Here is a 72,089-nt window from a genome sequence, read left to right on the forward strand (position 1 = left end):
GCAGTTTGAGACCTATGGTGAAAAAGTAATATCTTCACATAAAAACTAGACAGTAGCATTCTGAGAAACTAATTTTTTTATGTGTGCATTGATCTCACAGAGTTGAACCTTTCTTTTGATGAGGCAGTTCAGAAACAGTTTTTTGTAGAATCTGAAAAGGGATATTTTTTATCTCTTTGAGGCCTAAGGTGAAATAGAAAATATCTTCACATAAAAACTAGACAGAAACTTTCTGAGAAACTTCTTTGTGATGTAGGCTTTCATCTCATAGATGTGAACCTTTATTTTGATTGAGCAGTTTGGAAAGAGTCTTTTGTAGTGTCTGAAGTGGGCTATTAGTGAGTGGACTGAGGCCTATGGTGAAAAAGGAAATGGCTTCTCAAAAAAAGTATACAGAAGCATTCTGAGAGACTTCTTTGTAATGTGCACATTCATCTTAAAGTGTTAAACATTTCTTTTGATTGAGCTTTTTGGAAACACTCTTTTTGTAGCATCTGCAAGTGTATACTTCTGAGCCCATTGAGACCTATTTTGAAATATGAAATATCTTCACATAAAAACTAGATAGAAGGTTTCTAAGAAACTCCTTGGTGAAGTGTGCTTTCATCTCACAGAGTTGAAACTTTCTTGTGATTAAGCAGTTTGAAAACACTCTTTTTGTAGATTCTGCAAGTGGATATTTGGAGCACTTTGAGACCCATGGTGAAAAAGGAAATATCTTCACATAAAAACTAAACAGAAGTTTTCTGAGAAACTTCTTTGTGATATGTGCATTCATCACACAGAGTTGAACCGTTCTTTTGATTGAGCAATTTGGAAAAAGTCTTTTTGTAGAATCTGCAAATGGATATTTGGAGCACTTTGAGGCCTATGGTGAAAAATGAAACTTCTTCATATAAAACAAGACAAAAGCATTCTGAGAAACTTCTTTGTGATGTGTGACAAAGTTTAGCCTTTCTTTTCATCGAGCAGTTTGGAAGCAGTCTTTTTGGAGAATCTGCAAAGGGATATTTGTTAGTGGTTTGTGGCCTATGGTGAAAAAGGAAATACCTTCACATAAAAACCAGACAGAAGCTTTTTGAGAAACCTCTTTATGATGTTTGCATTCATTTCACAGAGTCGAATCTTCCTTTTCATTGAGCAGTTTGGAAACAGTCTTTTTCCACAATCTGTAAAGGGATATTTCTGAGTGATATTTCTGAATGAAGAAATATCTTCATATAAAAATTAGACAGAAGTATTCTGGGAAACTTCTTTGTGATGTGTGCATTCAAACCACAGAGTTGAAGCTTTCATTTCATTGAGTAGTTCAGAAATAGTCTTTTCATACAATCTGCAAAGGGATATTTCTGAGACCTTTGAGGCCTATGGTGAAATAGGAAATATCTTTACATAAAAACTAGACAGAAGCTTTCTGAGGAACTTCTTTGTGATGCGTGCTTTCATCTCACAGAGTTCAACCTTTTTTTTTGATGGAGCAGTTTGGATACAGTCATTTTGTAGAATCTGCAAAGGGATATTTCTGAGTCCTTTGAGTCCTATAGTGAAATAGGGATTATCTTCACATAATAACTAGACAGAAGCATTCTGAGAAACTTCCTTGTGATGTGCCCTTTCATTTCACAGAGTTGAACCTTTCCTTTGATTGAGCAGTTTGGAAACACTCTTTTTGTAGAACCTGTAAACAGATATTTGGAGCGCTTTGAGGCATAAGGTGAAAAAGGAAGAATCTGCACACAATAACTAGATAGAAACTTTCTGAGAAACTTCTTCATGATGCGTGCTTTCATCTCACAGATTCAAACCTTTCTTTTCATTGAGTAGTTTAGGAACAAGTCATTTTGTAGAATCTGCAAAGTTATATTTGTGAGCTGTTTGAGGCCTATGGTGAAAAACAAAATATCTTCACATAAAAACCAGACAGAAGATTTTTGAGATAAATCTTTGTGATGTTTGCATTCATCTCAAAGAGTTGAACTTTTCTGTTCATTGAGGAGTTTGGAAACTTTCTTTTTGTGCAAACTGCAAAGGAGTGTTTCTGAGTGGTTTGAGGCCTATGGTGAAAAAGAAATAACTTCACATAAAAACTAGACACAAGCATTCTGAGAAACTTCTTTTTTATCTGTGCATTCACCTCACAGAGTTGAACCTTTCTTTTCATTGAGCAGTTCAGAAACAGTCTTTTTGTAGAATCTGCAAAGGGATATTTGTGATCCCATTGAGGCCTACAGTGAAATAGGAAATATCTTCACATAAATACTAGACAGAAGCTTTCTGAGAAACATCTTTGTGATGTGTGCTTTCATCCTACAGAGTTGAACCCTTCTGTTGATTGATCACTTTGGAAACAGTCTTTGGAAGAATCTACAAATGGATATTTGGAGAGCTTTGAGGCCTAGGTTTAAAAAGGAAATATATTCACATAAAAAGTAGAGGGAAGCATTTTGAGAAACTTCTTTGTGATGTGTGCTTTCATTTCACAGAGTTGAATCATTATTTTGGCTGAGCATCTTGGAAACAGTCTTTTTGTACAATCTGCAAAGGGATATTTGTGAGCCCTTTATGGCCTGTGGTGAAATACGAAATATCTTCACATAAAAACTAGACAGAAGATTTCTGAGAAACTTCTTTGTGATGTGTGCCTTCATCTCACAGTGTTGAACATTTCTTTTGATTGATCAGTTTGGAAAGTTTTTTTGTAGAATCTGCAAATGGATATTTGGAGATATTTGAGGCCTGTGGTGAAAAAGGAAGTATCTTAACATAAAAACTAGACAGAAGATTTCTGGAAAACTTCTTTGTGATGTGTGAATTCATGTCACAGAGATGAAGCTTTCTTCTGATTGAGTAGTTTGGAAACAGTCTTTTTGTAGAATCTGCAAAGGGTTATTTATGAGCGGTTTGAGGCCTATGGTGAAAAAGGGAGTATCAGCAAATAAAAACTAGACAGAAACTTTCTGAGAAACTTCTCTGTGATGTGTGCATTCATCTCGCAGAGTGGAAGTTTTCTTTGATTGAGCAGTTTGGAAACAGTCTTTTTGTAGAATCTGCAAAGGGATATATGTAGGTGGTTTGAGGTCTATAGTGAAAATGGAAATATCTTCACATAAAAACTAACTGCTCAATGGGAAGAAATTTTTACTTCTGTGTGATAAATGCAAATGTCACAAAGGAGTTACTCAGAAAACTTCTTTCTGCTTTTAATGTGAAGATATTTCCTTTTTCACCATATGCCTCAATGTGCTCGCAGATATCCCTTTGCAGATTCTACAAAAATACTGTTTCCAAACTGCTCAATAAACAGAATGGTTCAACCCTGTGAGACGAATGTGCACATCACAAAGAAGTTTCTCAGAAAACTCCCTTCTCATTTTTATGTGAAGATATTTCCTTTTAGAACATAGGCCTAAATGCACTCCCAAATATACCTTTGCAGAATCTACAAAAAGACTGTTTCCAAACTGCTCAATCAAAAGAAAGTTTCAACTCTGTTAGATAAATGCACACATCAGGAAGTACTTTCTCAGCAAGCTTCTCACAAGTTTTTATGTGAAGATATTTCCTTTTTCAATGTGGGTCACAAAGCACTCAAAAAAATCCCTTTGCAGACTCTAGAATAACAGAGTTTACAAACTACTCAATGAAAAGAAATGTTTACTTCTGTGAGATGAATACACATATCTTAAAACAGCTTCTCAGAATGCTTATTTCTAGTTTTTATGTGAAGATATTTCCTTTTTCACCATAGGCTTCAACTTGCTCCTAAATATCACTTTGCAGATTCTACAAAACGACTGTTTCCAAACTGCTCATTCCAAAGACAGGTTCAGCTCTTTGAGATGAATGCACACAACACAAAGAAGTTTCTCAGAATGCTTCTACCTAGTTTTTATGTGAAGATATTTCCTTTTCCAACAGAGGCCTTAAACTGTTCTCACATATACCTCTTCAGATACTACAAAAAGACTGTTTCCAGACTGCTCCATCAAAAGAAAAGTTCAACTCTGTGAGATAAATGGATACATCACAAAAAATTTTCTCAGAATACTTCTGTCTACATTTTATCTGAAGATATTTCTTTTTCACCATAGGCCTCTAACTTCGCAGAAATATTCCTTTGCAGATTTTACAAAAAGACTGTTTCCAAACTGCTCAATGAAAAGAAAGTTTCACCTCTGTGAGATGTATGCAGTCATCAAAAGGAAGTTTCTCAGAAAGCTTCTGTTTATATTTCATGTGAAGATATGTCCTTTTTCACCATAGGCCTCAAAGTGCTTGAAGTATCATTTGCAGATTCTACAAAAAGACTGTTTCCAAACTGCTCAATCAAAAAAAAGGTTCAAACCTGTGAGATGAAAGCACACATCATTAAGAAGTTTCTCAGAATGCTTCTGTCTAGTTTTTATATGAAGATATTTCCTTTTCCACCATAGGCCTCAAAGTGCTCCAAATATCCACTTGAACACTCTATGAAACAGTTTTTCAAAAGTGCTCAATAAAAGAAAGATTCAGCTCTGTGACATGAATGCACACAGCACAAAGAAGTTTCTCAGAATGCTTGTGTCTAGTTTTTATGTGAAGATGCTTCCTTTTCCACCAGAAGCCTCAAAGCACTTCAAATATACACTTGCAGATACTGCAAAAAGAGTGTTTCAAAACTGCTCAATCAATAGAAAGTTTGAAGTCTGTGAGATGAATGCACACATCACAAAGAAGTTTCTGAGAATGCTTCTGCCTTGTTTTTATGAGAAGATATTTCCTTTTTCACCATAGGCCTCAAAGCACTGGTAATATCCATTTGCAGATACTACAAAAAGACTGTTCCCAAACTGCTCAATAAAAAGAAAGTTTCAACTCTAGGAGATAAAAGCAAATATCACAAAGAAGTTTCTCAGAAACTTTCTATCTAGTTTTTATGTGAACATATTTCTTATCACCCCATAGACCTCAATCGGCTCACAAGTATCCTTCTGCAGATTGTAAAAAAGTACTGTTTCCAAACCGCTCAATCACAGGAAAGGTTTAACTCTGTGAAATGAATGCATCCATCACAGAGAAGTTTCTCAGAATGCTTCAGTCTCGTTTTCATGTGAAGAAGATTCCTTTTCCACCATATTCCTCATGTGCTCCAAATAAACACTTGCAGATTCCGCTAAAAGAGTGTTTCAAAACTGCTCAATCAAAAGAAAGGTTCTAGTCGGTGAGATGAATGCACACATCACAAAGAAGTTTCTATGAATGTTTCTGTCTGATTTATATTGAAGATATTTCCTTTTTCACCGTAGGCCTCAGAGTGCTTAAAATATCCATTTGCAGATACTAGAAAAGACTGTTTCCAAACTGCTCAATCAAAGTAAAGTTCAACTCAGTGAGATGAATGCACACATCACCAAGACGTTTCTGAGAAAGATTCTGTCTCGTTTTTATGTGAAGATATTTCCTGTTTCCCCAGAGGCATCAATGGGCTCACAAATATTCCTTTGCATATTCTACAAAATGACTGTTCAGAAGGTGCTCAATCAAAAAAAAAGTTCAACAGTGTGAGATGAATGCGCCCATTCAAAGGAAGTTTCTCAGAATTCTTCTATCTAGTTTTTATGTGAAGATATTTCCTTTTTCACTATAGGCCACAAAGTGCTCCAAATATCCACTTGCAGACTCTACAAAACGAGTGTATCCACACTGCTCAATCAAAAGAAAATTTCAACTGTGTGAGATGAATGCACACATCAAAATAAATTTCTCCAAAACTTCTGCCTACTTTTTATGGGAAGATATTTCGTTTTTCAACGTAGGCCAAAAGCACTCCAAATATCAATTTGCAGATTCTACAAAAAGACTGTTTCCAAACTGCTCAATCAAGAGAAAGTTTCAACCCGGTGAGTAGAAGTCACACATGACAAAATAGTTTCTCAGAAAGTATCTGTCTAGTTTTTATGTGAAGATATTTCCTATCACCCCAGAAGCCTCAATGGGCTCACAAATATTCCTTTGCAGATTCTACAAAACGACAGTTTCAAAACTGCTGAATCAAAAGAAAGGTTCAACTCTGTGAGATGAATGCACAGATCACAAATAAGTTTCTCAGAATGCTGCTGTCTAGTTTTTATGGGAAGATAATTCCTTTTCCACCATAGGCCTCAAAGCTCTCCAAATAGCCATTTGCAGATACTGTAAAAAGACTGTTTCCAAACTGCTGAATCAAAAGAAAGGTTGAACTCCATGAGTTGAATGCACACGTCACAAAGAAGTTTCTCAGAATGGTTCTGACTAGTTTTTATGTGAAGATATTTTCTTTTCCACCATAGGCCTCAAAGCGCTGAAAATATCCACTTGAAGATTCTACAGAAAGAGAGTTTCAAAACTGCTCAAACAAAAGAAAGATTCAACTCCGTGAGATGAATGCACACATCACAAAGAAGTTTCTCAGAATGCTTCTGTCTAGTTTTATGTAAAGATATTTCCTTTTCTACTATAGGCCACAAAGCACTCCAAATATCAACTTGCAGATTCTGCAGAAAGAGATTTTCAAAGCTGCTCAATCAAAAGAAAAGTTCAACTCTTTGAGATGAATGCACACATCATGAAGTTCCTCAGAATGCTTCTATTTTTATGTGAAGATATATCCTTTTCTACCATAGACCACAAAACGCTCCAAATATCCCCTTGCAGTTTCTACTAAAAGAGTGTTTCCAAACGGCTCAATCAAAAGAAAGTTTCAACTCTGTGAGATGAATGCACACATCATTAAGAAGTTTCTCAGTAATTTTCTGTCTAGTTTTTATGTGAAGATATTTCCTTTCCTACTATAGGCATGAAAGTGCTGCAAATATCCGTTTGCAGATACTGCAAAAAGACTGTTTCCACACTGCTCAATCAAAGGAAATGTCCAACTCTTTGAGTTGAATGCATGCATCTCGAAGAGATTACTTATAATGATTCTGTCTAGTTTTGATGTGAAGATATTTGCTTTTCCACCAGTGGCCTCAAATTCTCCAAATATCCACTTGCAGATTCTACAATAAGAGTGTTTCAAAACTGCTCAATCAAAAGAAAGGTTCAACACTGTGAGATGAATGCACACGTCACAAAGCACTTTCTTAGAATGCTTCTGTCTAGCTTTTATGTGAAGATATTTCCTTTTTCACCATAGGCTGTAAAGCACTCCAAATATCCCTTTCAGATTCTACAGAAAGAGTATTTCAAAACTGTTCAATCAAAAGAGAAACTCAACTCTGGTGATGAATGCACGCATCACAAAGCAGTTTCTCATAATGTTTCTGTCTAGTTTTTATGTGAAGATATTTCCTTTTCCACTATAGGCCGTAATGCACTCCTAATATCCACTTGCAGATTCTACAGAAAGACTGTTTGCAAACTGCTCAAACAAAAGAAAAGTTCAACTCTGTGAGTTGAATGAGCACATCACAAAGAAGTTTCTCAGAATGCTTCTGTCTAGTTTTTATGTGAATATATTTCCTTTTCCACTATACGCCGTCATGCGCTCCAAATATCCACTTGCAGATTCTACAAAAAGACTGATTCCAAACTGCTCAATCAAAAGAAAAGCTCAACTCTGTGAATTGAATGAGCACATCACAAAGAAGTTTCTCAGAATGCTTCTATCTAGTTTTTATGTGAATATATTTCCTTTTCCACCACAGGCCACAAACACTCCAAATATCCACTTGAAGATTCTACAAAAAGAGTGCTTCAAAAATGCTCAATCAAAAGAAAGGTTCAACTCTTTGAGATGGATGCACACATCACAAAGAAGCTTCTCAGAATGTTTCTGTCTAGTTTTTTTGTGAAGATATTTCCTTTTCCACCGTAGTCCTCAAGTCTCTCCAAATATCTACTTTCAGAATCTCCAAAAAGAGTGTTTTAAAACTGCTGTACCAAAGAAAGTTTCATGTCTGAGATATGACTGCATACAACACAGAGAAGTTTCTCAAAGTGCTTCTGTTTATTTTTTTTATGAAGATATTTCCTTTTCCACTATGGGCCACAGAGCGCTCCAAATATCGACTTGCAGATTCTACAAAAAGAGTGTTTCAAAACTGCTCAATCAATAGAAAGTTTGAAGTCTGTGAGATGAATGCACACATCACAAAGGAGTTTCTAAGAATGCTTCCATCTGAATTTTATGTGAGGATATTTCCTTTTTCACCATAGGCCTCAGTACACTCCAAATATCCATTTACAGATAATACAAATGACTGTATCCAAACTGCTCAATCAAAAGAAAGTTCAACTGTGTATGATGAAGGCACACATCACAAGGCTGTTTCTCAGAAAGATTTTGTCTAGTTTTTAGGTGAAGATATTTCTTATTTCCCCAGAGGCCTCAATTGGCTCTCAAATATTCCCTTTCATATTCTACTAAATGACTGTATCGAAGCTGCTCAATCAAAAGACGGGTTTAACAGTGTGAGACGAAAATACACCTTCCTAGGAAGTTTCTCAGAATTCTTCTTTCTAGTTTTTTATGTGAAGATATTTCCTTTTCCACTATAGGCCTCAAAGCGTTCCAAATATCCACTTGCAGATACCACAAATAGAGCGTTTCAAAACTGCTCAATCAAAAGAAATGTTCAACTCTGTGAGATGAATGCAGACATCAAAAAGAAGTTTCTCAGAATGCTTCCGCCTTGTTTTTATGTGAAGATATTTCCTTTTTCACCATAGGCCTCAAAGCACTGGTAATATCCATTTGCAGATATTACAAAAAGACTGCTCCCAAACTGCTCAATAAAAAGAAAGTTTCAACTCTAGGAGATAAAAGCAAATATCACAAAGAAGTTTCTCAGAAACTTTCTATCTAGTTTTTATGTGAACATATTTCTTATCACCCCATAGACCTCAATCGGCTCACAAGTATCCTTCTGCAGATTGTAAAAAACTACTGTTTCCAAACCGCTCAATCACAGGAAAGGTTTAACTCTGTGAAATGAATGCATCCATCACAGAGAAGTTTCTCAGAATGCTTCCGTCTCGTTTTCATGTGAAGAAGATTCCTTTTCCACCATATTCCTCATGCGCTCCAAATAAACACTTGCAGATTCCGCTAAAAGAGTGTTTCAAAACTGCTCAATCAAAAGAAAGGTTCTAGTCGGTGAGATGAATGCACACATCACAAAGAAGTTTCTATGAATGCTTCTGTCTGATTTATATTGAAGATATTTCCTTTTTCACCGTAGGCCTCAGAGTGCTTAAAATATCCATTTGCAGATACTAGAAAAGACACTTTCCAAACTGCTCAATCAAAATAAAGTTCAACTCAGTGAGATGAATGCAAACATGACCAAGACGTTTCTGAGAAAGATTCTGTCTCGTTTTTATGTGAAGATATTTCCTGTTTCCCCAGAGGCATCAATGGGCTCACAAATATTCCTTTGTAAATTCTACAAAATGACTCTTTAGAAGGTGCTCAATCAAAAAAAAAGTTCAACAGTGTGAGATGAATGCGCCCATTCAAAGGAAGTTTCTCAGAATTCTTCTATCTAGTTTTTATGTGAAGATATTTCCTTTTTCACTATAGGCCACAAAGTGCTCCAAATATCCACTTGTAGACCCTACAAAACGAGTGTATCCACACTGCCCTATCAAAAGAAAATTTCAACTGTGTGAGATGAATGCACACATCTAAATAAATTTTTACAAAACTTCTGCCTACTTTTTAGGGGAAGATATTTCGTTTTTCAACGTAGGCCAAAAGCACTCCAAATATCAATTTGCAGATTCTACAAAAAGACTGTTTCCAAACTGCTCAATCAAGAGAAAGTTTCAACCCGGTGAGTAGAAGTCACACATGACAAAATAGTTTCTCAGGAAGTATCTGTCTAGTTTTTATGTGAAGATATTTCCTATCACCCCAGAAGCCTCAATGGGCTCACAAATATTCCTTTGCAGATTCTACAAAACGACAGTTTCAAAACTGCTGAATCAAAAGAAAGGTTCAACTCTGTGAGATGAATGCACAGATCACAAATAAGTTTCTCAGAATGCTGCTGTCTAGTTTTTATGGGAAGAGATTTCCTTTTCCACCATAGGCCTCAAAGCTCTCCAAATAGCCATTTGCAGATACTGTAAAAAGACTGTTTCCAAACTGCTGAATCAAAAGAAAGGTTGAACTCCATGAGTTGAATGCACACGTCACAAAGAAGTTTCTCAGAATGCTTCTGACTAGTTTTTATGTGAAGATAATTTCTTTTCCACCATAGGCCTCAAAGCGCTGAAAATATCCACTTGAAGATTCTACAGAAAGAGTTTCAAAACTGCTCAAACAAAAGAAAGATTCAACTCTGTGAGATGAATGCACACATCACAAAGAAGTTTCTCAGAATGCTTCTGTCTAGTTTTATGTAAAGATATTTCCTTTTCTACTGTAGGCCACAAAGCACTCCAAATATCAACTTGCAGATTCTGCAGAAAGAGATTTTCAAAGCTGCTCAATCAAAAGAAAAGTTCAACTCTTTGAGATGAATGCACACATCATGAAGTTCCTCAGAATGCTTCTATTTTTATGTGAAGATATATCCTTTTCTACCATAGACCACAAAACGCTCCAAATATCCCCTTGCAGTTTCTACTAAAAGAGTGTTTCCAAACAGCTCAATGGAAAGAAAGTTTCAACTCTGTGAGATGAATGCACACATCATTAAGGAGTTTCTCAGTAATTTTCTGTCTAGTTTTTATGTGAAGATATTTCCTTTCCTACTATAGGCCTGAAAGTGCTGCAAATATCCGTTTGCAGATACTGCAAAAAGACTGTTTCCACACTGCTCAATCAAAGAAATGTCCAACTCTGTGAGTTGAATGCACGCATCTCAAAGAGATTACTTATAATGATTCTGTCTAGTTTTGATGTGAAGATATTTGCTTTTCCACCAGTGGCCTCAAACTCTGCAAATATCCACTTGCAGATTCTACAATAAGAGTGTTTCAAAACTGCTCAATCAAAAGAAAGGTTCAACACTGTGAGATGAATGCACACGTCACAATGCACTTTCTTAGAATGCTTCTGTCTAGCTTTTATGGGAAGATGTTTCCTTTTACACCATAGGCTGCAAAGCGCTCCAAATATCCCTTTCAGATTCTACAGAAAGAGTGTTTCAAAACTCTTCAATCAAAAGAGAAACTCAACTCTGGTGATGAATGCACGCATCACAAAGCAGTTTCTCATAATGTTTCTGTCTAGTTTTTATGTGAAGATATTTCATTCTCCACTATAGGCCGTAATGCACTCCTAATATCCACTTGCAGATTCTACAAAAAGACTGTTTGCAAACTGCTCAAACAAAAGAAAAGATCAACTCTGTGAGTTGAATGAGCACATCACAAAGAGGTTTCTCTGAATGCTTCTGTCTAGTTTTTATGTGAATATATTTCCTTTTCCACTATAGGCCGTAATGCACTCCTAATATCCACTTGCAGATTCTACAAAAAGACTGTTTCCAAACTGCTCAATCAAAAGAAAAGCTCAACTCTGTGAGTTGTATGAGCACATCACAAAGAAGTTTCTCAGAATGCTTCTATCTAGTTTTTATGTGAATATATTTCCTTTTCCACCAGAGGCCACAAACACTCCAAATATCCACTTGAAGATTCTACAAAAAAAGTGCTTCAAAAATGCTCAATCAAAAGAAAGGTTCAACTCTTCGAGATGGACGCACACATCACAAAGAAGCTTCTCAGAATGTTTCTGTCTAGTTTTTTTGTGAAGATATTTCCTTTTCTAACGTAGTCCTCAAGTCTCTCCAAATATCTACTTTCAGAATCTCCAAAAAGAGTGTTTTAAAACTGCTGTACCAAAGAAAGCTTCATGTCTGAGATATGACTGCATACAACACAGAGAACTTTCTCAAAGTGCTTCTGTTTATTTTTCTTATGAAGATATTTCCTTTTCCACTATGGGCCACAGAGCGCTCCAAATATCCACTGGCAGATTCTACAAAAGAGTGTTTCAAAACTGCTCAATCAATAGAAAGTTTGAAGTCTGTGAGATGAATGTACACATCACAAAGGAGTTTCTAAGAATGCTTCCATCTGGATTTTATGTGAGGATATTTCCTTTTTCACCATAGGCCTCAATACACTCCAAATATCCATTTACAGATAATACAAATGACTGTATCCAAACTGCTCAATCAAAAGAAAGTTCAACTGTGCATGATGAATGCACACATCACAAGGGTGTTTCTCAGAAAGAATTTGTCTTGTTTTTAGGTGAAGATATTTCTTATTTCCCCAGAGGCCTCAATGGGCTCTCAAATATTACCTTTCATATTCTACTAAATGACTGTATCGAAGCTGCTCAATCAAAAGACGGGTTTAACAGTGTGAGACGAAAATACACCTTCCTAGGAAGTTTCTCAGAATTCTTCTTTCTAGTTTTTTATGTGAAGATATTTCCTTTTCCACTATAGGCCTCAAAGCGTTCCAAATATCCACTTGCAGATACTACAAATAGAGCGTTTCAAAACTGCTCAATCAAAAGAAAGGTTCAACTCTGTGAGATGAATGCATACATCAAAAAGAAGTTTCTCAGAATGCTTCCGCCTTGTTTTTATGTGAAGATATTTCCTTTTTCACCATAGGCCTCAAAGCACTGGTAATATCCATTTGCAGATACTACAAAAAGACTGTTCCCAAACTGCTCAATAAAAAGAAAGTTTCAACTCTAGGAGATAAAAGCAAATATCACAAAGAAGTTTCTCAGAAACTTTCTATCTAGTTTTTATGTGAACATATTTCTTATCACCCCATAGACCTCAATCGGCTCACAAGTATCCTTCTGCAGATTGTAAAAAACTACTGTTTCCAAACCGCTCAATCACAGGAAAGGTTTAACTCTGTGAAATGAATGCATCCATCACAGAGAAGTTTCTCAGAATGCTTCCGTCTCGTTTTCATGTGAAGAAGATTCCTTTTCCACCATATTCCTCATGCGCTCCAAATAAACACTTGCAGATTCCGCTAAAAGAGTGTTTCAAAACTGCTCAACCAAAAGAAAGGTTCTAGTCGGTGAGATGAATGCACACATCACAAAGAAGTTTCTATGAATGCTTCTGTCTGATTTATATTGAAGATATTTCCTTTTTCACCGTAGGCCTCAGAGTGCTTAAAATATCCATTTGCAGATACTAGAAAAGACTGTTTCCAAACTGCTCAATCAAAATAAAGTTCAACTCAGTGAGATGAATGCACACATCACCAAGACGTTTCTGAGAAAGATTCTGTCTCGTTTTTATGTGAAGATATTTCCTGTTTCCCCAGAGGCATCAATGGGCTCACAAATATTCCTTTGCATATTCTACAAAATGACTGTTTAGAAGGTGCTCAATCAAAAAAAAAGTTCAACAGTGTGAGATGAATGCGCCCATTCAAAGGAAGTTTCTCAGAATTCTTCTATCTAGTTTTTATGTGAAGATATTTCCTTTTTCACTATAGGCCACAAAGTGCTCCAAATATCCACTTGCAGACTCTACGAAACGAGTGTATCCACACTGCTCAATCAAAAGAAAATTTCAACTGTGTGAGATGAATGCACACATCAAAATAAATTTCTCCAAAACTTCTGCCTACTTTTTATGGGAAGATATTTCGTTTTTCAACGTAGGCCAAAAGCACTCCAAATATCAATTTGCAGATTCTACAAAAAGACTGTTTCCAAACTGCTCAATCAACAGAAAGTTTCAACCCGGTGAGTAGAAGTCACACATGACAAAATAGTTTCTCAGAAAGTATCTGTCTAGTTTTTACGTGAAGATATTTCCTATCACCCCAGAAGCCTCAATGGGCTCACAATATTCCTTTGCAGATTCTACAAAACGACAGTTTCAAAACTGCTGAATCAAAAGAAAGGTTCAACTCTGGGAGATGAATGCACAGATCACAAATAAGTTTCTCAGAATGCTGCTGTCTAGTTTTAATGGGAAGAGATTTCCTTTTCCACCATAGGCCTCAAAGCTCTCCAAATAGCCATTTGCAGATACTGTAAAAAGACTGTTTCCAAACTGCTGAATCAAAAGAAAGGTTGAACTCCATGAGTTGAATGCACACGTCATAAAGAAGTTTCTCAGAATGGTTCTGACTAGTTTTTATGTGAAGATATTTTCTTTTCCACCATAGGCCTCAAAGCGCTGAAAATATTCACTTGAAGATTCTACAGAAAGAGAGTTTCAAAACTGCTCAAACAAAAGAAAGATTCAACTCTGTGAGATGAATGCACACATCACAAAGAAGTTTCTCAGAATGCTTCTGTCTAGTTTTATGTAAAGATATTTCCTTTTCTACTATAGGCCACAAAGCACTCCAAATATCAACTTGCAGATTCTGCAGAAAGAGTTTTTCAAAGCTGCTCAATCAAAAGAAAAGTTCAACTCTTTGAGATGAATGCACACATCATGAAGTTCCTCAGAATGCTTCTATTTTTATGTGAACATATCCTTTTCTACCATAGACCACAAAACGCTCCAAATATCCCCTTGCAGTTTCTACTAAAAGAGTGTTTCCAAACGGCTCAATCAAAAGAAAGTTTCAACGCTGTGAGATGAATGCACACATCATTAAGAAGTGTCTCAGTAATTTTCTGTCTAGTTTTTATGTGAAGATATTTCCTTTCCTACTATAGGCCTGAAAGTGCTGCAAATATCCGTTTGCAGATACTGCAAAAAGACTGTTTCCACACTGCTCAATCAAAGGAAATGTCCAACTCTGTGAGTTGAATGCACGCATCTCAAAGAGATTACTTATAATGATTCTGTCTAGTTTTGATGTGAAGATATTTGCTTTTCCACCAGTGGCCTCAAACTCTCCAAATATCCACTTGCAGATTCTACAATAAGAGTGTTTCAAAACTGCTCAATCAAAAGAAAGGTTCAACACTGTGAGATGAATGCACACGTCACAAAGCACTTTCTTAGAATGCTTCTGTCTAGCTTTTATGTGAAGATATTTCCTTTTTCACCATAGGCTGCAAAGCGCTCCAAATATCCCTTTCAGATTCTACAGAAAGAGTATTTCAAAACTGTTCAATCAAAAGAGAAACTCAACTCTGGTGATGAATGCACGCATCACAAAGCAGTTTCTCATAATGTTTCTGTCTAGTTTTTATGTGAAGATATTTCATTCTCCACTATAGGCCGTAATGCACTCCTAATATCCACTTGCAGATTCTACAAAAAGACTGTTTGCAAACTGCTCAAACAAAAGAAAAGTTCAACTCTGTGAGTTGAATGAGCACATCACAAAGAAGTTTCTCAGAATGCTTCTGTCTAGTTTTTATGTGAATATATTTCCTTTTCCACTATAGGCTGTCATGCGCTCCAAATATCCACTTGCAGATTCTACAAAAAGACTGTTTCCAAACTGCTCAATCAAAAGAAAAGCTCAACTCTGTGAGTTGAATGAGCACATCACAAAGAAGTTTCTCAGAATGCTTCTGTCTAGTTTTCATGTGAATATATTTCCTTTTCCACTATAGGCCGTCATGCGCTCCAAATATCCACTGGCAGATTCTACAAAAAGACTGTTTCCAAACTGCTCAATCAAAAGAAAATCTCAACTCTGTGAGTTGAATGAGCACATCACAAAAAAGTTTCTCAGAATGCTTCTATCTAGTTTTTATGTGAATATATTTCCTTTTCCACCACAGGCCACAAACCCTCCAAATATCCACTTGAAGATTCTACAAAAAGAGTGCTTCAAAAATGCTCAATCAAAAGAAAGGTTCAACTCTTCGATATGGACGCACACATCACAAAGAAGCTTCTCAGAATGTTTCTGTCTAGTTTTTTTGTGAAGATATTTCCTTTTCCACCGTAGTCCTCAAGTCTCTCCAAATATCTACTTTCAGAATCTCCAAAAAGAGTGTTTCAAAACTGCTGTACCAAAGAAAGTTTCATGTCTGATTTATGACTGCATACAACACAGAGAACTTTCTCAAAGTGCTTCTGTTTATTTTTCTTATGAAGATATTTCCTTTTCCACTATGGGCCACAGAGCGCTCCAAATATCCACTGGCAGATTCTACAAAAAGAGTGTTTCAAAACTGCTCAATCAATAGAAAGTTTGAAGTCTGTGAGATGAATGTACACATCACAAAGGAGTTTCTAAGAATGCTTCCATCTGAATTTTATGTGAGGATATTTCCTTTCTCACCATAGGCCTCAGTACACTCCAAACATCCATTTACAGATAATACAAATGACTGTATCCAAACTGCTCAATCAAAAGAAAGTTCAACTGTGTATGATGAATGCACACATCACAAGGGTGTTTCTCAGAAAGATTTTGTCTAGTTTTTAGGTGAAGATATTTCTTATTTCCCCAGAGGCCTCAATGGGCTCTCAAATATTCCCTTTCATATTCTACTAAATGGCTGTATCGAAGCTGCTCAATCAAAAGACGGGTTTAACAGTGTGAGACGAAAATACACCTTCCTAGGAAGTTTCTCAGAATTCTTCTTTCTAGTTTTTTATGTGAAGATATTTCCTTTTCCACTATAGGCCTCAAAGCGTTCCAAATATCCACTTGCAGATACTACAAATAGAGCTTCTCAAAACTGCTCAATCAAAAGAAAGGTTCAACTCTGAGAGATGAATGCAGACATCAAATATAAGTTTCTCAGAATGCTTCTGCCTTGTTTTTATGTGAAGATATTTCCTTTTCCACCATAGGCCTCAAAGCACTGGTAATATCCATTTGTAGATACTACAAAAAGACTGTTCCCAAACTTCTCAATAAAAAGAAAGTTTCAACTCTAGGAGATAAAAGCAAATATCACAAAGAAGTTTCTCAGAAACTTTCTATCTAGTTTTTATGTGAACATATTTCTTATCACCCCATAGACCTCAATCGGCTCACAAGTATCCTTCTGCAGATTGTAAAAAACTACTGTTTCCAAACCGCTCAATCACAGGAAAGGTTTAACTCTGTGAAATGAATGCATCCATCACAGAGAAGTTTCTCAGAATGCTTCCGTCTCGTTTTCATGTGAAGAAGATTCCTTTTCCACCATATTCCTCATGCGCTCCAAATAAACACTTGCAGATTCCGCTAAAAGAGTGTTTCAAAACTGCTCAATCAAAAGAAAGGTTCTAGTCGGTGAGATGAATGCACACATCACAAAGAAGTTTCTATGAATGCTTCTGTCTGATTTATATTGAAGATATTTCCTTTTTCACCGTAGGCCTCAGAGTGCTTAAAATATCCATTTGCAGATACTAGAAAAGACTGTTTCCAAACTGCTCAATCAAAATAAAGTTCAACTCAGTGAGATGAATGCACACATCACCAAGACGTTTCTGAGAAAGATTCTGTCTCGTTTTTATGTGAAGATATTTCCTGTTTCCCCAGAGGCATCAATGGGCTCACAAATATTCCTTTGCATATTCTACAAAATGACTGTTTAGAAGGTGCTCAATCAAAAAAAAAGTTCAACAGTGTGAGATGAATGCGCCCATTCAAAGGAAGTTTCTCAGAATTCTTCTATCTAGTTTTTATGTGAAGATATTTCCTTTTTCACTATAGGCCACAAAGTGCTCCAAATATCCACTTGCAGACTCTACGAAACGAGTGTATCCACACTGCTCAATCAAAAGAAAATTTCAACTGTGTGAGATGAATGCACACATCAAAATAAATTTCTCCAAAACTTCTGCCTACTTTTTATGGGAAGATATTTCGTTTTTCAACGTAGGCCAAAAGCGCTCCAAATATCAATTTGCAGATTCTACAAAAAGACTGTTTCCAAACTGCTCAATCAACAGAAAGTTTCAACCCGGTGAGTAGAAGTCACACATGACAAAATAGTTTCTCAGAAAGTATCTGTCTAGTTTTTACGTGAAGATATTTCCTATCACCCCAGAAGCCTCAATGGGCTCACAATATTCCTTTGCAGATTCTACAAAACGACAGTTTCAAAACTGCTGAATCAAAAGAAAGGTTCAACTCTGGGAGATGAATGCACAGATCACAAATAAGTTTCTCAGAATGCTGCTGTCTAGTTTTAATGGGAAGAGATTTCCTTTTCCACCATAGACCTCAAAGCTCTCCAAATAGCCATTTGCAGATACTGTAAAAAGACTGTTTCCAAACTGCTGAATCAAAAGAAAGGTTGAACTCCATGAGTTGAATGCACACGTCATAAAGAAGTTTCTCAGAATGGTTCTGACTAGTTTTTATGTGAAGATATTTTCTTTTCCACCATAGGCCTCAAAGCGCTGAAAATATTCACTTGAAGATTCTACAGAAAGAGAGTTTCAAAACTGCTCAAACAAAAGAAAGATTCAACTCTGTGAGATGAATGCACACATCACAAAGAAGTTTCTCAGAATGCTTCTGTCTAGTTTTATGTAAAGATATTTCCTTTTCTACTATAGGCCACAAAGCACTCCAAATATCAACTTGCAGATTCTGCAGAAAGAGTTTTTCAAAGCTGCTCAATCAAAAGAAAAGTTCAACTCTTTGAGATGAATGCACACATCATGAAGTTCCTCAGAATGCTTCTATTTTTATGTGAACATATCCTTTTCTACCATAGACCACAAAACGCTCCAAATATCCCCTTGCAGTTTCTACTAAAAGAGTGTTTCCAAACGGCTCAATCAAAAGAAAGTTTCAACGCTGTGAGATGAATGCACACATCATTAAGAAGTGTCTCAGTAATTTTCTGTCTAGTTTTTATGTGAAGATATTTCCTTTCCTACTATAGGCCTGAAAGTGCTGCAAATATCCGTTTGCAGATACTGCAAAAAGACTGTTTCCACACTGCTCAATCAAAGGAAATGTCCAACTCTGTGAGTTGAATGCACGCATCTCAAAGAGATTACTTATAATGATTCTGTCTAGTTTTGATGTGAAGATATTTGCTTTTCCACCAGTGGCCTCAAACTCTCCAAATATCCACTTGCAGATTCTACAATAAGAGTGTTTCAAAACTGCTCAATCAAAAGAAAGGTTCAACACTGTGAGATGAATGCACACGTCACAAAGCACTTTCTTAGAATGCTTCTGTCTAGCTTTTATGTGAAGATATTTCCTTTTTCACCATAGGCTGCAAAGCGCTCCAAATATCCCTTTCAGATTCTACAGAAAGAGTATTTCAAAACTGTTCAATCAAAAGAGAAACTCAACTCTGGTGATGAATGCACGCATCACAAAGCAGTTTCTCATAATGTTTCTGTCTAGTTTTTATGTGAAGATATTTCATTCTCCACTATAGGCCGTAATGCACTCCTAATATCCACTTGCAGATTCTACAAAAAGACTGTTTGCAAACTGCTCAAACAAAAGAAAAGTTCAACTCTGTGAGTTGAATGAGCACATCACAAAGAAGTTTCTCAGAATGCTTCTGTCTAGTTTTTATGTGAATATATTTCCTTTTCCACTATAGGCTGTCATGCGCTCCAAATATCCACTTGCAGATTCTACAAAAAGACTGTTTCCAAACTGCTCAATCAAAAGAAAAGCTCAACTCTGTGAGTTGAATGAGCACATCACAAAGAAGTTTCTCAGAATGCTTCTGTCTAGTTTTCATGTGAATATATTTCCTTTTCCACTATAGGCCGTCATGCGCTCCAAATATCCACTGGCAGATTCTACAAAAAGACTGTTTCCAAACTGCTCAATCAAAAGAAAATCTCAACTCTGTGAGTTGAATGAGCACATCACAAAAAAGTTTCTCAGAATGCTTCTATCTAGTTTTTATGTGAATATATTTCCTTTTCCACCACAGGCCACAAACCCTCCAAATATCCACTTGAAGATTCTACAAAAAGAGTGCTTCAAAAATGCTCAATCAAAAGAAAGGTTCAACTCTTCGATATGGACGCACACATCACAAAGAAGCTTCTCAGAATGTTTCTGTCTAGTTTTTTTGTGAAGATATTTCCTTTTCCACCGTAGTCCTCAAGTCTCTCCAAATATCTACTTTCAGAATCTCCAAAAAGAGTGTTTCAAAACTGCTGTACCAAAGAAAGTTTCATGTCTGATTTATGACTGCATACAACACAGAGAACTTTCTCAAAGTGCTTCTGTTTATTTTTCTTATGAAGATATTTCCTTTTCCACTATGGGCCACAGAGCGCTCCAAATATCCACTGGCAGATTCTACAAAAAGAGTGTTTCAAAACTGCTCAATCAATAGAAAGTTTGAAGTCTGTGAGATGAATGTACACATCACAAAGGAGTTTCTAAGAATGCTTCCATCTGAATTTTATGTGAGGATATTTCCTTTCTCACCATAGGCCTCAGTACACTCCAAACATCCATTTACAGATAATACAAATGACTGTATCCAAACTGCTCAATCAAAAGAAAGTTCAACTGTGTATGATGAATGCACACATCACAAGGGTGTTTCTCAGAAAGATTTTGTCTAGTTTTTAGGTGAAGATATTTCTTATTTCCCCAGAGGCCTCAATGGGCTCTCAAATATTCCCTTTCATATTCTACTAAATGGCTGTATCGAAGCTGCTCAATCAAAAGACGGGTTTAACAGTGTGAGACGAAAATACACCTTCCTAGGAAGTTTCTCAGAATTCTTCTTTCTAGTTTTTTATGTGAAGATATTTCCTTTTCCACTATAGGCCTCAAAGCGTTCCAAATATCCACTTGCAGATACTACAAATAGAGCTTCTCAAAACTGCTCAATCAAAAGAAAGGTTCAACTCTGAGAGATGAATGCAGACATCAAATATAAGTTTCTCAGAATGCTTCTGCCTTGTTTTTATGTGAAGATATTTCCTTTTTCACCATAGGCCTCAAAGCACTGGTAATATCCATTTGTAGATACTACAAAAAGACTGTTCCCAAACTTCTCAATAAAAAGAAAGTTTCAACTCTAGGAGATAAAAGCAAATATCACAAAGAAGTTTCTCAGAAACTTTCTATCTAGTTTTTATGTGAACATATTTCTTATCACCCCATAGACCTCAATCGGCTCACAAGTATCCTTCTGCAGATTGTAAAAAACTACTGTTTCCAAACCGCTCAATCACAGGAAAGGTTTAACTCTGTGAAATGAATGCATCCATCACAGAGAAGTTTCTCAGAATGCTTCCGTCTCGTTTTCATGTGAAGAAGATTCCTTTTCCACCATATTCCTCATGCGCTCCAAATAAACACTTGCAGATTCCGCTAAAAGAGTGTTTCAAAACTGCTCAATCAAAAGAAAGGTTCTAGTCGGTGAGATGAATGCACACATCACAAAGAAGTTTCTATGAATGCTTCTGTCTGATTTATATTGAAGATATTTCCTTTTTCACCGTAGGCCTCAGAGTGCTTAAAATATCCATTTGCAGATACTAGAAAAGACTGTTTCCAAACTGCTCAATCAAAGTAAAGTTCAACTCAGTGAGATGAATGCACACATCACCAAGACGTTTCTGAGAAAGATTCTGTCTCGTTTTTATGTGAAGATATTTCCTGTTTCCCCAGAGGCATCAATGGGCTCACAAATATTCCTTTGCATATTCTACAAAATGACTGTTTAGAAGGTGCTCAATCAAAAAAAAAGTTCAACAGTGTGAGATGAATGCGCCCATTCAAAGGAAGTTTCTCAGAATTCTTCTATCTAGTTTTTATGTGAAGATATTTCCTTTTTCACTATAGGCCACAAAGTGCTCCAAATATCCACTTGCAGACTCTACGAAACGAGTGTATCCACACTGCTCAATCAAAAGAAAATTTCAACTGTTTGAGATGAATGCACACATCAAAATAAATTTCTCCAAAACTTCTGCCTACTTTTTATGGGAAGATATTTCGTTTTTCAACGTAGGCCAAAAGCACTCCAAATATCAATTTGCAGATTCTACAAAAAGACTGTTTCCAAACTGCTCAATCAACAGAAAGTTTCAACCCGGTGAGTAGAAGTCACACATGACAAAATAGTTTCTCAGAAAGTATCTGTCTAGTTTTTACGTGAAGATATTTCCTATCACCCCAGAAGCCTCAATGGGCTCACAAATATTCCTTTGCAGATTCTACAAAAAGGCAGTTTCAAAACTGCTGAATCAAAAGAAAGGTTCAACTCTGGGAGATGAATGCACAGATCACAAATAAGTTTCTCAGAATGCTGCTGTCTAGTTTTAATGGGAAGAGATTTCCTTTTCCACCATAGGCCTCAAAGCTCTCCAAATAGCCATTTGCAGATACTGTAAAAAGACTGTTTCCAAACTGCTGAATCAAAAGAAAGGTTGAACTCCATGAGTTGAATGCACACGTCATAAAGAAGTTTCTCAGAATGGTTCTGACTAGTTTTTATGTGAAGATATTTTCTTTTCCACCATAGGCCTCAAAGCGCTGAAAATATTCACTTGAAGATTCTACAGAAAGAGAGTTTCAAAACTGCTCAAACAAAAGAAAGATTCAACTCTGTGAGATGAATGCACACATCACAAAGAAGTTTCTCAGAATGCTTCTGTCTAGTTTTATGTAAAGATATTTCCTTTTCTACTATAGGCCACAAAGCACTCCAAATATCAACTTGCAGATTCTGCAGAAAGAGTTTTTCAAAGCTGCTCAATCAAAAGAAAAGTTCAACTCTTTGAGATGAATGCACACATCATGAAGTTCCTCAGAATGCTTCTATTTTTATGTGAACATATCCTTTTCTACCATAGACCACAAAACGCTCCAAATATCCCCTTGCAGTTTCTACTAAAAGAGTGTTTCCAAACGGCTCAATCAAAAGAAAGTTTCAACGCTGTGAGATGAATGCACACATCATTAAGAAGTGTCTCAGTAATTTTCTGTCTAGTTTTTATGTGAAGATATTTCCTTTCCTACTATAGGCCTGAAAGTGCTGCAAATATCCGTTTGCAGATACTGCAAAAAGACTGTTTCCACACTGCTCAATCAAAGGAAATGTCCAACTCTGTGAGTTGAATGCACGCATCTCAAAGAGATTACTTATAATGATTCTGTCTAGTTTTGATGTGAAGATATTTGCTTTTCCACCAGTGGCCTCAAACTCTCCAAATATCCACTTGCAGATTCTACAATAAGAGTGTTTCAAAACTGCTCAATCAAAAGAAAGGTTCAACACTGTGAGATGAATGCACACGTCACAAAGCACTTTCTTAGAATGCTTCTGTCTAGCTTTTATGTGAAGATATTTCCGTTTTCACCATAGGCTGCAAAGCGCTCCAAATATCCCTTTCAGATTCTACAGAAAGAGTATTTCAAAACTGTTCAATCAAAAGAGAAACTCAACTCTGGTGATGAATGCACGCATCACAAAGCAGTTTCTCATAATGTTTCTGTCTAGTTTTTATGTGAAGATATTTCATTCTCCACTATAGGCCGTAATGCACTCCTAATATCCACTTGCAGATTCTACAAAAAGACTGTTTGCAAACTGCTCAAACAAAAGAAAAGTTCAACTCTGTGAGTTGAATGAGCACATCACAAAGAAGTTTCTCAGAATGCTTCTGTCTAGTTTGTATGTGAATATATTTCCTTTTCCACTATAGGCCGTCATGCGCTCCAAATATCCACTTGCAGATTCTACAAAAAGACTGTTTCCAAACTGCTCAATCAAAAGAAAAGCTCAACTCTGTGAGTTGAATGAGCACATCACAAAGAAGTTTCTCAGAATGCTTCTGTCTAGTTTTCATGTGAATATATTTCCTTTTCCACTATAGGCCGTCATGCGCTCCAAATATCCACTGGCAGATTCTACAAAAAGACTGTTTCCAAACTGCTCAATCAAAAGAAAATCTCAACTCTGTGAGTTGAATGAGCACATCACAAAAAAGTTTCTCAGAATGCTTCTATCTAGTTTTTATGTGAATATATTTCCTTTTCCACCACAGGCCACAAACCCTCCAAATATCCACTTGAAGATTCTACAAAAAGAGTGCTTCAAAAATGCTCAATCAAAAGAAAGGTTCAACTCTTCGATATGGACGCACACATCACAAAGAAGCTTCTCAGAATGTTTCTGTCTAGTTTTTTTGTGAAGATATTTCCTTTTCCACCGTAGTCCTCAAGTCTCTCCAAATATCTACTTTCAGAATCTCCAAAAAGAGTGTTTCAAAACTGCTGTACCAAAGAAAGTTTCATGTCTGATTTATGACTGCATACAACACAGAGAACTTTCTCAAAGTGCTTCTGTTTATTTTTCTTATGAAGATATTTCCTTTTCCACTATGGGCCACAGAGCGCTCCAAATATCCACTGGCAGATTCTACAAAAAGAGTGTTTCAAAACTGCTCAATCAATAGAAAGTTTGAAGTCTGTGAGATGAATGTACACATCACAAAGGAGTTTCTAAGAATGCTTCCATCTGAATTTTATGTGAGGATATTTCCTTTCTCACCATAGGCCTCAGTACACTCCAAACATCCATTTACAGATAATACAAATGACTGTATCCAAACTGCTCAATCAAAAGAAAGTTCAACTGTGTATGATGAATGCACACATCACAAGGGTGTTTCTCAGAAAGATTTTGTCTAGTTTTTAGGTGAAGATATTTCTTATTTCCCCAGAGGCCTCAATGGGCTCTCAAATATTCCCTTTCATATTCTACTAAATGGCTGTATCGAAGCTGCTCAATCAAAAGACGGGTTTAACAGTGTGAGACGAAAATACACCTTCCTAGGAAGTTTCTCAGAATTCTTCTTTCTAGTTTTTTATGTGAAGATATTTCCTTTTCCACTATAGGCCTCAAAGCGTTCCAAATATCCACTTGCAGATACTACAAATAGAGCTTCTCAAAACTGCTCAATCAAAAGAAAGGTTCAACTCTGAGAGATGAATGCAGACATCAAATATAAGTTTCTCAGAATGCTTCTGCCTTGTTTTTATGTGAAGATATTTCCTTTTCCACCATAGGCCTCAAAGCACTGGTAATATCCATTTGTAGATACTACAAAAAGACTGTTCCCAAACTTCTCAATAAAAAGAAAGTTTCAACTCTAGGAGATAAAAGCAAATATCACAAAGAAGTTTCTCAGAAACTTTCTATCTAGTTTTTATGTGAACATATTTCTTATCACCCCATAGACCTCAATCGGCTCACAAGTATCCTTCTGCAGATTGTAAAAAACTACTGTTTCCAAACCGCTCAATCACAGGAAAGGTTTAACTCTGTGAAATGAATGCATCCATCACAGAGAAGTTTCTCAGAATGCTTCCGTCTCGTTTTCATGTGAAGAAGATTCCTTTTCCACCATATTCCTCATGCGCTCCAAATAAACACTTGCAGATTCCGCTAAAAGAGTGTTTCAAAACTGCTCAATCAAAAGAAAGGTTCTAGTCGGTGAGATGAATGCACACATCACAAAGAAGTTTCTATGAATGCTTCTGTCTGATTTATATTGAAGATATTTCCTTTTTCACTGTAGGCCTCAGAGTGCTTAAAATATCCATTTGCAGATACTAGAAAAGACTGTTTCCAAACTGCTCAATCAAAATAAAGTTCAACTCAGTGAGATGAATGCACACATCACCAAGACGTTTCTGAGAAAGATTCTGTCTCGTTTTTATGTGAAGATATTTCCTGTTTCCCCAGAGGCATCAATGGGCTCACAAATATTCCTTTGCATATTCTACAAAATGACTGTTTAGAAGGTGCTCAATGAAAAAAAAAGTTCAACAGTGTGAGATGAATGCGCCCATTCAAAGGAAGTTTCTCAGAATTCTTCTATCTAGTTTTTATGTGAAGATATTTCCTTTTTCACTATAGGCCACAAAGTGCTCCAAATATCCACTTGCAGACTCTACGAAACGAGTGTATCCACACTGCTCAAACAAAAGAAAATTTCAACTGTTTGAGATGAATGCACACATCAAAATAAATTTCTCCAAAACTTCTGCCTACTTTTTATGGGAAGATATTTCGTTTTTCAACGTAGGCCAAAAGCACTCCAAATATCAATTTGCAGATTCTACAAAAAGACTGTTTCCAAACTGCTCAATCAACAGAAAGTTTCAACCCGGTGAGTAGAAGTCACACATGACAAAATAGTTTCTCAGAAAGTATCTGTCTAGTTTTTACGTGAAGATATTTCCTATCACCCCAGAAGCCTCAATGGGCTCACAAATATTCCTTTGCAGATTCTACAAAAAGGCAGTTTCAAAACTGCTGAATCAAAAGAAAGGTTCGACTCTGGGAGATGAATGCACAGATCACAAATAAGTTTCTCAGAATGCTGCTGCCTAGTTTTAATGGGAAGAGATTTCCTTTTCCACCATAGGCCTCAAAGCTCTCCAAATAGCCATTTGCAGATACTGTAAAAAGACTGTTTCCAAACTGCTGAATCAAAAGAAAGGTTGAACTCCATGAGTTGAATGCACACGTCATAAAGAAGTTTCTCAGAATGGTTCTGACTAGTTTTTATGTGAAGATATTTTCTTTTCCACCATAGGCCTCAAAGCGCTGAAAATATCCACTTGAAGATTCTACAGAAAGAGAGTTTCAAAACTGCTCAAACAAAAGAAAGATTCAACTCTGTGAGATGAATGCACACATCACAAAGAAGTTTCTCAGAATGCTTCTGTCTAGTTTTATGTAAAGATATTTCCTTTTCTACTATAGGCCACAAAGCACTCCAAATATCAACTTGCAGATTCTGCAGAAAGAGTTTTTCAAAGCTGCTCAGTCAAAAGACAAGTTCAACTCTTTGAGATGAATGCACACATCATGAAGTTCCTCAGAATGCTTCTATTTTTATGTGAAGATATATCCTTTTCTACCATAGACCACAAAACGCTCCAAATATCCCCTTGCAGTTTCTACTAAAAGAGTGTTTCCAAACGGCTCAATCAAAAGAAAGTTTCAACTCTGTGAGATGAATGCACACAACATTAAGTAGTGTCTCAGTAATTTTCTGTCTAGTTTTTATGTGAAGATATTTCCTTTCCTACTATAGGCCTGAAAGTGCTGCAAATATCCGTTTGCAGATACTGCAAAAAGACTGTTTCCACACTGCTCAATCAAAGGAAATGTCCAACTCTGTGAGTTGAATGCACGCATCTCAAAGAGATTACTTCTAATGATTCTGTCTAGTTTTGATGTGAAGATATTTGCTTTTCCACCAGTGGCCTCAAACTCTCCAAATATCCACTTGCAGATTCTACAATAAGAGTGTTTCAAAACTGCTCAATCAAAGAAAGGTTCAACACTGTGAGATGAATGCACACGTCACAAAGCACTTTCTTAGAATGCTTCTGTCTAGCTTTTATGTGAAGATATTTCCTTTTTCACCATAGGCTGCAAAGCGCTCCAAATATCCCTTTCAGATTCTACAGAAAGAGTATTTCAAAACTGTTCAATCAAAAGAGAAACTCAACTCTGGTGATGAATGCACGCATCACAAAGCAGTTTCTCATAATGTTTCTGTCTAGTTTTTATGTGAAGATATTTCATTCTCCACTATAGGCCGTAATGCACTCCTAATATCCACTTGCAGATTCTACAAAAAGACTGTTTGCAAACTGCTCAAACAAAAGAAAAGTTCAACTCTGTGAGTTGAATGAGCACATCACAAAGAAGTTTCTCAGAATGCTTCTGTCTAGTTTTTATGTGAATATATTTCCTTTTCCACTATAGGCCATCATGCGCTCCAAATATCCACTTGCAGATTCTACAAAAAGACTGTTTCCAAACTGCTCAATCAAAAGAAAAGCTCAACTCTGTGAGTTCAATGAGCACATCACAAAGAAGTTTCTCAGAATGCTTCTATCTAGTTTTTATGTGAATATATTTCCTTTTCCACCACAGGCCACAAACCCTCCAAATATCCACTTGAAGATTCTACAAAAAGAGTGCTTCAAAAATGCTCAATCAAAAGAAAGGTTCAACTCTTCGAGATGGATGCACACATCACAAAGAAGCTTCTCAGAATGTTTCTGTCTAGTTTTTTTGTGAAGATATTTCCTTTTCCACCGTAGTCCTCAAGTCTCTCCAAATATCTACTTTCAGAATCTCCAAAAAGAGTGTTTTAAAACTGCTGTACCAAAGAAAGTTTCATGTCTGAGATATGACTGCATACAACACAGAGAAGTTTCTCAAAGTGCTTCTGTTTATTTTTTTTATGAAGATAATTCCTTTTCCACTATGGGCCACAGAGCGCTCCAAATATCGACTTGCAGATTCTACAAAAAGAGTGTTTCAAAACTGCTCAATCAATAGAAAGTTTGAAGTCTGTGAGATGAATGCACACACCACAAAGGAGTTTCTAAGAATGCTTCCATCTGAATTTTATGTGAGGATATTTCCTTTTTCACCATAGGCCTCAGTACACTCCAAATATCCATTTACAGATAATACAAATGACTGTATCCAAACTGCTCAATCAAAAGAAAGTTCAACTGTGCATGATGAATGCACACATCACAAGGGTGTTTCTCAGAAAGATTTTGTCTTGTTTTTAGGTGAAGATATTTCTTATTTCCCCAGAGGCCTCAATGGGCTCTCAAATATTCCCTTTCATATTCTACTAAATGACTGTATCGAAGCTGCTCAATCAAAAGACGGGTTTAACAGTGTGAGACGAAAATACACCTTCCTAGGAAGTTTCTCAGAATTCTTCTTTCTAGTTTTTTATGTGAAGATATTTCCTTTTCCACTATAGGCCTCAAAGCGTTCCAAATATCCACTTGCAGATACTACAAATAGAGCGTTTCAAAACTGCTCAATCAAAAGAAAGGTTCAACCCTGTGAGATGAATGCAGACATCAAAAAGAAGTTTCTCAGAATGTTTCCGCCTTGTTTTTATGTGAAGATATTTCCTTTTTCACCATAGGCCTCAAAGCACTGGTAATATCCATTTGCAGATACTACAAAAAAACTGTTCCCAAACTGCTCAATAAAAAGAAAGTTTCAACTCTAGGAGATAAAAGCAAATATCACAAAGAAGTTTCTCAGAAACTTTCTATCTAGTTTTTATGTGAACATATTTCTTATCACCCCATAGACCTCAATCGGCTCACAAGTATCCTTCTGCAGATTGTAAAAAACTACTGTTTCCAAACCGCTCAATCACAGGAAAGTTTTAACTCTGTGAAATGAATGCATCCATCACAGAGAAGTTTCTCAGAATGCTTCCGTCTCGTTTTCATGTGAAGAAGATTCCTTTTCCACCATATTCCTCATGCGTTCCAAATAAACACTTGCAGATTCCGCTAAAAGAGTGTTTCAAAACTGCTCAATCAAAAGAAAGGTTCTAGTCGGTGAGATGAATGCACACATCACAAAGAAGTTTCTATGAATGCTTCTGTCTGATTTATATTGAAGATATTTCCTTTTTCACCGTAGGCCTCAGAGTGCTTAAAATATCCATTTGCAGATACTAGAAAAGACTGTTTCCAAACTGCTCAATCAAAATAAAGTTCAACTCAGTGAGATGAATGCACACATCACCAAGACGTTTCTGAGAAAGATTCTGTCTCGTTTTTATGTGAAGATATTTCCTGTTTCCCCAGAGGCATCAATGGGCTCACAAATATTCCTTTGCATATTCTACAAAATGACTGTTTAGAAGGTGCTCAATCAAAAAAAAAGTTCAACAGTGTGAGATGAATGCGCCCATTCAAAGGAAGTTTCTCAGAATTCTTCTATCTAGTTTTCATGTGAAGATATTTCCTTTTTCACTATAGGCCACAAAGTGCTCCAAATATCCACTTGCAGACTCTGCAAAACGAGTGTATCCACACTGCTCAATCAAAAGAAAATTTCAACTGTGTGAGATGAATGCACACATCAAAATAAATTTCTCCAAAACTTCTGCCTACTTTTTATGGGAAGATATTTCGTTTTTCAATGTAGGCCAAAAGCACTCCAAATATCAATTTGCAGATTCTACAAAAAGACTGTTTCCAAACTGCTCAATCAACAGAAAGTTTCAACCCGGTGAGTAGAAGACACACATGACAAAATAGTTTCTCAGAAAGTATCTGTCTAGTTTTTACGTGAAGATATTTCCTATCACCCCAGAAGCCTCAATGGGCTCACAAATATTCCTTTGCAGATTCTACAAAACGACAGTTTCAAAACTGCTGAATCAAAAGAAAGGTTCAACTCTGGGAGATGAATGCACAGATCACAAATAAGTTTCTCAGAATGCTGCTGCCTAGTTTTAATGGGAAGAGATTTCCTTTTCCACCATAGGCCTCAAAGCTCTCCAAATAGCCATTTGCAGATACTGTAAAAAGACTGTTTCCAAACTGCTGAATCAAAAGAAAGGTTGAACTCCATGAGTTGAATGCACACGTCATAAAGAAGTTTCTCAGAATGGTTCTGACTAGTTTTTATGTGAAGATATTTTCTTTTCCACCATAGGCCTCAAAGCGCTGAAAATATCCACTTGAAGATTCTACAGAAAGAGAGTTTCAAAACTGCTCAAACAAAAGAAAGATTCAACTCTGTGAGATGAATGCACACATCACAAAGAAGTTTCTCAGAATGCTTCTGTCTAGTTTTATGTAAAGATATTTCCTTTTCTACTATAGGCCACAAAGCACTCCAAATATCAACTTGCAGATTCTGCAGAAAGAGTTATTCAAAGCTGCTCAATCAAAAGAAAAGTTCAACTCCTTGAGACGAATGCACACATCATGAAGTTCCTCAGAATGCTTCTATTTTTATGTGAAGATATATCCTTTTCTACCATAGACCACAAAACGCTCCAAATATCCCCTTGCAGATTCTACTAAAAGAGTGTTTCCAAAAGGCTCAATCAAAAGAAAGTTTCAAATCTGTGAGATGAATGCACACATCACAAAGAAGTTTCTCAGAATGCTTCTGTCTAGTTTTATGTAAAGATATTTCCTTTTCTACTATAGGCCACAAAGCACTCCAAATATCAACTTGCAGATTCTGCAGAAAGAGTTTTTCAAAGCTGCTCAGTCAAAAGACAAGTTCAACTCTTTGAGATGAATGCACACATCATGAAGTTCCTCAGAATGCTTCTATTTTTATGTGAAGATATATCCTTTTCTACCATAGACCACAAAACGCTCCAAATATCCCCTTGCAGTTTCTACTAAAAGAGTGTTTCCAAACGGCTCAATCAAAAGAAAGTTTCAACTCTGTGAGATGAATGCACACATCATTAAGAAGTGTCTCAGTAATTTTCTGTCTAGTTTTTATGTGAAGATATTTCCTTTCCTACTATAGGCCTGAAAGTGCTGCAAATATCCGTTTGCAGATACTGCAAAAAGACTGTTTCCACACTGCTCAATCAAAGGAAATGTCCAACTCTGTGAGTTGAATGCACGCATCTCAAAGAGATTACTTATAATGATTCTGTCTGGTTTTGATGTGAAGATATTTGCTTTTCCACCAGTGGCCTCAAACTCTCCAAATATCCACTTGCAGATTCTACAATAAGAGTGTTTCAAAACTGCTCAATCAAAAGAAAGGTTCAACACTGTGAGATGAATGCACACGTCACAAAGCACTTTCTTAGAATGCTTCTGTCTAGCTTTTATGTGAAGATATTTCCTTTTTCACCATAGGCTGCAAAGCGCTCCAAATATCCCTTTCAGATTCTACAGAAAGAGTATTTCAAAACTGTTCAATCAAAAGAGAAACTCAACTCTGGTGATGAATGCACACATCACAAAGCAGTTTCTCATAATGTTTCTGTCTAGTTTTTATGTGAAGATATTTCATTCTCCACTATAGGCCGTAATGCACTCCTAATATCCACTTGCAGATTCTACAAAAAGACTGTTTGCAAACTGCTCAAACAAAAGAAAAGTTCAACTCTGTGAGTTGAATGAGCACATCACAAAGAAGTTTCTCAGAATGCTTCTGTCTAGTTTTTATGTGAATATATTTCCTTTTCCACTATAGGTCGTCATGCGCTCCAAATATCCACTTGCAGATTCTACAAAAAGACTGTTTCCAAACTGCTCAATCAAAAGAAAAGCTCAACTCTGTGAGTTGAATGAGCACATCACAAAGAAGTTTCTCAGAATGCTTCTATCTAGTTTTTATGTGAATATATTTCCTTTTCCACCACAGGCCACAAACCCTCCAAATATCCACTTGAAGATTCTACAAAAAGAGTGCTTCAAAAATACTCAATCAAAAGAAAGGTTCAACTCTTCGAGATGGACGCACACATCACAAAGAAGCTTCTCAGAATGTTTCTGTCTAGTTTTTTTGTGAAGATATTTCCTTTTCCACTGAAGTCCTCAAGTCTCTCCAACTATCTACTTTCAGAATCTCCAAAAAGAGTGTTTTAAATCTGCTGTACCAAAGAAAGTTTCATGTCTGAGATATGACTGCATACAACACAGAGAACTTTCTCAAAGTGCTTCTGTTTATTTTTCTTATGAAGATATTTCCTTTTCCACTATGGGCCACAGAGCGCTCCAAATATCCACTGGCAGATTCTACAAAAAGAGTGTTTCAAAACTGCTCAATCAATAGAAAGTTTGAAGTCTGTGAGATGAATGTGCACATCACAAAGGAGTTTCTAAGAATGCTTCCATCTGAATTTTATGTGAGGATATTTCCTTTTTCACCATAGGCCTCAATACACTCCAAATATCCATTTACAGATAATACAAATGACTGTATCCAAACTGCTCAATCAAAAGAAAGTTCAACTGTGCATGATGAATGCACACATCACAAGGGTGTTTCTCAGAAAGATTTTGTCTTGTTTTTAGGTGAAGATATTTCTTATTTCCCCAGAGGCCTCAATGGGCTCTCAAATATTCCCTTTCATATTCTACTAAATGACTGTATCGAAGCTGCTCAATCAAAAGACGGGTTTAACAGTGTGAGACGAAAATACACCTTCCTAGGAAGTTTCTCAGAATTCTTCTTTCTAGTTTTTTATGTGAAGATATTTCCTTTTCCACTATAGGCCTCAAAGCGTTCCAAATATCCACTTGCAGATACTACAAATAGAGCGTTTCAAAACTGCTCAATCAAAAGAAAGGTTCAACTCTGTGAGATGAATGCAGACATCAAAAAGAAGTTTCTCAGAATGCTTCCGCCTTGTTTTTATGTGAAGATATTTCCTTTTTCACCATAGGCCTCAAAGCACTGGTAATATCCATTTGTAGATACTACAAAAAGACTGTTCCCAAACTGCTCAATAAAAAGAAAGTTTCAACTCTATGAGATAAAAGCTAATATCACAAAGAAGTTTCTCAGAAACTTTCTATCTAGTTTTTATGTGAACATATTTCTTATCACCCCATAGACCTCAATCGGCTCACAAGTATCCTTCTGCAGATTGTAAAAAACTACTGTTTCCAAACCGCTCAATCACAGGAAAGGTTTAACTCTGTGAAATGAATGCATCCATCACAGAGAAGTTTCTCAGAATGCTTCCGTCTCGTTTTCATGTGAAGAAGATTCCTTTTCCACCATATTCCTCATGCGTTCCAAATAAACACTTGCAGATTCCGCTAAAAGAGTGTTTCAAAACTGCTCAATCAAAAGAAAGGTTCTAGTCGGTGAGATGAATGCACACATCCCAAAGAAGTTTCTATGAATGCTTCTGTCTGATTTATATTGAAGATATTTCCTTTTTCACCGTAGGCCTCAGAGTGCTTAAAATATCCATTTGCAGATACTAGAAAAGACTGTTTCCAAACTGCTCAATCAAAGTAAAGTTCAACTCAGTGAGATGAATGCACACATCACCAAGACGTTTCTGAGAAAGATTCTGTCTCGTTTTTATGTGAAGATATTTCCTGTTTCCCCAGAGGCATCAATGGGCTCACAAATATTCCTTTGCATATTCTACAAAATGACTGTTCAGAAGGTGCTCAATCAAAAAAAAAGTTCAACAGTGTGAGATGAATGCGCCCATTCAAAGGAAGTTTCTCAGAATTCTTCTATCTAGTTTTTATGTGAAGATATTTCCTTTTTCACTATAGGCCACAAAGTGCTCCAAATATCCACTTGCAGACTCTACAAAACGAGTGTATCCACACTGCTCAATCAAAAGAAAATTTCAACTGTGTGAGATGAATGCACACATCAAAATAAATTTCTCCAAAACTTCTGCCTACTTTTTATGGGAAGATATTTCGTTTTTCAACGTAGGCCAAAAGCACTCCAAATATCAATTTGCAGATTCTACAAAAAGACTGTTTCCAAACTGCTCAATCAAGAGAAAGTTTCAACCCGGTGAGTAGAAGTCACACATGACAAAATAGTTTCTCAGAAAGTATCTGTCTAGTTTTTATGTGAAGATATTTCCTATCACCCCAGAAGCCTCAATGGGCTCACAAATATTCCTTTGCAGATTCTACAAAACGACAGTTTCAAAACTGCTGAATCAAAAGAAAGGTTCAACTCTGTGAGATGAATGCACAGATCACAAATAAGTTTCTCAGAATGCTGCTGTCTAGTTTTTATGGGAAGAGATTTCCTTTTCCACCATAGGCCTCAAAACTCTCCAAATAGCCATTTGCAGATACTATAAAAAGACTGTTTCCAAACTGCTGAATCAAAAGAAAGGTTGAACTCCATGAGTTGAATGCACATGTCACAAAGAAGTTTCTCAGAATGCTTCTGACTAGTTTTTATGTGAAGATATTTTCTTTTCCACCATAGGCCTCAAAGCGCTGAAAATATCCACTTGAAGATTCTACAGAAAGAGAGTTTCAAAACTGCTCAAACAAAAGAAAGATTCAACTCTGTGAGATGAATGCACACATCACAAAGAAGTTTCTCAGAATGCTTCTGTCTAGTTTTATGTAAAGATATTTCCTTTTCTACTATAGGCCACAAAGCACTCCAAATATCAACTTGCAGATTCTGCAGAAAGAGTTTTTCAAAGCTGCTCAATCAAAAGAAAAGTTCAAATCTTTGAGATGAATGCACACATCAGGAAGTTCCTCAGAATGCTTCTATTTTTATGTGAAGATATATCCTTTTCTACCATAGACCACAAAACGCTCCAAATATCCCCTTGCAGTTTCTACTAAAAGAGTGTTTCCAAACGGCTCAATCAAAAGAAAGTTTCAACTCTGTGAGATGAATGCACACATCATTAAGAAGTGTCTCAGTAATTTTCTGTCTAGTTTTTATGTGAAGATATTTCCTTTCCTACTATAGGCCTGAAAGTGCTGCAAATATCCGTTTGCAGATACTGCAAAAAGACTGTTTCCACACTGCTCAATCAAAGGAAATGTCCAACTCTGTGAGTTGAATGCACGCATCTCAAAGAGATTACTTATAATGATTCTGTCTGGTTTTGATGTGAAGATATTTGCTTTTCCACCAGTGGCCTCAAACTCTCCAAATATCCACTTGCAGATTCTACAATAAGAGTGTTTCAAAACTGCTCAATCAAAAGAAAGGTTCAACACTGTGAGATGAATGCACACGTCACAAAGCACTTTCTTAGAATGCTTCTGTCTAGCTTTTATGTGAAGATATTTCCTTTTTCACCATAGGCTGCAAAGCGCTCCAAATATCCCTTTCAGATTCTACAGAAAGAGTATTTCAAAACTGTTCAATCAAAAGAGAAACTCAACTCTGGTGATGAATGCACGCATCACAAAGCAGTTTCTCATAATGTTTCTGTCTAGTTTTTATGTGAAGATATTTCATTCTCCACTATAGGCTGTAATGCACTCCTAATATCCACTTGCAGATTCTACAAAAAGACTGTTTGCAAACTGCTCAAACAAAAGAAAAGTTCAACTCTGTGAGTTGAATGAGCACATCACAAAGAAGTTTCTCAGAATGCTTCTGTCTAGTTTTTATGTGAATATATTTCCTTTTCCACTATAGGTCGTCATGCGCTCCAAATATCCACTTGCAGATTCTACAAAAAGACTGTTTCCAAACTGCTCAATCAAAAGAAAAGCTCAACTCTGTGAGTTGAATGAGCACATCACAAAGAAGTTTCTCAGAATGCTTCTATCTAGTTTTTATGTGAATATATTTCCTTTTCCACCACAGGCCACAAACCCTCCAAATATCCACTTGAAGATTCTACAAAAAGAGTGCTTCAAAAATACTCAATCAAAAGAAAGGTTCAACTCTTCGAGATGGACGCACACATCACAAAGAAGCTTCTCAGAATGTTTCTGTCTAGTTTTTTTGTGAAGATATTTCCTTTTCCACTGAAGTCCTCAAGTCTCTCCAACTATCTACTTTCAGAATCTCCAAAAAGAGTGTTTTAAATCTGCTGTACCAAAGAAAGTTTCATGTCTGAGATATGACTGCATACAACACAGAGAACTTTCTCAAAGTGCTTCTGTTTATTTTTCTTATGAAGATATTTCCTTTTCCACTATGGGCCACAGAGCGCTCCAAATATCCACTGGCAGATTCTACAAAAAGAGTGTTTCAAAACTGCTCAATCAATAGAAAGTTTGAAGTCTGTGAGATGAATGTGCACATCACAAAGGAGTTTCTAAGAATGCTTCCATCTGAATTTTATGTGAGGATATTTCCTTTTTCACCATAGGCCTCAATACACTCCAAATATCCATTTACAGATAATACAAATGACTGTATCCAAACTGCTCAATCAAAAGAAAGTTCAACTGTGCATGATGAATGCACACATCACAAGGGTGTTTCTCAGAAAGATTTTGTCTTGTTTTTAGGTGAAGATATTTCTTATTTCCCCAGAGGCCTCAATGGGCTCTCAAATATTCCCTTTCATATTCTACTAAATGACTGTATCGAAGCTGCTCAATCAAAAGACGGGTTTAACAGTGTGAGACGAAAATACACCTTCCTAGGAAGTTTCTCAGAATTCTTCTTTCTAGTTTTTTATGTGAAGATATTTCCTTTTCCACTATAGGCCTCAAAGCGTTCCAAATATCCACTTGCAGATACTACAAATAGAGCGTTTCAAAACTGCTCAATCAAAAGAAAGGTTCAACTCTGTGAGATGAATGCAGACATCAAAAAGAAGTTTCTCAGAATGCTTCCGCCTTGTTTTTATGTGAAGATATTTCCTTTTTCACCATAGGCCTCAAAGCACTGGTAATATCCATTTGTAGATACTACAAAAAGACTGTTCCCAAACTGCTCAATAAAAAGAAAGTTTCAACTCTATGAGATAAAAGCTAATATCACAAAGAAGTTTCTCAGAAACTTTCTATCTAGTTTTTATGTGAACATATTTCTTATCACCCCATAGACCTCAATCGGCTCACAAGTATCCTTCTGCAGATTGTAAAAAACTACTGTTTCCAAACCGCTCAATCACAGGAAAGGTTTAACTCTGTGAAATGAATGCATCCATCACAGAGAAGTTTCTCAGAATGCTTCCGTCTCGTTTTCATGTGAAGAAGATTCCTTTTCCACCATATTCCTCATGCGTTCCAAATAAACACTTGCAGATTCCGCTAAAAGAGTGTTTCAAAACTGCTCAATCAAAAGAAAGGTTCTAGTCGGTGAGATGAATGCACACATCCCAAAGAAGTTTCTATGAATGCTTCTGTCTGATTTATATTGAAGATATTTCCTTTTTCACCGTAGGCCTCAGAGTGCTTAAAATATCCATTTGCAGATACTAGAAAAGACTGTTTCCAAACTGCTCAATCAAAGTAAAGTTCAACTCAGTGAGATGAATGCACACATCACCAAGACGTTTCTGAGAAAGATTCTGTCTCGTTTTTATGTGAAGATATTTCCTGTTTCCCCAGAGGCATCAATGGGCTCACAAATATTCCTTTGCATATTCTACAAAATGACTGTTCAGAAGGTGCTCAATCAAAAAAAAAGTTCAACAGTGTGAGATGAATGCGCCCATTCAAAGGAAGTTTCTCAGAATTCTTCTATCTAGTTTTTATGTGAAGATATTTCCTTTTTCACTATAGGCCACAAAGTGCTCCAAATATCCACTTGCAGACTCTACAAAACGAGTGTATCCACACTGCTCAATCAAAAGAAAATTTCAACTGTGTGAGATGAATGCACACATCAAAATAAATTTCTCCAAAACTTCTGCCTACTTTTTATGGGAAGATATTTCGTTTTTCAACGTAGGCCAAAATCACTCCAAATATCAATTTGCAGATTCTACAAAAAGACTGTTTCCAAACTGCTCAATCAAGAGAAAGTTTCAACCCGGTGAGTAGAAGTCACACATGACAAAATAGTTTCTCAGAAAGTATCTGTCTACTTTTTATGTGAAGATATTTCCTATCACCCCAGAAGCCTCAATGGGCTCACAAATATTCCTTTGCAGATTCTACAAAACGACAGTTTCAAAACTGCTGAATCAAAAGAAAGGTTCAACTCTGTGAGATGAATGCACAGATCACAAATAAGTTTCTCAGAATGCTGCTGTCTAGTTTTTATGGGAAGAGATTTCCTTTTCCACCATAGGCCTCAAAACTCTCCAAATAGCCATTTGCAGATACTATAAAAAGACTGTTTCCAAACTGCTGAATCAAAAGAAAGGTTGAACTCCATGAGTTGAATGCACATGTCACAAAGAAGTTTCTCAGAATGCTTCTGACTAGTTTTTATGTGAAGATATTTTCTTTTCCACCATAGGCCTCAAAGCGCTGAAAATATCCACTTGAAGATTCTACAGAAAGAGAGTTTCAAAACTGCTCAAACAAAAGAAAGATTCAACTCTGTGAGATGAATGCACACATCACAAAGAAGTTTCTCAGAATGCTTCTGTCTAGTTTTATGTAAAGATATTTCCTTTTCTACTATAGGCCACAAAGCACTCCAAATATCAACTTGCAGATTCTGCAGAAAGAGTTTTTCAAAGCTGCTCAATCAAAAGAAAAGTTCAAATCTTTGAGATGAATGCACACATCATGAAGTTCCTCAGAATGCTTCTATTTTTATGTGAAGATATATCCTTTTCTACCATAGACCACAAAACGCTCCAAATATCCCCTTGCAGTTTCTACTAAAAGAGTGTTTCCAAACGGCTCAATCAAAAGAAAGTTTCAACTCTGTGAGATGAATGCACACATCATTAAGAAGTGTCTCAGTAATTTTCTGTCTAGTTTTTATGTGAAGATATTTCCTTTCCTACTATAGGCCTGAAAGTGCTGCAAATATCCGTTTGCAGATACTGCAAAAAGACTGTTTCCACACTGCTCAATCAAAGGAAATGTCCAACTCTGTGAGTTGAATGCACGCATCTCAAAGAGATTACTTATAATGATTCTGTCTGGTTTTGATGTGAAGATATTTGCTTTTCCACCAGTGGCCTCAAACTCTCCAAATATCCACTTGCAGATTCTACAATAAGAGTGTTTCAAAACTGCTCAATCAAAAGAAAGGTTCAACACTGTGAGATGAATGCACACGTCACAAAGCACTTTCTTAGAATGCTTCTGTCTAGCTTTTATGTGAAGATATTTCCTTTTTCACCATAGGCTGCAAAGCGCTCCAAATATCCCTTTCAGATTCTACAGAAAGAGTATTTCAAAACTGTTCAATCAAAAGAGAAACTCAACTCTGGTGATGAATGCACGCATCACAAAGCAGTTTCTCATAATGTTTCTGTCTAGTTTTTATGTGAAGATATTTCATTCTCCACTATAGGCCGTAATGCACTCCTAATATCCACTTGCAGATTCTACAAAAAGACTGTTTGCAAACTGCTCAAACAAAAGAAAAGTTCAACTCTGTGAGTTGAATGAGCACATCACAAAGAAGTTTCTCAGAATGCTTCTGTCTAGTTTTTATGTGAATATATTTCCTTTTCCACTATAGGCCGTCATGCGCTCCAAATATCCACTTGCAGATTCTACAAAAAGACTGTTTCCAAACTGCTCAATCAAAAGAAAAGCTCAACTCTGTGAGGTGAATGAGCACATCCCAAAGAAGTTCCTCAGAATGCTTCTATCTAGTTTTTATGTGAATATATTTGCTTTTCCACCACAGGCCACAAACCCTCCAAATATCCACTTGAAGATTCTACAAAAAGAGTGCCTCAAAAATGCGCAATCAAAAGAAAGGTTCAACTCTTCGAGATGGACGCACACATCACAAAGAAGCTTCTCAGAATGTTTCTGTCTAGTTTTTTTGTAAAGATATTTCCTTTTCCACCGTAGTCCTCAAGTCTCTCCAAATATCTACTTTCAGAATCTCCAAAAAGAGTGTTTTAAAACTGCTGTACCAAAGAAAGTTTCATGTCGGAGATATGACTGCATACAACACAGAGAAGTTTCTCAAAGTGCTTCTGTTTATTTTTCTTATGAAGATATTTCCTTTTCCACTATGGGCCACAGAGTGCTCCAAATATCCACTGGCAGATTCTACAAAAAGGGTGTTTCAAAAGCTGCTCAATCAATAGAAAGTTTGAAGTCTGTGAGATGAATGTACACATCACAAAGGAGTTTCTAAGAATGCTTCCATCTGAATTTTATGTGAGGATATTTCCTTTTTCACCATAGGCCTCAGTACACTCCAAATATCCATTTACAGATAATACAAATGACTGTATCCAAACTGCTCAATCAAAAGAAATTTCAACTCTGTATGATGAATGCACACATCACAAGGGTGTTTCTCAGAAAGATTTTGTCTAGTTTTTAGGTGAAGATATTTCTTATTTCCCCAGAGGCCTCAATGGGCTCTCAAATATTCCCTTTCATATTCTACTAAATGACTGTATCGAAGCTGCTCAATCAAAAGACGGGTTTAACAGTGTGAGACGAAAATACACCTTCCTAGGAAGTTTCTCAGAATTCTTCTTTCTAGTTTTTTATGTGAAGATATTTCCTTTTCCACTATAGGCCTCAAAGCGTTCCAAATATCCACTTGCAGATACTACAAATAGAGCGTTTCAAAACTGCTCAATCAAAAGAAAGGTTCAACTCTGTGAGATGAATGCAGACATCAAAAAAACTTTCTCAGAATGCTTCCGCCTTGTTTTTATGTGAAGATATTTCCTTTTTCACCATACGCCTCAAAGCACTGGTAATATCCATTTGCAGATACTACAAAAAGACTGTTCCCAAACTGCTCAATAAAAAGAAATTTTCAACTCTATGAGATAAAAGCTAATATCACAAAGCAGTTTCTCAGAAACTTTCTATCTAGTTTTTATGTGAACATATTTCTTATCACCCCATAGACCTCAATCGGCTCACAAGTATCCTTCTGCAGATTGTAAAAAACTACTGTTTCCAAACCGCTCAATCACAGGAAAGGTTTAACTCTGTGAAATGAATGCATCCATCACAGAGAAGTTTCTCAGAATGCTTCCGTCTCGTTTTCATGTGAAGAAGATTCCTTTTCCACCATATTCCTCATGCGCTCCAAAGAAACACTTGCAGATTCCGCTAAAAGAGTGTTTCAAAACTGCTCAATCAAAAGAAAGGTTCTAGTCGGTGAGATGAATGCACACATCACAAAGAAGTTTCTATGAATGCTTCTGTCTGATTTATATTGAAGATATTTCCTTTTTCACCGTAGGCCTCAGAGTGCTTAAAATATCCATTTGCAGATACTAGAAAAGACTGCTTCCAAACTGCTCAATCAAAATAAAGTTCAACTCAGTGAGATGAATGCACACATCACCAAGACGTTTCTGAGAAAGATTCTGTCTCGTTTTTATGTGAAGATATTTCCTGTTTCCCCAGAGGCATCAATGGGCTCACAAATATTCCTTTGCATATTCTACAAAATGACTGTTTAGAAGGTGCTCAATCAAAAAAAAAGTTCAACAGTGTGAGATGAATGCGCCCATTCAAAGGAAGTTTCTCAGAATTCTTCTATCTAGTTTTTATGTGAAGATATTTCCTTTTTCTCTATAGGCCACAAAGTGCTCCAAATATCCACTTGCAGACTCTACAAAACGAGTGTATCCACACTGCTCAATCAAAAGAAAATTTCAACTGTGTGAGATGAGTGCACACATCAAAATAAATTTCTCCAAAACTTCTGCCTACTTTTTATGGGAAGATATTTCGTTTTTCAACGTAGGCCAAAAGCACTCCAAATATCAATTTGCAGATTCTACAAAAAGACTGTTTCCAAACTGCTCAATCAACAGAAAGTTTCAACCCGGTGAGTAGAAGTCACACATGACAAAATAGTTTCTCAGAAAGTATCTGTCTAGTTTTTACGTGAAGATATTTCCTATCACCCCAGAAGCCTCAATGGGCTCACAAATATTCCTTTGCAGATTCTACAAAACGACAGTTTCAAAACTGCTGAATCAAAAGAAAGGTTCAACTCTGGGAGATGAATGCACAGATCACAAATAAGTTTCTCAGAATGCTGCTGCCTAGTTTTAATGGGAAGAGATTTCCTTTTCCACCATAGGCCTCAAAGCTCTCCAAATAGCCATTTGCAGATACTGTAAAAAGACTGTTTCCAAACTGCTGAATCAAAAGAAAGGTTGAACTCCATGAGTTGAATGCACACGTCATAAAGAAGTTTCTCAGAATGGTTCTGACTAGTTTTTATGTGAAGATATTTTCTTTTCCACCATAGGCCTCAAAGCGCTGAAAATATCCACTTGAAGATTCTACAGAAAGAGAGTTTCAAAACTGCTCAAACAAAAGAAAGATTCAACTCTGTGAGATGAATGCACACATCACAAAGAAGTTTCTCAGAATGCTTCTGTCTAGTTTTATGTAAAGATATTTCCTTTTCTACTATAGGCCACAAAGCACTCCAAATATCAACTTGCAGATTCTGCAGAAAGAGTTTTTCAAAGCTGCTCAATCAAAAGAAAAGTTCAACTCTTTGAGATGAATGCACACATCATGAAGTTCCTCAGAATGCTTCTATTTTTATGTGAAGATATATCGTTTTCTACCATAGACCACAAAACGCTCCAAATATCCCCTTGCAGTTTCTACTAAAAGAGTGTTTCCAAACGGCTCAATCAAAAGAAAGTTTCAACTCTGTGAGATGAATGCACACATCATTAAGAAGTTTCTCAGTAATTTTCTGTCTAGTTTTTATGTGAAGATATTTCCTTTCCTACTATAGGCCTGAAAGTGCTCCAAATATCCGTTTGCAGATACTGCAAAAAGACTGTTTCCACACTGCTCAATCAAAGGAAATGTCCAACTCTGTGAGTTCAATGCACGCATCTCAAAGAGATTACTTATAATGATTCTGTCTAGTTTTGATGTGAAGATATTTGCTTTTCCACCAGTGGCCTCAAACTCTCCAAATATCCACTTGCAGATTCTACAATAAGAGTGTTTCAAAACTGCTTAATCAAAAGAAAGGTTCAACACTGTGAGATGAATGCACACGTCACAAAGCACTTTCTTAGAATGCTTCTGTCTAGCTTTTATGTGAAGATATTTCCTTTTTCACCATAGGCTGCAAAGCGCTCCAAATACCCCTTTCAGATTCTACAGAAAGAGTGTTTCAAAACTGTTCAATCAAAAGAGAAACTCAACTCTGGTGATGAATGCACGCATCACAAAGCAGTTTCTCATAATGTTTCTGTCTAGTTTTTATGTGAAGATATTTCATTCTCCACTATAGGCCATAATGCACTCCTAATATCCACTTGCAGATTCTACAAAAAGACTGTTTGCAAACTGCTCAAACAAAAGAAAAGTTCAACTCTGTGAGTTGAATGAGCACATCACAAAGAAGTTTCTCAGAATGCTTCTGTCTAGTTTTTATGTGAATATATTTCCTTTTCCACTATAGGCCGTCATGCGCTCCAAATATCCACTTGCAGATTCTACAAAAAGACTGTTTCCAAACTGCTCAATCAAAAGAAAAGCTCAACTCTGTGAGTTGAATGAGCACATCACAAAGAAGTTTCTCAGAATGCTTCTATCTAGTTTTTATGTGAATATATTTCCTTTTCCACCACAGGCCACAAACCCTCCAAATATCCACTTGAAGATTCTACAAAAAGAGTGCTTCAAAAATGCTCAATCAAAAGAAAGGTTCAACTCTTCGAAATGGACGCACACATCACAAAGAAGCTTCTCAGAATGTTTCTGTCTAGTTTTTTTGTGAAGATATTTCCTTTTCCACCGTAGTCCTCAAGTCTCTCCAAATATCTACTTTCAGAATCTCCATAAAGAGTGTTTTAAAACTGCTGTACCAAAGAAAGTTTCATGTCTGAGTTATGACTGCATACAACACAGAGAACTTTCTCAAAGTGCTTCTGTTTATTTTTCTTATGAAGATATTTCCTTTTCCACTATGGGCCACAGAGCGCTCCAAATATCCACTGGCAGATTCTACAAAAAGAGTGTTTCAAAACTGCTCAATCAGTAGAAAGTTTGAGGTGTGTGAGATGAATGTACACATCACAAAGGAGTTTCTAAGAATGCTTCCATCTGAATTTTATGTGAGGATACTTCCTTTTTCACCATAGGCCTCAGTACACTCCAAATATCCATTTACAGATAATACAAATGACTGTATCCAAACTGCTCAATCAAAAGAAAGTTCAACTGTGTATGATGAATGCACACATCACAAGGGTGTTTCTCAGAAAGATTTTGTCTAGTTTTTAGGTGAAGATATTTCTTATTTCCCCAGAGTCCTCAATGGGCTCTCAAATATTCCCTTTCATATTATACTAAATGACTGTATTGAAGCTGCTCAATCAAAAGACGGGTTTAACAGTGTGAGACGAAAATACACCTTCCTAGGAAGTTTCTCAGAATTCTTCTTTCTAGTTTTTTATGTGAAGATATTTCCTTTTCCACTATAGGCCTCAAAGCGTTCCAAATATCCACTTGCAGATACTACAAATAGAGCGTTTCAAAACTGCTCAATCAAAGGAAAGGTTCAACTCTGTGAGATGAATGCAGACATCAAAAAGAAGTTTCTCAGAATGCTTCTGCCTTGTTTTTATGTGAAGATATTTCCTTTTTCACCATAGGCCTCAAAGCACTGGTAATATCCATTTGCAGATACTACAAAAAGACTGTTCCCAAACTGCTCAATAAAAAGAAAGTTTCAACTCTAGGAGATAAAAGCAAATATCACAAAGAAGTTTCTCAGAAACTTTCTATCTAGTTTTTATGTGAACATATTTCTTATCACCCCATAGACCTCAATCGGCTCACAAGTATCCTTCTGCAGATTGTAAAAAACTACTGTTTCCAAACCGCTCAATCACAGGAAAGGTTTAACTCTGTGAAATGAATGCATCCATCACAGAGAAGTTTCTCAGAATGCTTCCGTCCGTTTTCATGTGAAGAAGATTCCTTTTCCACCATATTCCTCATGCGCTCCAAAGAAACACTTGCAGATTCCGCTAAAAGAGTGTTTCAAAACTGCTCAATCAAAAGAAAGGTTCTAGTCGGTGAGATGAATGCACACATCACAAAGAAGTTTCTATGAATGCTTCTGTCTGATTTATATTGAAGATATTTCCTTTTTCACCGTAGGCCTCAGAGTGCTTAAAATATCCATTTGCAGATACTAGAAAAGACTGTTTCCAAACTGCTCAATCAAAGTAAAGTTCAACTCAGTGAGATAAATGCACACATCACCAAGACGTTTCTGACAAAGATTCTGTCTCGTTTTTATGTGAAGATATTTCCTGTTTCCCCAGAGGCATCAATGGGCTCACAAATATTCCTTTGCATATTCTACAAAATGACTGTTTAGAAGGTGCTCAATCAAAAAAAAAGTTCAACAGTTTGAGATGAATGCGCCCATTCAAAGGAAGTTTCTCAGAATTCTTCTATCTAGTTTTTATGTGAAGATATTTCCTTTTTCACTATAGGCCACAAAGTGCTCCAAATATCCACTTGCAGACTCTACAAAACGAGTGTATCCACACTGCTCAATCAAAAGAAAATTTCAACTGTGTGAGATGAGTGCACACATCAAAATAAATTTCTCCAAAACTTCTGCCTACTTTTTATGGGAAGATATTTCGTTTTTCAACGTAGGCCAAAAGCACTCCAAATATCAATTTGCAGATTCTACAAAAAGACTGTTTCCAAACTGCTCAATCAACAGAATGTTTCAACCCGGTGAGTAGAAGTCACACATGACAAAATAGTTTCTCAGAAAGTATCTGTCTAGTTTTAATGTGAAGATATTTCCTATCACCCCAGAAGCCTCAATGGGCTCACAAATATTCCTTTGCAGATTCTACAAAACGACAGTTTCAAAACTGCTGAATCAAAAGAAAGGTTCAACTCTGTGAGATGAATGCACAGATCACAAATAAGTTTCTCAGAATGCTGCTGTCTAGTTTTTATGGGAAGATATTTCCTTTTCCACCATAGGCCTCAAAGCTCTCCAAATAGCCATTTGCAGATACTGTAAAAAGACTGTTTCCAAACTGCTGAATCAAAAGAAAGGTTGAACTCCATGAGTTGAATGCACACGTCACAAAAATTTCCCAGAATGCTTCTGACTAGTTTTTATGTGAAGATATTTTCTTTTCCACCATAGGCCTCAAAGCGCTGAAAATATCCACTTGAAGATTCTACAAAATGAGAGTTTCAAAACTGCTCAAACAAAAGAAAGATTCAACTCTGTGAGATGAATGCACACATCACAAAGAAGTTTCTCAGAATGCTTCTGTCTAGTTTTATGTAAAGATATTTCCTTTTCTACTATAGGCCACAAAGCACTCCAAATATCAACTTGCAGATACTGCAGAAAGAGTTTTTCAAAGCTGCTCAATCAAAAGAAAAGTTCAACTCTTTGAGACGAATGCACACATCAGGAAGTTCCTCAGAATGCTTCTATTTTTATGTGAAGACATATCCTTTTCTACCATAGACCACAAAACGCTCCAAATATCCCCTTGCAGTTTCTACTAAAAGAGTGTTTCCCAACTGCTCAATCAAAAGAAGTTTCAACTCTGTGAGATGAATGCACACATCATTAAGAAGTTTCTCAGTAATTTTGTGTCTAGTTTTTATGTGAAGATATTTCCTTTCCTACTATAGGCCTGAAAGTGCTCCAAATATCCGTTTGCAGATACTGCAAAAAGACTGTTTCCAAACTGCTCAATCAAAGGAAATGTCCAACTCTGTGAGTTGAATGCACGCATCTCAAAGAGATTACTTATAATGATTCTGTCTAGTTTTGATGTGAAGATATTTGCTTTTCCACCAGTGGCCTCAAACTCTCCAAATATCCACTTGCAGATTCTACAATAAGAGTGTTTCAAAACTGCTCAATCAAAAGAAAGGTTCAACACTGTGAGATGAATGCACACGTCACAAAGCACTTTCTTAGAATGCTTCTGTCTAGCTTTTATGTGAAGATATTTCCTTTTTCACCATAGGCTGCAAAGCGCTCCAAATATCCCTTTCAGATTCTACAGAAAGAGAGTTTCAAAACTGTTCAATCAAAAGAGAAACTCAACTCTGGTGATGAATGCACGCATCACATAGTAGTTTCTCATCATGTTTTTGTCTGGTTTTTATGTGAAGATATTTCATTTTCCACTATAGGCCGTAATGCACTCCTAATATCCACTTGCAGATTCTACAGAAAGACTGTTTGCAAACTGCTCAAACAAAAGAAAAGTTCAACTCTGTGAGTTGAATGAGCACATCACAAAGAAGTTTCTCAGAATGCTTCTGTCTAGTTTTTATGTGAATATATTTCCTTTTCCACTATAGGCCGTAATGCGCTCCAAATATCCACCTGCAGATTCTACAGAAAGACTGTTTCTAAACTACTCAATCAAAAGAAAAGCTCAACTCTGTGAGTTGAATGAGCACATCAAAAAAAGTTTCTCAGAATGCTTCTATCTAGTTTTTATGGGAATATATTTCCTTTTCCACCACAGGCCACAAACACTCCAAATATCCACTTGAAGATTCTACAAAAAGAGTGCTTCAAAAATGCTCTATCAAAAGAAAGGTTCAACTCTTTGAGATGGATGCACACATCACAAAGAAGCTTCTCAGAATGTTTCTGTCTAGTTTTTGTGTGAAGATATTTCCTTTTCCACCATAGTCCTCAAGTCTCTCCAAATATCTACTTTCAGAATCTCCAAAAAGAGTGTTTTAAAACTGCTGTATCAAAGAAAGTTTCATGTCTGAGATATGACTGCATACAGCACAGAGAAGTTTCTCAAAGTGCTTCTGTTTATTTTTTTTATGAAGATATTTCCTTTTCCACTATTGGCCACAGAGCGCTCCAAATATCCACTGGCAGATTCTACAAAAAGAGTGTTTCAACACTGCTCAATCTATAGAAAGTTTGAAGTCTGTGAGATGAATGCACACATCACAAAGGAGTTTCTAAGAATGCTTCCATCTGAATTTTATGTGAGGATATTTCCTTTTTCACCATAGGCGTCAGTACATTCCAAATATCCATTTACAGATAATACAAATGACTGTATCCAAACTGCTCAATCAAAAGAAAGTTCAACTGTGTATGATGAATGCACACATCACAAGGGTGTTTCTCAGAAAGTTTTTGTCTAGCTTTTAGGTGAAGATATTTCTTATTTCCCCAGAGGCCTCAATGGGCTCTCAAATATTCCCTTTCATATTCTACTAAATGACTGTATCGAAGCTGCTCAATCAAAAGACGGGTTTAACAGTGTGAGACGAAAATACACCTTCCTAGGAAGTTTCTCAGAATTCTTCTTTCCAGTTTTTTATGTGAAGATATTTCCTTTTCCATTATAGGCCTGAAAGCGTTCCAAATATCCACTTGCAGATACTACAAATAGAGCGTTTCAAAACTGCTCAATCAAAAGAAAGGTTCAACTCTGTGAGATGAATGCAGACATCCAAAAGAAGTTTCTCAGAATGCTTCTGCCTTGTTTTTATGTGAAGATATTTCCTTTTTCACCATAGGCCTCAAAGCACTGGTAATATCCATTTGCAGATACTACAAAAAGACTGTTCCCAAACTGCTCAATAAAAAGAAAGTTTCAACTCTAGGAGATAAAAGCAAATATCACAAAGAAGTTTCTCAGAAACTTTCTATCTAGTTTTTATGTGAACATATTTCTTATCACCCCATAGACCTCAATCGGCTCACAAGTATCCTTCTGCAGATTGTAAAAAACTACTGTTTCCAAACCGCTCAATCACAGGAAAGGTTTAACTCTGTGAAATGAATGCATCCATCACAGAGAAGTTTCTCAGAATGCTTCCGTCCGTTTTCATGTGAAGAAGATTCCTTTTCCACCATATTCCTCATGCGCTCCAAAGAAACACTTGCAGATTCCGCTAAAAGAGTGTTTCAAAACTGCTCAATCAAAAGAAAGGTTCTAGTCGGTGAGATGAATGCACACATCACAAAGAAGTTTCTATGAATGCTTCTGTCTGATTTATATTGAAGATATTTCCTTTTTCACCGTAGGCCTCAGAGTGCTTAAAATATCCATTTGCAGATACTAGAAAAGACTGTTTCCAAACTGCTCAATCAAATTAAAGTTCAACTCAGTGAGATGAATGCACACATCACCAAGACGTTTCTGAGAAAGATTCTGTCTCGTTTTTATGTGAAGATATTTCCTGTTTCCCCAGAGGCATCAATGGGCTCACAAATATTCCTTTGCAGATTCTACAAAATGACTGTTTAGAAGGTGCTCAATCAAAAAAAAAGTTCAACAGTGTGAGATGAATGTGCCCATTCAAAGGAAGTTTCTCAGAATTCTTCTATCTAGTTTTTATGTGAAGATATTTCCTTTTTCACTATAGGCCACAAAGTGCTCCAAATATCCACTTGCAGACTCTACAAAACGAGTGTATCCACACTGCTCAATCAAAAGAAAATTTCAACTGTGTGAGATGAATGCACACATCAAAATAAATTTCTCCAAAACTTCTGCCTACTCTTTATGGGAAGATATTTCGTTTTTCAACGTAGGCCAAAAGCACTCCAAATATCAATTTGCAGATTCTACAAAAAGACTGTTTCCAAACTGCTCAATCAAGAGAAAGTTTCAACCCGGTGAGTAGAAGTCACACATGACAAAATAGTTTCCCAGAAAGTATCTATTAATTTTTTATGTGAAGATATTTCCTATCACCCCAGAAGCCTCAATGGGCTCACAAATATTCCTTTGCAGATTCTACAAAACGACAGTTTCAAAACTGCTGAATCAAAAGAAAGGTTCAACTCTGTGAGATGAATGCACAGATCACAAATAAGTTTCTCAGAATGCTGCTGTCTGGTATTTATGGGAAGATATTTCCTTTTCCACCATAGGCCTCAAAGTTCTCCAAATAGCCATTTGCAGATACTGTAAAAAGACTGTTTCCAAACTGCTGAATCAAAAGAAAGGTTGAACTCCATGAGTTGAATGCACACGTCACAAAGAAGTTTCTCAGAATGCTTCTGACTAGTTTTTATGTGAAGATATTTTCTTTTCCACCATAGGCCTCAAAGCATTGAAAATATCCACTTGAAGATTCTACAAAAAGAGAGTTTCAAAACTGCTCAAACAAAAGAAAGATTCAACTCTGTGAGATGAATGCACACATCACAAAGAAGTTTCTCAGAATGCTTCTGTCTAGTTTTATGTAAAGATATTTCCTTGTCTACTATAGGCCACAAAGCACTCCAAATATCAACTTGCAGATTCTGCAGAAAGAGTTTTTCAAAGCTGCTCAATCAAAAGAAAAGTTCAACTCTTTGAGATGAATGCACACATCAGGAAGTTCCTCAGAATGCTTCTATTTTTATGTGAACATATATCCTTTTCTACCATAGACCACAAAACGCTCCAAATATCCCCTTGCAGTTTCTACTAAAAGAGTGTTTCCAAACTGCTCAATCAAAAGAAAGTTTCAACTCTGTGAGATGAATGCACACATCATTAAGAAGTTTCTCAGTAATTTTCTGTCTAGTTTTTATGTGAAGATATTTAATTTCCTACTATAGGCCTGAAAGTGCTCCAAATATCCGTTTGCAGATACTGCAAAAAGACTGTTTCCAAACTGCTCAATCAAAGGAAATGTCCAACTCTGTGAGTTGAATGCACGCATCTCAAAGAGATTACTTATAATGATTCTGTCTAGTTTTGATGTGAAGATATATGCTTTTCCAGCAGTGTCCTCAAACTCTCCAAATATACACTTGCAGATTCTACAATAAGAGTGTTTCAAAACTGCTCAATCAAAAGAAAGGTTCAACACTGTGAGATGAATGCACACGTCACAAAGCACTTTCTTAGAATGCTTCTGTCTAGCTTTTATGTGAAGATATTTCCTTTTTCACCATAGGCTGCAAAGCGCTCCAAATATCCCTTTCAGATTCTACAGAAAGAGTGTTTCAAAACTGTTCAATCAAAAGAGAAACTCAACTCTGGTGATGAATGCACGCATCACAAAGCAGTTTCTCATCTTGTTTCTGTCTGGTTTTTATGTGAAGATATTTCATTTTCCACTATAGGCCGTAATGCACTCCTAACATCCACTTGCAGATTCTACAGAAAGACTGTTTGCAAACTGCTCAAACAAAAGAAAAGTTCAACTCTGTGAGTTGAATGAGCACATCACAAAGAAGTTTCTCAGAATGCTTCTGTCTAGTTTTTATGTGAATATATTTCCTTTTCCACTATAGTCCGTAATGCGCTCCTAGTATCCACCTGCAGATTCTACAAAAAGACTGTTTCCAAACTGCTCAATCAAAAGAAAAGCTCAACTCTGTGAGTTGAATGAGCACATCACAAAGAAGTTTCTCAGAATGCTTCTATCTAGTTTTTATGTGAATATATTTCCTTTTCCACCACAGGCCACAAACACTCCAAATATCCACTTGAAGATTCTACAAAAAGAGTGCTTCAAAAATGCTCAATCAAAAGAAAGGTTCAACTCTTTGAGATGGATGCACACATCACAAAGAAGCTTCTCAGAATGTTTCTGTCTAGTTTTTTTGTGAAGATATTTCCTTTTCCACCGTAGTCCTCAAGTCTCTCCAAATATCTACTTTCAGAATCTCCAAAAAGAGTGTTTTAAAACTGCTGTACCAAAGAAAGTTTCATGTCTGAGATATGACTGCATACAACACAGAGAAGTTTCTCAAAGTGCTTCTGTTTATTTTTTTTATGAAGATATTTCCTTTTCCACTATTGGCCACAGAGCGCTCCAAATATCCACTGGCAGATTCTACAAAAAGAGTGTTTCAAAACTGCTCAATCAATAGAAAGTTTGAAGTCTGTGAGATGAATGCACACATCACAAAGGAGTTTCTAAGAATGCTTCCATCTGAATTTTATGTGAGGATATTTCCTTTTTCACCATAGGCCTCAGTACACTCCAAATATCCATTTACAGATAATACAAATGACTGTATCCAAATTGCTCAATCAAAAGAAAGTTCAACTGTGTATGATGAATGCACACATCACAAGGGTGTTTCTCAGAAAGTTTTTGTGTAGTTTTTAGGTGAAGATATTTCTTATTTCCCCAGAGGCCTCAATGGGCTCTCAAATATTCCCTTTCATATTCTACTAATTGACTGTATCGAAGCTGCCCAATCAAAAGACGGGTTTAACAGTGTGAGACGAAAATACACCTTCCTAGGAAGTTTCTCAGAATACTTCTTTGTAGTTTTTTATGTGAAGATATTTCCTTTTCCACTATAGGCCTCAAAGCGTTCCAAATATCCACTTGCAGATACTACAAATAGAGAGTTTCAAAACTGCTCAATCAAAAGAAAGGTTCAACTCTGTGAGATGAATGCAGACATCAAAAAGTAGTTTCTCAGAATGCTTCTGCCTTGTTTTTATGTGAAGATATTTCCTTTTTCACCATAGGCCTCAAAGCACTGGTAATATCCATTTGCAGATACTACAAAAAGACTGTTCCCAAACTGCTCAATAAAAAGAAAGTTTCAACTCTATGAGATAAAAGCAAATATCACAAAGAAGTTTCTCAGAAACTTTCTATCTAGTTTTTATGTGAACATATTTCTTATCACCCCATAGACCTCAATCGGCTCACAAGTATCCTTCTGCAGATTGTAAAAAACTACTGTTTCCAAACCGCTCAATCACAGGAAAGGTTTAACTCTGTGAAATGAATGCATCCATCCCAGAGAAGTTTCTCAGAATGCTTCTGTCTCGTTTTCATGTGAAGAAGATTCCTTTTCCACCATATTCCTCATGCGCTCCAAAGAAACACTTGCAGATTCCGCTAAAAGAGTGTTTCAAAACTGCTCAATCAAAAGAAAGGTTCTAGTCGGTGAGATGAATGCACACATCACAAAGAAGTTTCTATGAATGCTTCTGTCTGATTTATATTGAAGATATTTCCTTTTTCACCGTAGGCCTCAGAGTGCTTAAAATATCCATTTGCAGATACTAGTAAAGACTGTTTCCAAACTGCTCAATCAAAGTAAAGTTCAACTCAGTGAGATGAATGCACACATCACCAAGACGTTTCTGAGAAAGATTCTGTCTCGTTTTTATGTGAAGATATTTCCTGTTTCCCCAGAGGCATCAATGGGCTCACAAATATTCCTTTGCATATTCTACAAAATGACTGTTCAGAAGGTGCTCAATCAAAAAAAAAAGTTCAACAGTGTGAGATGAATGCGCCCATTCAAAGGAAGTTTCTCAGAATTCTTCTATCTAGTTTTTATGTGAAGATATTTCCTTTTTCACTATAGGCCACAAAGTGCTCCAAATATCCACTTGCAGACTCTACAAAACGAGTGTATCCACACTGCTCAATCAAAAGAAAATTTCAACTGTGTGAGATGAATGCACACATCAAAATAACTTTCTCCAAAACTTCTGCCTACTTTTTATGGGAAGATATTTCGTTTTTCAACGTAGGCCAAAAGCACTCCAAATATCAATTTGCAGATTCTACAAAAAGACTGTTTCCAAACTGCTCAATCAACAGAAAGTTTCAACCCGGTGAGTAGAAGTCACACATGACAAAATAGTTTCTCAGAAAGTATCTGTCTAGTTTTTCTGTGAAGATATTTCCTATCACCCCAGAAGCCTCAATGGGCTCACAAATATTCCTTTGCAGATTCTACAAAACGACAGTTTCAAAACTGCTGAATCAAAAGAAAGGTTCAACTCTGTGAGATGAATGCACAGATCACAAATAAGTTTCTCAGAATGCTGCTGTCTAGTTTTTATGGGAAGAGATTTCCTTTTCCACCATAGGCCTCAAAACTCTCCAAATAGCCATTTGCAGATACTGTAAAAAGACTGTTTCCAAACTGCTGAATCAAAAGAAAGGTTGAACTCCATGAGTTGAATGCACACGTCACAAAGAAGTTTCTCAGAATGCTTCTGACTAGTTTTTATGTGAAGATATTTTCTTTTCCACCATAGGCCTCAAAGCGCTGAAAATATCCACTTGAAGATTCTACAAAAAGAGAGTTTCAAAACTGCTCAAACAAAAGAAAGATTCAACTCTGTGAGATGAATGCACACATCACAAAGAAGTTTCTCAGAATGCTTCTGTCTAGTTTTATGTAAAGATATTTCCTTTTCTACTATAGGCCACAAAGCACTCCAAATATCAACTTGCAGATCCTGCAGAAAGAGTTTTTCAAAGCTGCTCAATCAAAAGAAAAGTTCAACTCTTTGAGATGAATGCACACATCAGGAAGTTCCTCAGAATGCTTCTATTTTTATGTGAAGATATAGCCTTTTCTGCCATAGACCACAAAACGCTCCAAATATCCCCTTGCAGTTTCTACTAAAAGAGTGTTTCCAAACTGCTCAATCAAAAGAAAGTTTCAACTCTGTGAGATGAATGCACACATCATAAAGAAGTTTCTCAGTAATATGCTGTCTAGTTTTTATGTGAAGATATTTCCTTTCCTACTATAGGCCTGAAAGTGCTCCAAATATCCGTTTGCAGATACTGCAAAAAGACTGTTTCCAAACTGCTCAATCAAAGGAAATTTCCAACTCTGTGAGTTCAATGCACGCATCTCAAAGAGATTACTTATAATGATTCTGTCTAGTTTTGATGTGAAGCTATTTGCTTTTCCACCAGTGGCCTCAAACTCTCCAAATATCCACTTGCAGATTCTACAATAAGAGTGTTTCAAAACTGCTCAATCAAAAGAAAGGTTCAACACTGTCAGATGAATGCACACGTCACAAAGCACTTTCTTAGAATGCTTCTGTCTAGCTTTTATGTGAAGATATTTCCTTTTTCACCATAGGCTGCAAAGCGCTCCAAATATCCCTTTCAGATTCTACAGAAAGAGTGTTTCAAAACTGTTCAATCAAAAGAGAAACTCAACTCTGGTGATGAATGCACGCATCACAAAGCAGTTTCTCATCATGTTTCTGTCTAGTTTTTATGTGAAGATATTTCATTTTCCACTATAGGCCGTAATGCACTCCTAATATCCACTTGCAGATTCTACAGAAAGACTGTTTGCAAACTGCTCAAACAAAAGAAAAGTTCAACTCTGTGAGTTGAATGAGCACATCACAAAGAAGTTTCTCAGAATGCTTCTGTCTAGTTTTTATGTGAATATATTTCCTTTTCCACTATAGGCCGTAATGCGCTCCAAATATCCACCTGCAGATTCTACAGAAAGACTGTTTCCAAACTGCTCAATCAAAAGAAAAGCTCAACTCTGTGAGTTGAATGAGCACATCACAAAGAAGTTTCTCAGAATGCTTCTATCTAGTTTTTATGTGAATATATTTCCTTTTCCACCAGAGGCCACAAACACTCCAAATATCCACTTGAAGATTCTACAAAAAGAGTGCTTCAAAAATGCTCAATCAAAAGAAAGGTTCAACTCTTCGAGATGGATGCACACATCACAAAGAAGCTTCTCAGAATGTTTCTGTCTAGTTTTTTTGTGAAGATATTTCCTTTTCCATCATAGTCCTCAAGTCTCTCCAAATATCTACTTTCAGAATCTCCAAAAATATTGTTTTAAAACTGCTGTACCAAAGAAAGTTTCATGTCTGAGATATGACTGCATACAACACAGAGAAGTTTCTCAAAGTGCTTCTGTTTATTTTTTTTATGAAGATATTTCCTTTTCCACTATGGGCATCAGAACGCTCCAAATATCCACTGGCAGATTCTACAAAAAGAGTGTTTCAAAACTGCTCAATCAATAGAAAGTTTGAAGTCTGTGAGATGAATGCACACATCACATAGGAGTTTCTAAGAGTGCTTCCATCTGAATTTTAGGTGAAGGTATTTCCTTTTTCACCATAGACCTCAGTACACTCCAAATATCCATTTACAGATAATACAAATGACTGTATCCAAACTGCTCAATCAAAAGAAAGTTCAACTGTGTATGATGAATGCACACATCACAAGGGTGTTTCTCAGAAAGTTTTTGTCTAGTTTTTAGGTGAAGATATTTCTTATTTCCCCAGAGGCCTCAATGGGCTCTCAAATATTCCCTTTCATATTCTACTAAATGACTGTATCGAAGCTGCTCAATCAAAAGACGGGTTTAACAGTGTGAGACGAAAATACAGCTTCCTAGGAAGTTTCTCAGAATTCTTCTTTCTAGGTTTTTATGTGAAGATATTTCCTTTTCCACTATAGGTCTCAAAGCGTTCCAAATATCCACTTGCAGATACTACAAATAGAGCGTTTCAAAACTGCTGAATCAAAAGAAAGGTTGAACTCCGTGAGTTGAATGCACACGTCACAAAGAAGTTTCTCAGAATGCTTCTGGCTAGTTTTTATGTGAAGATATTTTCTTTTCCACCATAGGCCTCAAAGCATTGAAAATATCCACTTGAAGATTCTACAAAAAGAGAGTTTCAAAACTGCTCAAACAAAAGAAAGATTCAACTCTGTGAGATGAATGCACACATCACAAAGAAGTTTCTCAGAATGCTTCTGTCTAGTTTTATGTAAAGATATTTCCTTTTCTACTATAGGCCACAAAGCATTCCAAATATCAACTTGCAGATTCTGCAGAAAGAGTTTTTCAAAGCTGCTCAATCAAAAGAAAAGTTCAACTCTTTGAGATGAATGCACACATCAGGAAGTTCCTCAGAATGCTTCTATTTTTATGTGAAGATATAGCCTTTTCTACCATAGACCACAAAACGCTCCAAATATCCCCTTGCAGTTTCTACTAAAAGAGTGTTTCCAAACTGCTCAATCAAAAGAAGTTTCAACTCTGTGAGATGAATGCACACATCATTAAGAAGTTTCTCAGTAATTTTCTGTCTAGTTTTTATGTGAAGATATTTCCTTTCCTACTATAGGCCTGAAAGTGCTCCAAATATCCGTTTGCAGATACTGCAAAAAGACTGTTTCCAAACTGCTCAATCAAAGGAAATGTCCAACTCTGTGAGTTGAATGCACGCATCTCAAAGAGATTACTTATAATGATTCTGTCTAGTTTTGATGTGAAGATATTTGCTTTTCCACCAGTGGCCTCAAACTCTCCAAATATTCACTTGCAGATTCTACAATAAGAGTGTTTCAAAACTGCTCAATCAAAAGAAAGGTTCAACACTGTCAGATGAATGCACACGTCACAAAGCACTTTCTTAGAATGCTTCTGTCTAGCTTTTATGTGAAGATATTTCCTTTTTCACCATAGGCTGCAAAGCGCTCCAAATATCCCTTTCAGATTCTACAGAAAGAGTGTTTCAAAACTGTTCAATCAAAAGAGAAACTCAACTCTGGTGATGAATGCACGCATCACAAAGCAGTTTCTCATCATGTTTCTGTCTGGTTTTTATGTGAAGATATTTCATTTTCCACTATAGGCCGTAATGCACTCCTAATATCCACTTGCAGATTCTACAGAAAGACTGTTTGCAAACTGCTCAAACAAAAGAAAAGTTCAACTCTGTGAGTTGAATGAGCACATCACAAAGAAGTTTCTCAGAATGCTTCTGTCTAGTTTTTATGTGAATATATTTCCTTTTCCACTAGAGGCTGTAATGCGCTCCTAATATCCACCTGCAGATTCTACAGAAAGACTGTTACCAAACTGCTCAATCAAAAGAAAAGCTCAACTCTGTGAGTTGAATGAGCACATCACAAAGAAGTTTCTCAGAATGCTTCTATCTAGTTTTTATGTGAATATATTTCCTTTTCCACCACAGGCCACAAACACTCCAATTATCCACTTGAAGATTCTACAAAAAGAGTGCTTCAAAAATGCTCAATCAAAAGAAAGGTTCAACTCTTTGAGATGGATGCACACATCACAAAGAAGCTTCTCAGAATGTTTCTGTCTAGTTTTTTTGTGAAGATATTTCCTTTTCCACCGTAGTCCTCAAGTCTCTCCAAATATCTACTTCCAGAATCTCCAAAAAGAGTGTTTTAAAACTGCTGTACCAAAGAAAGTTTCATGTCTGAGATATGACTGCATACAACACAGAGAAGTTTCTCAAAGTGCTTCTGTTTATTTTTTTTATGAAGATATTTCCTTATCCACTATTGGCCACAGAGCGCTCCAAATATCCACTGGCAGATTCTACAAAAAGAGAGTTTCAAAACTGCTCAATCATTAGAAAGTTTGAAGTCTGTGAGATGAATGAACACAACACAAAGGAGTTTCTAAGAATGCTTCCATCTGAATTTTATGTGAGGATATTTCCTTTTTCACCATAGGCCTCAGTACACTCCAAATATCCATTTACAGATAGTACAAATGACTGTATCCAAACTGCTCAATCAAAAGAAAGTTCAACTGTGTATGATGAATGCACACATCACAAGGGTGTTTCTCAGAAAATTTTTGTCTAGTTTTTAGGTGAAGATATTTCTTATTTCCCCAGAGGCCTCAATGGGCTCTCAAATATTCCCTTTCATATTCTACTAAATGACTGTATCGAAGCTGCTCAATCAAAAGACGGGTTTAACAGTGTGAGACGAAAATACACCTTCCTAGGAAGTTTCTCAGAATTCTTCTTTCAGGGTTTTTATGTGAAGATATTTCCTTTTCCACTATAGGTCTCAAAGCGTTCCAAATATCCACTTGCAGACACTACAAATAGAGCGTTTCAAAACTGCTCAATCAAAAGAAAGGTTCAACTCTGCGAGATGAATGCAGACATCAAAAAGAAGTTTCTCAGAATGCTTCTGCCTTGTTTTTATGTGAAGATATTTCCTTTTTCACCATAGGCCTCAAAGCACTGGTAATATCCATTTGCAGATACTACAAAAAGACTGTTCCCAAACTGCTCAATAAAAAGAAAGTTTCAACTCTAGGAGATAAAAGCAAATATCACAAAGAAGTTTCTCAGAAACTTTCTATCTAGTTTTTATGTGAACATATTTCTTATCACCCCATAGACCTCAATCGGCTCACAAGTATCCTTCTGCAGATTGTAAAAAAACTACTGTTTCCAAACCGCTCAATCACAGGAAAGGTTTAACTCTGTGAAATGAATGCATCCATCACAGAGAAGTTTCTCAGAATGCTTCCGTCCGTTTTCATGTGAAGAAGATTCCTTTTCCACCATATTCCTCATGCGCTCCAAAGAAACACTTGCAGATTCCGCTAAAAGAGTGTTTCAAAACTGCTCAATCAAAAGAAAGGTTCTAGTCGGTGAGATGAATGCACACATCACAAAGAAGTTTCTATGAATGCTTCTGTCTGATTTATATTGAAGATATTTCCTTTTTCACCGTAGGCCTCAGAGTGCTTAAAATATCCATTTGCAGATACTAGAAAAGACTGTTTCCAAACTGCTCAATCAAATTAAAGTTCAACTCAGTGAGATGAATGCACACATCACCAAGACGTTTCTGACAAAGATTCTGTCTCGTTTTTATGTGAAGATATTTCCTGTTTCCCCAGAGGCATCAATGGGCTCACAAATATTCCTTTGCATATTCTACAAAATGACTGTTTAGAAGGTGCTCAATCAAAAAAAAAGTTCAACAGTGTGAGATGAATGCGCCCATTCAAAGGAAGTTTCTCAGAATTCTTCTATCTAGTTTTTATGTGAAGATATTTCCTTTTTCACTATAGGCCACAAAGTGCTCCAAATATCCACTTGCAGACTCTACAAAACGAGTGTATCCACACTGCTCAATCAAAAGAAAATTTCAACTGTGTGAGTTGAATGCACACATCAAAATAAATTTCTCCAAAACTTCTGCCTACTTTTTATGGGAAGATATTTCGTTTTTCAACGTAGGCCAAAAGCACTCCAAATATCAATTTGCAGATTCTACAAAAAGACTTTTTCCAAACTGCTCAATCAACAGAAAGTTTCAACCCGGTGAGTAGAAGTCACACATGACAAAATAGTTTCTCAGAAAGTATCTGTCTAGTTTTTATGTGAAGATATTTCCTATCACCCCAGAAGCCTCAATGGGCTCACAAATATTCCTTTGCAGATTCTACAAAACGACAGTTTCAAAACTGCTGAATCAAGAGAAAGGTTCAACTCTGTGAGATGAATGCGCAGATCACAAATAAGTTTCTCAGAATGCTGCTGTCTAGTTTTTATGGGAAGATATTTCCTTTTCCACCATAGGCCTCAAAGCTCTCCAAATATCCATCTGCAGATACTGTAAAAAGACTGTTTCCAAACTGCTGAATCAAAAGAAAGGTTGAACTCCATGAGTTGAATGCACACGTCACAAAGAAGTTTCTCAGAATGCTTCTGACTAGTTTTTATGTGAAGATATTTTCTTTTCCACCATAGGCCTCAAAGCGCTGAAAATATCCACTTGAAGATTCTACAGAAAGAGAGTTTCAAAACTGGTCAAACAAAAGAATGATTCAACTCTGTGAGATGAATGCACACTTCACAAAGCACTTTCTTAGAATGCTTCTGTCTAGCTTTTATTTGAAGATATTTCCTTTTTCACCATAGGCTGCAAAGCGCTCCAAATATCCCTTTCAGATTCTACAGAGAGAGTGTTTCAAAACTGTTCAATCAAAAGAGAAATTCAACTCTGGTGATGAATGCACGCATCACAGAGCAGTTTCTCATAATGTTTCTGTCTATTTTTTATGTGAAGTTATTTCATTTTCCACTATAGGCCGTAATGCACTCCTAATATCCACTTGCAGATTCTACAAAAAGACTGTTTGCAAACTGCTCAAACAAAAGAAAAGTTCAACTCTGTGAGTTGAATGAGCACATCACAAAGAAGTTTCTCAGAATGCTTCTGTCTAGTTTTTATGTGAGTATATTTCCTTTTCCACTATAGGCCATAATGCGCTCCAAATATCCACCTGCAGATTCTACAAAAAGACTGTTTCCAAACTGCTCAATCAAAAGAAAAGTTCAACTCTGTGAGATGAATGAGCACATCACAAAGAAGTTTCTCAGAATGCTTCTATCTAGTTTTTATGTGAATATATTTCCTTTTCCACCACAGGACACAAACACTCCAAATATCCACTTGAAGATTCTACAAAAAGAGTGCTTCAAAAATGCTCAATCAAAAGAAAGGTTCAACTCTTCGAGATGGATGCACACATCACAAAGAAGCTTCTCAGAATGTTTCTGTCTAGTTTTTTTGTGAAGATATTTCCTTTTCCACCGTAGTCCTCAAGTCTCTCCAAATATCTACTTTCAGAATCTCCAAAAAGAGTGTTTTAAAACTGCTGTACCAAAGAAAGTTTCATGTCTGAGATATGACTGCATACAACACAGAGAAGTTTCTCAAAGTGCTTCTGTTTATTTTTTTTATGAAGATATTTCCTTTTCCACTATTGGCCACAGAGCGCTCCAAATATCCACTGGCAGATTCTACAAAAAGAGTGTTTCAAAACTGCTCAATCAATAGAAAGTTTGAAGTCTGTGAGATGAATGCACACATCACAAAGGAGTTTCTAAGAATGCTTCCATCTGAATTTTATGTGAGGATATTTCCTTTTTCACCATAGGCCTCAGTACACTCCAAATACCCATTTACAGATAATACAAATGACTGTATCCAAACTGCTCAATCAAAAGAAAGTTCAACTGTGTATGATGAATGCACACAACACAAGGGTATTTCTCAGAAAGTTTTTGTCTAGTTTTAGGTGAAGATATTTCTTATTTCCCCAGAGGCCTCAATGGGCTCTCAAATATTCCCTTTCATATTCTACTAAATGACTGTATCGAAGCTGCTCAATCAAAAGAGGGGTTTAACAGTGTGAGACGAAAATACACCTTCCTAGGAAGTTTCTCAGAATTCTTCTTTCTAGTTTTTTATTTGAAGATATTTCCTTTTCCACTATAGGCCTCAAAGCGTTCCAAATATCCACTTGCAGATACTACAAATAGAGCGTTTCAAAACTGCTCAATCAAAAGAAAGGTTCAACTCTGCGAGATGAATGCAGACATCAAAAAGAAGTTTCTCAGAATGCTTCTGCCTTGTTTTTATGTGAAGATATTTCCTTTTTCACCATAGGCCTCAAAGCACTGGTAATATCCATTTGCAGATACTACAAAAAGACTGTTCCCAAACTGCTCAATAAAAAGAAAGTTTCAACTCTAGGAGATAAAAGCAAATATCACAAAGAAGTTTCTCAGAAACTTTCTATCTAGTTTTTATGTGAACATATTTCTTATCACCCCATAGACCTCAATCGGCTCACAAGTATCCTTCTGCAGATTGTAAAAAACTACTGTTTCCAAACCGCTCAATCACAGGAAAGGTTTAACTCTGTGAAATGAATGCATCCATCACAGAGAAGTTTCTCAGAATGCTTCCGTCCGTTTTCATGTGAAGAAGATTCCTTTTCCACCATATTCCTCATGCGCTCCAAAGAAACACTTGCAGATTCCGCTAAAAGAGTGTTTCAAAACTGCTCAATCAAAAGAAAGGTTCTAGTCGGTGAGATGAATGCACACATCACAAAGAAGTTTCTATGAATGCTTCTGTCTGATTTATATTGAAGATATTTCCTTTTTCACCGTAGGCCTCAGAGTGCTTAAAATATCCATTTGCAGATACTAGAAAAGACTGTTTCCAAACTGCTCAATCAAATTAAAGTTCAACTCAGTGAGATGAATGCACACATCACCAAGACGTTTCTGATAAAGATTCTGTCTCGTTTTTATGTGAAGATATTTCCTGTTTCCCCAGAGGCATCAATGGGCTCACAAATATTCCTTTGCATATTCTACAAAATGACTGTTTAGAAGGTGCTCAATCAAAAAAAAAGTTCAACAGTGTGAGATGAATGCGCCCATTCAAAGGAAGTTTCTCAGAATTCTTCTATCTAGTTTTTATGTGAAGATATTTCCTTTTTCACTATAGGCCACAAAGTGCTCCAAATATCCACTTGCAGACTCTACAAAACGAGTGTATCCACACTGCTCAATCAAAAGAAAATTTCAACTGTGTGAGATGAGTACACACATCAAAATAAATTTGTCCAAAACTTCTGCCTACTTTTTATGGGAGGATATTTCGTTTTTCAACGTAGGCCAAAAGCACTCCAAATATCAATTTGCAGATTCTACAAAAAGACTTTTTCCAAACTGCTCAATCAACAGAAAGTTTCAACCCGGTGAGTAGAAGTCACACATGACAAAATAGTTTCTCAGAAAGTATCTGTCTAGTTTTTATGTGAAGATATTTCCTATCACCCCAGAAGCCTCAATGGGCTCACAAATATTCCTTTGCAGATTCTACAAAACGACAGTTTCAAAACTGCTGAATCAAGAGAAAGGTTCAACTCTGTGAGATGAATGCGCAGATCACAAATAAGTTTCTCAGAATGCTGCTGTCTAGTTTTTATGGGAAGATATTTCCTTTTCCACCATAGGCCTCAAAGCTCTCCAAATATCCATCTGCAGATACTGTAAAAAGACTGTTTCCAAACTGCTGAATCAAAAGAAAGGTTGAACTCCATGAGTTGAATGCACACGTCACAAAGAAGTTTCTCAGAATGCTTCTGACTAGTTTTTATGTGAAGATATTTTCTTTTCCACCATAGGCCTCAAAGCGCTGAAAATATCCACTTGAAGATTCTACAGAAAGAGAGTTTCAAAACTGGTCAAACAAAAGAATGATTCAACTCTGTGAGATGAATGCACACTTCACAAAGCACTTTCTTAGAATGCTTCTGTCTAGCTTTTATTTGAAGATATTTCCTTTTTCACCATAGGCTGCAAAGCGCTCCAAATATCCCTTTCAGATTCTACAGAGAGAGTGTTTCAAAACTGTTCAATCAAAAGAGAAATTCAACTCTGGTGATGAATGCACGCATCACAGAGCAGTTTCTCATAATGTTTCTGTCTATTTTTTATGTGAAGTTATTTCATTTTCCACTATAGGCCGTAATGCACTCCTAATATCCACTTGCAGATTCTACAAAAAGACTGTTTGCAAACTGCTCAAACAAAAGAAAAGTTCAACTCTGTGAGTTGAATGAGCACATCACAAAGAAGTTTCTCAGAATGCTTCTGTCTAGTTTTTATGTGAATATATTTCCTTTTCCACTATAGGCCGTAATGCGCTCCAAATATCCACCTGCAGATTCTACAAAAAGACTGTTTCCAAACTGCTCAATCAAAAGAAAAGTTCAACTCTGTGAGATGAATGAGCACATCACAAAGAAGTTTCTCAGAATGCTTCTATCTAGTTTTTATGTGAATATATTTCCTTTTCCACCACAGGCCACAAACACTCCAAATATCCACTTGAAGATTCTACAAAAAGAGTGCTTCAAAAATGCTCAATCAAAAGAAAGGTTCAACTCTTTGAGATGGATGCACACATCACAAAGAAGCTTCTCAGAATGTTTCTGTCTAGTTTTTTTGTGAAGATATTTCCTTTTCCACCGTAGTCCTCAAGTCTCTCCAAATATCTACTTTCAGAATCTCCAAAAAGAGTGTTTTAAAACTGCTGTACCAAAGAAAGTTTCATGTCTGAGATATGACTGCATACAACACAGAGAAGTTTCTCAAAGTGCTTCTGTTTATTTTTTTTATGAAGATATTTCCTTTTCCACTATTGGCCACAGAGCGCTCCAAATATCCACTGGCAGATTCTACAAAAAGAGTGTTTCAAAACTGCTCAATCAATAGAAAGTTTGAAGTCTGTGAGATGAATGCACACATCACAAAGGAGTTTCTAAGAATGCTTCCATCTGAATTTTATGTGAGGATATTTCCTTTTTCACCATAGGCCTCAGTACACTCCAAATACCCATTTACAGATAATACAAATGACTGTATCCAAACTGCTCAATCAAAAGAAAGTTCAACTGTGTATGATGAATGCACACAACACAAGGGTGTTTCTCAGAAAGTTTTTGTCTAGTTTTAGGTGAAGATATTTCTTATTTCCCCAGAGGCCTCAATGGGCTCTCAAATATTCCCTTTCATATTCTACTAAATGACTGTATCGAAGCTGCTCAATCAAAAGAGGGGTTTAACAGTGTGAGACGAAAATACACCTTCCTAGGAAGTTTCTCAGAATTCTTCTTTCTAGTTTTTTATGTGAAGATATTTCCTTTTCCACTATAGGCCTCAAAGCGTTCCAAATATCCACTTGCAGATACTACAAATAGAGCGTTTCAAAACTGCTCAATCAAAAGAAAGGTTCAACTCTGCGAGATGAATGCAGACATCAAAAAGAAGTTTCTCAGAATGCTTCTGCCTTGTTTTTATGTGAAGATATTTCCTTTTTCACCATAGGCCTCAAAGCACTGGTAATATCCATTTGCAGATACTACAAAAAGACTGTTCCCAAACTGCTCAATAAAAAGAAAGTTTCAACTCTAGGAGATAAAAGCAAATATCACAAAGAAGTTTCTCAGAAACTTTCTATCTAGTTTTTATGTGAACATATTTCTTATCACCCCATAGACCTCAATCGGCTCACAAGTATCCTTCTGCAGATTGTAAAAAACTACTGTTTCCAAACCGCTCAATCACAGGAAAGGTTTAACTCTGTGAAATGAATGCATCCATCACAGAGAAGTTTCTCAGAATGCTTCCGTCCGTTTTCATGTGAAGAAGATTCCTTTTCCACCATATTCCTCATGCGCTCCAAAGAAACACTTGCAGATTCCGCTAAAAGAGTGTTTCAAAACTGCTCAATCAAAAGAAAGGTTCTAGTCGGTGATATGAATGCACACATCACAAAGAAGTTTCTATGAATGCTTCTGTCTGATTTATATTGAAGATATTTCCTTTTTCACCGTAGGCCTCAGAGTGCTTAAAATATCCATTTGCAGATACTAGAAAAGACTGTTTCCAAACTGCTCAATCAAATTAAAGTTCAACTCTGTGAGATGAATGCACACATCACCAAGACGTTTCTGAGAAAGATTCTGTCTCGTTTTTATGTGAAGATATTTCCTGTTTCCCCAGAGGCATCAATGGGCTCACAAATATTCCTTTGTATATTCTACAAAATGACTGTTTAGAAGGTGCTCAATCAAAAAAGAATTTCAACAGTGTGAGATGAATGCGCCCATTCAAAGGAAGTTTCTCAGAATTCTTCTATCTAGTTTTTATGTGAAGATATTTCCTTTTTCACTATAGGCCACAAAGTGCTCCAAATATCCACTTGCAGACTCTTCGAAACGAGTGTATCCACACTGCTCAATCAAAAGAAAATTTCAACTGTGTGAGATGAATGCACACATCAAAATAACTTTCTCCAAAACTTCTGCCTACTTTTTATGGGAAGATATTTCGTTTTTCAACGTAGGCCAAAAGCACTCCAAATATCAATTTGCAGATTCTACAAAAAGACTGTTTCCAAACTGCTCAATCAACAGAAAGTTTCAACCCGGTGAGTAGAAGTCACACATGACAAAATAGTTTCTCAGAAAGTATCTGTCTAGTTTTTCTGTGAAGATATTTCCTATCACCCCAGAAGCCTCAATGGGCTCACAAATATTCCTTTGCAGATTCTACAAAACGACAGTTTCAAAACTGCTGAATCAAAAGAAAGGTTCAACTCTGTGAGATGAATGCACAGATCACAAATAAGTTTCTCAGAATGCTGCTGTCTAGTTTTTATGGGAAGATATTTCCTTTTCCACCATAGGCCTCAAAGCTCTCCAAATAGCCATTTGCAGATACTGTAAAAAGACTGTTTCCAAACTGCTGAATCAAAAGAAAGGTTGAACTCCATGAGTTGAATGCACACGTCACAAAGAAGTTTCTCAGAATGCTTCTGACTAGTTTTTATGTGAAGATATTTTCTTTTCCACCATAGGCCTCAAAGCGCTGAAAATATCCACTTGAAGATTCTACAAAATGAGAGTTTCAAAACTGCTCAAACAAAAGAAAGATTCAACTCTGTGAGATGAATGCACACATCACAAAGAAGTTTCTCAGAATGCTTCTGTCTAGTTTTATGTAAAGATATTTCCTTTTCTACTATAGGCCACAAAGCACTCCAAATATCAACTTGCAGATTCTGCAGAAAGAGTTTTTCAAAGCTGCTCAATCAAAAGAAAAGTTCAACTCTTTGAGATGAATGCACACATCAGGAAGTTCCTCAGAATGCTTCTATTTTTATGTGAAGATATAGCCTTTTCTACCATAGACCACAAAATGCTCCAAATATCCCCTTGCAGTTTCTACTAAAAGAGTGTTTCCAAACTGCTCAATCAAAAGAAAGTTTCAACTCTGTGAGATGAATGCACACATCATTAAGAAGTTTCTCAGTAATTTTCTGTCTAGTTTTTATGTGAAGATATTTCCTTTCCTACTATAGGCCTGAAAGTGCTCCAAATATCCGTTTGCAGATACTGCAAAAAGACTGTTTCCAAACTGCTCAATCAAAGGAAATGTCCAACTCTGTGAGTTGAATGCACGCATCTCAAAGAGATTACTTATAATGATTCTGTTTAGTTTTGATGTGAAGATATTTGCTTTTCCACCAGTGGCCTCAAACTCTCCAAATATCCACTTGCAGATTCTACAATAAGAGTGTTTCAAAACTGCTCAATCAAAAGAAAGGTTCAACACTGTGAGATGAATGCACACGTCACAAAGCACTTTCTTAGAATGCTTCTGTCTAGCTTTTATGTGAAGATATTTCCTTTTTCACCATAGGCTGCAAAGCGCTCCAAATATCCCTTTCAGATTCTACAGAAAGAGTGTTTCAAAACTGTTCAATCAAAAGAGAAACTCAACTCTGGTGATGAATGCACGCATCACAAAGCAGTTTCTCATAATGTTTCTGTCTAGTTTTTATGTGAAGATATTTCATTTTCCACTATAGGCCGTAATGCACTCCTAATATCCACTTGCAGATTCTACAGAAAGACTGTTTGCAAACTGCTCAAACAAAAGAAAAGTTCAACTCTGTGAGTTGAATGAGCACATCACAAAGAAGTTTCTCAGAATGCTTCTGTCTAGTTTTTATGTTAATATATTTCCTTTTCCACTATAGGCCGTAATGCGCTCCAAATATCCACCTGCAGATTCTACAAAAAGACTGTTTCCAAACTGCTCAATCAAAAGAAAAGCTCAACTCTGTGAGATGAATGAGCACATCACAAAGAAGTTTCTCAGAATGCTTCTATCTAGTTTTTATGTGAATATATTTCCTTTTCCACCACAGGCCACAAACACTCCAAATATCCACTTGAAGATTCTACAAAAAGAGTGCTTCAAAAATGCTCAATCAAAAGAAAGGTTCAACTCTTTGAGATGGATGCACACATCACAAAGAAGCTTCTCAGAATGTTTCTGTCTAGTTTTTTTGTGAAGATATTTCCTTTTCCACCGTAGTCCTCAAGTCTCTCCAAATATCTACTTTCAGAATCTCCAAAAAGAGTGTTTTAAAACTGCTGTACCAAAGAAAGTTTCATTTCTGAGATATGACTGCATACAACACAGAGAAGTTTCTCAAAGTGCTTCTGTTTATTTTTTTTATGAAGATATTTCCTTTTCCACTATGGGCCACAGAGCGCTCCAAATATCCACTGGCAGATTCTACAAAAAGAGTGTTTCAAAACTGCTCAATCAATAGAAAGTTTGAAGTCTGTGAGATGAATGCACACATCACATAGGAGTTTCTAAGAATGCTTCCATCTGAATTTTATGTGAGGATATTTCCTTTTTCACCATAGGCCTCAGTACACTCCAAATATCCATTTCCAGATAATACAAATCACTGTATCCAAACTGCTCAATCAAAAGAAAGTTCAACTGTGTATGATGAATGCACACATCACAAGGGTGTTTCTCAGAAAGCTTTTGTCTAGTTTTTAAGTGAAGATATTTCTTATTTCCCCAGAGGCCTCAATGGGCTCTCAAATATTCCCTTTCATATTCTACTAAATGACTGTATCGAAGCTGCTCAATCAAAAGACGGGTTTAACAGTGTGAGACGAAAATACACCTTCCTAGGAAGTTTCTCAGAATTCTTCTTTCTAGTTTTTTATGTGAAGATATTTCCTTTTCCACTATAGGCCTCAAAGCGTTCCAAATATCCACTTGCAGATACTACAAATAGAGAGTTTCAAAACTGCTCAATCAAAAGAAAGTTTCAACTCTGCGAGATGAATGCAGACATCAAAAAGAAGTTTCTCAGAATGCTTCTGCCTTGTTTTTATGTGAAGATATTTCCTTTTTCACCATAGGCCTCAAAGCACTGGTAATATCCATTTGCAGATACTACAAAAAGACTGTTCCCAAACTGCTCAATAAAAAGAAAGTTTCAACTCTAGGAGATAAAAGCAAATATCACAAAGAAGTTTCTCAGAAACTTTCTATCTAGTTTTTATGTGAACATATTTCTTATCACCCCATAGACCTCAATCGGCTCACAAGTATCCTTCTGCAGATTGTAAAAAACTACTGTTTCCAAACCGCTCAATCACAGGAAAGGTTTAACTCTGTGAAATGAATGCATCCATCACAGAGAAGTTTCTCAGAATGCTTCCGTCTCGGTTTCATGTGAAGAAGATTCCTTTTCCACCATATTCCTCATGCGCTCCAAGGAAACACTTGCAGATTCCGCTAAAAGAGTGTTTCAAAACTGCTCAATCAAAAGAAAGGTTCTAGTCGGTGAGATGAATGCACACATCCCAAAGAAGTTTCTATGAATGCTTCTGTCTGATTTATATTGAAGATATTTCCTTTTTCACCGTAGGCCTCAGAGTGCTTAAAATATCCATTTGCAGATACTAGAAAAGACTGTTTCCAAACTGCTCAATCAAAGTAAAGTTCAACTCAGTGAGATGAATGCACACATCACCAAGACGTTTCTGAGAAAGATTCTGTCTCGTTTTTATGTGAAGATATTTCCTGTTTCCCCAGAGGCATCAATGGGCTCACAAATATTCCTTTGCAGATTCTACAAAATGACTCTTTAGAAGGTGCTCAATCAAAAAAAAAGTTCAACAGTGTGAGATGAATGCGCCCATTCAAAGGAAGTTTCTCAGAATTCTTCTATCTAGTTTTTATGTGAAGATATTTCCTTTTTCACTATAGGCCACAAAGTGCTCCAAATATCCACTTGCAGACTCTACAAAACGAGTGTATCCACACTGCACAATCAAAAGAATATTTCAACTGTGTGAGATGAATGCACACATCAAAATAAATTTCTCCAAAACTTCTGCCTACTTTTTATGGGAAGATATTTCGTTTTTCAACGTAGGCCAAAAGCACTCCAAATATCAATTTGCAGATTCTACAAAAAGACTGTTTCCAAACTGCTCAATCAACAGAAAGTTTCAACCCAGTGAGTAGAAGTCACACATGACAAAATAGTTTCTCAGAAAGTATCTGTCTAGTTTTTATGTGAAGATATTTCCTATCACCCCAGAAGCCTCAATGGTCTCACAAATATTCCTTTGCAGATTCTACAAAACGACAGTTTCAAAACTGCTGAATCAAAAGAAAGGTTCAACTCTGTGAGATGAATGCACAGATCACAAATAAGTTTCTCAGAATGCTGCTGTCTAGTTTTTATCGGAAGAGATTTCCTTTTCGACCATAGGCCTCAAAGCTCTCCAAATAGCCATTTGCAGATACTGTAAAAAGACTGTTTCCAAACTGCTGAATCAAAAGAAAGGTTGAACTCCATGAGTTGAATGCACACGTCACAAAGAAGTTTCTCAGAATGCTTCTGACTAGTTTTTATGTGAAGATATTTTCTTTTCCACCGTAGGCCTCAAAGCGCTGAAAATATCCACTTGAAGATTCTACAAAAAGAGAGTTTCAAGACTGCTCAAACAAAAGAAAGATTCAACTCTGTGAGATGAATGCACACATCACAAAGAAGTTTCTCAGAATGCTTCTGTCTAGTTTTATGTAAAGATATTTCCTTTTCTACTATAGGCCACAAAGCACTCCAAATATCAACTTGCAGATTCTGCAGAAAGAGTTTTTCAAAGCTGCTCAATCAAAAGAAAAGTTCAACTCTTTGAGATGAATGCACACATCATGAAGTTCCTCAGAATGCTTCTATTTTTATGTGAAGATATAGCCTTTTCTACCATAGACCACAAAACGCTCCAAATATCCCCTTGCAGTTTCTACTAAAAGAGAGTTTCCAAACGGCTCAATCAAAAGAAGTTTCAACTCTGTGAGATGAATGCACACATCATTAAGAAGTTTCTCAGTAATTTTCTGTCTGGTTTTTATGTGAAGATATTTCCTTTCCTACTATAGGCCTGAAAGTGCTCCAAATATCCGTTTGCAGATACTGCAAAAAGACTGTTTCCAAACTGCTCAATCAAAGGAATTGTCCAACTCTGTGAGTTGAATGCACGCATCTCAAAGAGATTACTTATAATGATTCTGTCTAGTTTTGATGTGAAGATATTTGCTTTTCCACCAGTGGCCTCAAACTCTCCAAATATCCACTTGCAGATTCTACAATAAGAGTGTTTCAAAACTGCTCAATCAAAAGAAAGGTTCAACACTGTGAGATGAATGCACACGTCACAAAGCACTTTCTTAGAATGCTTCTGTCTAGCTTATATGTGAAGATATTTCTTTTTCACCATAGGCTGCAAAGCGCTCCAAATATCCCTTTCAGATTCTACAGAAAGAGTTTTTCAAAACTGTTCAATCAAAAGAGAAATTCAACTCTGGTGATGAATGCACGCATCACAAAGCAGTTTCTCATCATGTTTCTGTCTAGTTTTTATGTGAAGATATTTCATTTTCCACTATAGGCCGTAATGCACTCCTAATATCCACTTGCAGATTCTACAGAAAGACTGTTTGCAAACTGCTCAAACAAAAGAAAAGTTCAACTCTGTGAGTTGAATGAGCACATCACAAAGAAGTTTCTCAGAATGCTTCTGTCTAGTTTTTATGTGAATATATTTCCTTTTCCACTATAGGCCGTAATGCGCTCCAAATATCCACCTGCAGATTCTACAAAAAGACTGTTTCCAAACTGCTCAATCAAAAGAAACGTTCAACTCTGTGAGTTGAATGAGCACA

This window comes from Homo sapiens, chromosome 21 (genome assembly GCF_000001405.40).
Source record: "Homo sapiens chromosome 21, GRCh38.p14 Primary Assembly".
Taxonomy (NCBI): Eukaryota; Metazoa; Chordata; class Mammalia; order Primates; family Hominidae; genus Homo; species Homo sapiens.